We start from the raw sequence: 60,948 nt of genomic DNA, 5'->3' as shown, positions 1-60,948 counted from the left end.
GTAACAGATTAAGAAACATACACGGTCTATTTTTTTAGCAGGTCTGAAGCTTCACGGATGATTGAGGTCTGAAGGCTTTGAGCTGCAGCGTTTGAGTGTTGACGGAAGAAGGAAAGTTTCGGTATTTGCAGCATTCCAACACTCAAACCTAAGGCGTTTGAGATTGAGGTGCAGCGGAAGAATGACTTGATTTTTCGAAGGGGTGAGGTGCGATGGAAGAATGTAGGGATTGAGACATTCGAAGGGATTTTGTTGCAATTTGGGATATGGAGACTCCTAGAAATCCAAGAAGGATAGAAGGAATTTAGGGATTGCAATTTGTTGCAATTATTCGAAGAAATTTAGGGATTAGGACTTGATTTTTCTGCGAAGACAGCGAGGTGGTATCCCTTGGATATTCAAGGGATTTTCTAGGAGTCCTTTCCATTGCTTCTTCCATAATGGATTCTGACACGGTATTAATTCTTATCTTCTGCAGTAGAATTAGTTCCTCCATATTTAAAAAAATAGCACTTTCAAATTTCAATATTATTTTTTATTCATTTTCCACTTTTCTAAAATGATTTTACGTTTTTTTAGTCCATTTTACATTTTGATTGAATCTTTAACATTTGTTGATTCAAAGTATGCATTCAACAAATTTTATCTTACAAATTTTGAAATTTCTAAATCTATATGTTATTTAAAATTTTTTAACTTTATAATTTTCGTTCACTATCTTGTTCCCTAAAATTTAGGTGCAGTAAAGGTTTGTTGAAGGGTAGTTTCGTCACAAATTTATAGGGTAATGGCAAGATAAATTTACATAAAATCTTGTAGTTCAGCTCTAACTGTTCTTTAGCCATTCTTGTGATATCTGATTCTTTTGGCCATTTTTCAAATCAAACTATTTAATATAATCGTCTATTGCAACCCGCCGATTCCCACATATGGTCAACTCGAAAATCAAGTTGGTCCCAAAAACATGCCGACTCAACCCAACTCAACCTGTGAACACCTCTACTAAATATTTAGCTCAATCTAAAATAATATTAATTAATTTATTAACATTTTGTTATAAATTTTGTATAATTATTATTTTACAATATTATATTATTTATAACATGTTATATGTTAAATATTTTAATTTTAACAAAAATGAAATGAGTTTGTAATATAGAATAATATATTTATCAAAATTTTCATTTTTAATATAATTCTGCATTTTAACGTTTCAAATCTAAAATTCTGAAAACACTCAAAATATAAGAAATGTTGTTTTCAGAATTTCTACTCTGCACGGGAATCACAGTTTAAAAAAAATGTTCATTTTGATACAATAAATCTAAAAAATAAATAAATAAAATCTAGATTGACAAACAGCATTCATTACTCATCATACAATCCTTTGAATATAAAAATCATCATTGTCAACATTTTCTAATTCTTCTATTTTTCTTTTTTGACCTATTTGTCCATTCTTTCTTCCAAATTTCAAAATTATTCATAGAAACAACTTTGAAATACTTTAAAAACTTTGATGAGTTGAACGCTACATAGGACATGGACATAAATCTGAATTGTTTCTTACGCATTCTATAAAGTTGCAATAATTTATTTGTTTGTCTTTTAGTCTTCCAAAATTTTACACTTTTTTCTTGTATTGATAATCATTATTTATTAATTAAAATCAAGTTTTACATTTAACTTAAAAATTATTATTATTTTGAAATAATTGCAAACAATTAAATAGTTACCAAGGGACATTTTAGGCCGACCACAACCCATAGAGAAAAACAAAGAACTTGCCAGTATGATCATATCTTTGACTTGAGAACAAACTTAATGTTTACGATGAATCTGAATGGATCGAGATCCACAGCGAGCTATGAGGAGAATCTATGTAAGGAGATCTGCATATAAAAAACAAACACTCTAGTGCTCACAGTCTACAGCCAGAGTCACTAGATCAGTTCTAGAGAAAATTATATGCCTTTAGACGGGAATGATGACGTATTTATAGGAGTCAGAGGATGACTATTCTGTTACGACACCTGTTTAGCTAGAAACTAAGGTTGTTACGCAATTTCAAACGGTTCCACAATGCTCTTGGATTCTTAGCTCGGGTTGAATGAGCTAAGACACCCTCACTATACTTGGAAATCTAAGTGTGTTGACCATCGAACTCGCAATCTCTCTTAGTTGAGTTGTGCTCGCTCTGGCATCTTCTGCTATTATATAAGTTAAGTAACCCAATTTTTTATTATTCACTTTCTTTTAAGGGGTGAGGAGAAAAAAATATTATTCATTTGATGGATTTTTAAAATTTAACTAATTTACAGGTTGACATCTAATGTTTACAATATTTTTCAATTTTGTTCAATGTTGTCTATATTTTTTTCAAGGAAAAAAATCAATTTTATCCCTAATGTATCAATTATTTTAATAGAAGGTTTCCATAGAATTAAAAAAGATGGAGCAGTTATAGCAATCTCTGTAATTCATTTATACAAATTTTTTCTTTACAATTATGATGATGAGAAATTAAAAGATGGAGGGAATAAAAATAGACTTGTCATGTGGAGGACAAAGAAAGGTCCAATAGACAAGATCTTCTCAAGACTACCTGAAGCTCTTTCCTGGAGACGGACCTGGACGTTTTGCCTAAAGACCATCTGAAGGTCTTCCTTGAAGATCACCTAAAGGTTTTCCTGAAGACTAACCTAAAGGTCTTGCTCAAAGACCACTAGAAGATCGACCTCGAGGTCTTCTCTAAACACCGACATGAAGGTCTTGGGAAGACATGTAGATCATTCAAGGAAGGAACGATCTTCCGTACTAAGCCGAATTTCAAATGACAATCATATGAAATGGAATAGCTACTCCCGACAAGCCGACCTTCAACCGACATGTCCAACTGCCTATTGGATACCTCAACCTATAAATAGGGCACTTTGCTCATCAATCAGGTATCACATTCTAGTTCGGTCTCCATACTAAGGACAAACTCAAAAACTGACTTGGGCGTCGGATTGTTTATTCCCTTGTCTTTCCTTGCCAAGCGACATCCAAGCTCTTCCTAGTCAGCTTACCTTGACCTCTTGGACTAGTCCTTCCTTCCCAAGGATACTCAAGCTCTCCCAACGATCATACCTTGATCAGTAATTAAGAATGACACCGAAGAGGGGTGGGATCGGGGACGCCATCCTCATCCTCATCCCCATCTCTATCCGTGTCACAACAAACCCAATCCTAACCTCCATCCCCACAATTTTCAGATGGATGTGTGGATTGGGGATTCCCCATTATTATGGGGAAATTTGTTTTATGAGAGACAATTGCCATGGTTCAGAGTTTCAACAATCGACAACAATTATCCTCTCAAGTAGGTGGACAATGTTGGTATAGTTGTGTACAAGAAAACGTTTGGCTCATTCAAGTTAAAGGAGGAATTTCTTTAACTCTATTAAATATGAGAGATATAAAAAAATAAAAATAAAAAAACAATAATGAGTTATCAAATATTTAATGATATTCCGTATTTACGAGGAAGTTTCTCCTTAACTGTAAGTAGCCAAGTTTTTTCCGTGTGTAAAACGCAGAGGTACGGGGAAGTGAAAGAGGAAGGGATGGGGTCAACCTTGTCATCAAAGCCCGACCGAAGAAGTATAGACCTAAGCTTGGGCCTGGCCCATGTCCAACGACTCTAAGATATTGTTTGGTGTCGACCCAACCTCCAATAACCAAGCCCATTACTCAACCCATAGATTGACTCATTAGATTAAATATTGAATCGAGCTTGTGTTGACCCATTGAATTGGTTTATCCTTTATTGGGAAAATCTTAGAAATGGCTACGTACAGGTTACCGTTGAGTAAAATGGCCAAAGTTTTTCTAAATTACACATCATGACCAAATTTGATTTCCTAGAATTTGGGGGAGGTGTATAATTCGATATTTGTCCCTCCACACATTTCATGCTAATATTGCTCTCATAGTCTTCTTCCATTTTACCCATCCACGTTTTCAGCCTCCTACATTTGACAAATCACATGTGTTTATGCAAGGATATGCACAACAGTGTATTTCAGATTGCAGCTCGAACTCGGCCTCCGGACCGATCTGAATACTTGGGCGGGCCTGCACAAAAAGGTGAGCACTCCGACGATCAAGTCAGTATAGGTCGAATTCCCAGTTTAGTTCGAGGTCAGAAATCATCGTACCTGATCGTGGAGTGAAGTCCTCTACTTATGGGTGGTAGTCCCGCTAATCTCGCGACGGTTACGTCCGGTAATCTCGGGACTGACGGTTACACCCGATAATCACGCCGCTGACAGTAGCTCACATCGGCCCCCACCGAGCTTCCCGGTAGGTCGGACCTCGGCCAGGTTCACCTCGGCCCTCATACTTAGTATCTGTCAACGCTAGTGGTAGTGATCTCGGCGGTCCGAGCTGGGGCATGACTCATGGTCACCTTGGGGCACCAATGGCTGTCCTCCACGTGTCCAGGGTATTCTTTCCCCCAAACATTGGCCCCCTCTCTGTCTAGTCCGATCTCGACCTGGCAGAGAAGTTCATTTGATTCGCTTCGGACACGTGGCGACTTCCTATTCGTGGGAAAACATAACCGTTGCGGTGGATTTATCATCGGAATATTCAAATATTCCGACGCTTCGGATCTTCGGGAGGATCCTAGCCGCTCGTTGATTACCCGTGTACGGTGGGGAAATTTTTCCGACGAGTTATAAATACCCCCAATCCTTCAGGTCATACCTTACGTTCCCTGAATTCTTGGAGTTCGATCTGAAGGCAGCTCGAACCCTTGGTAGGTCGGTCTCTTCCCTCACTTTCTCTTTCGAACGTAGTTGCCATGTCGTCCTCTTTTAGCAGCGACTTAGGATCCGATGAGGTTTTAGCTTGTAGGTTAGAGTCCGAGCTCGAGGAGATAGAAAACTTTAGGTTCTCCGATGACGGGGAGGATAGTGATGCCTCCACCTCGGGTCAGGGTTTGGAATACCCTTTTAGGATTCCTGAGCACTACCTTGGATCCCTTCGTAGGGGGTTCGCTATCCCTGAGAACATCCTCCTTAGGATTCCGGAGGAGGGGGAAAGAGCTGACAATCCTCCAGAGGGATGGGTCACTCTCTACTTCAAAATGTTTGAGTACGGCCTCAGACTTCCCCTTCACCCTTTCGTCCAAGAGTTTCTTTTCCGAACTGGGCTGGCTCCGGCTCAAGTGGCCCCCAATGGGTGGGGTGTCATTTTCGCTTTGGCCATCCTCTTTTGGCTACGAGCTCGGGATAGTGAAAAGGCCGAGCTGTTGGATGTAGACCAGCTCCTCGCGTGCTTCGAAGCGAAAAGGATAGCTAAGAAGCCTGGTCGGTTCTATATGTGCGCAAGGAAAGGCGCAGGCGGTATAGTTAAGGGGCCGACCTCCATCAAGGGATGGGTGAGGAAGTGGTTCTACGCTTCTGGGGAATGGCTTGCAAAGGACGAGTCAGGTCGTTCCTTCTTTGACGTTCCCACTAGGTTTGGGAACCTAGGTACGGAGTAGTTCTTACTTTTTGTGATTTTCTTTCCTGTCATTCAGGTCTAACTCGGATTTTGTCTTCGTGCAGTTTCAATCCGACCAGTCCCCGAGCTTACGCAAGCCTCCTTCGACACGTTGAAATATTACAAGGAGCATTTTCCGAGGGGTAGGAAGGTCGGAACCTTGGTGACCGACAAGCTGCTGCTTGAGTCCGGGCTGCTAGATTACAACCCTGCAGTTCGTCCCGTTGAATCCTCAAGGCCGAACTCCGAATTAGGTATGCCGAGCTTGCTACCCCCTCCTTTTCCTCTAACTTTGTGCTGATTTCTTTCCTTTGTTTTGCAGCCATGGTTTGCGGGTTTGCGAGTAACGTGAAACGCAAGCCCAAGGGCCGAGCCCATGCTCTTGAGGCCGCCCAGAGTTCGAAACCTGCCACTCCTGCTATGGTAGGGCCAGCCTCGGAAGATCCAGCCCCAGTGATCGAGCTGGAGTCTTCTGGGGGTCCTTCGAGGGAGAAGCGCCCCAGGGATCAGACCGAGGCGGTGGACGTCTCGCCCTTGGGCGAGGAGGTGAGGGAGGAAGTCCTTCTGAAGCGAAGGAGGAAGAAGAAGAAGACCACCTCCCCCTTGGAGGTCGAAGCTCGTGGGGTCTTGCCTGCGAGCTTCGCAGATCGGGTGGACGATCCTGAGGCCAAGATGGGCGGGACGTCCGACGTGACAACACGGTTCAGAATCGAGCCGTCAAGTTCTGGGGTGAGGGACCAGGTGTCCCGCATCTCGGCTGCAAGTTTGGACCGCTGCCTCAGAAGAGCGTCCAAATTTTTATGTGACCCGGGGTCCGTCCTGCAGAGGACCATCGACTACGCCACTGAGGTAAGATTGGTGTCTTCATTTTTGCTTAATTTACCTAACAGGTAGCTCGGTCTAACTTTCTTCTTTGTACTTCTTCTCAGGCGTTTGTTGCTTCCATTCAATCGGCTCTGGCCGTGAAGGCCGAGCTGGATGGAAGGGAAGCTCTGGCAGCGAGGGAGAAAGAGGAGTTCTCTGCTGCCTTGGAGGCTGCCTCTTCCACCATGAAGGATGAGCTGCTGAAAGCTCACTCTGAGGTGGAAATTTTGAAGGCTGAGGTGGAGGCCAAGGCCGAGCTGCTGAAGAAAGAAGAGGACAGACGCAAGGCCCAGCTCCGAGCTGCCCATGCTATCACCAAGGGCTTGGAGAAGGAGAAGTTCCAACTCCTCAAGGAGAAGGACGACATGCTCCAGGCGCTTGAAGCGAAGGAGGAGGAGCTGAAGCACGCGACTGCTGAGCTGGAGATGGTGAAGGAGCGTCTCAGCAATGGAGCCCTATTGGAGGAATCGTTCAGGCAACATCCTGACTTCGATGGATTTGCCAAAGACTTCTCTGACGCGGGCTTCAAGTTTCTCATGAAGGGCATTGCTTCCGACATGCCTGACCTTCAGATCGATCTCGGTGGTCTGAAGAAGAGATATGCTGAGCAGTGGGCGTCTGGGCCTAGTGGCACCCCTGGCCCCCAAGCGTTGGTGGATAAGTACGTCAGAGATCTGAACTCTAACTACTCCGACCTCGAAGAGGATCAGGTCGGCACCACTCAGGAGGGCGCTCCTCAAGCAGGCTCTTAGGCGATCACCTTTCATGAGGCCTTTCTCTGTCTTTCTTCTCTTCTTTTGTAAGTGTTAGGGCAGAGCTGCAAGGTCTATAAGCCTTGGCTCTGCTTTTCATTCAATAAAGAGGCTTCTCATTCGTTTTTACTTTGTTGCCTTCTTTCTTCGTTTTTTCTTCAAGTTGAAGCCAATGTCACCTCGCGCCTCGTACCTTTGAGGTCGCGCCATTAACTAAAATACTTGAAATTTTGAACTCGGATCGCTGTCTAGTATTCAATGCATTGCACCAACTCTGGACTTTTTAACATCACACCTTTAACTTAAAAACGTTAAAAGGCTAAAATCCTAAGTCCATAACTGTTCTTCATATCGCATCTCGTACCCTTAGGTTAAAAGGCTTGATCATTCTGAACTTTTCACATCGCCCCCTTGCCTTAAAGGTTTGAATTTTAAGTTTACCAACGGTTTTGGCATCGCACCTCGTACCCTTAGGTTTTGGAGGATTGAATTTTAACCGACTGCTGGAGTGTGATCGTGTGGGAGTCCGTGGCCCCCATTTAATTTCTGGTCAAACTCGGAATCATGAAATTAAATCATCACATTTATTCCGATCACAATCCCATTGAAACAGTTTTTACAGATCCATTGAAAACCATTTTGGCATTTCAAGGATAATAACGCTTCAGGTGCTCCGCGTTCCATGGGTGCGCGAGGACGTCTCCTTTCAGATCGGCCAATATGTACGTCCCAGGTCGGACTATTCCCTTGACCACAAACGGCCCCTCCCAGGTCGGGTCAAGGGCACCCACATGGGTTTGGACCTTCCTTAAGACCAGATATCCGACTTGGAAAATCCGAGGTCGAACGCGGGCGTTGTAGTGTCTGGCCATTCTGCCCTGATATTCCGCCAGGCGTAGCTGGGCCATTGCTCTTCTTTCTTCCAACAAGTCGAGGTTGAGGAGCAGCTCTTCCTCATTTGCTGTAGGCTCGTAATGCTCTACTCTGTCAGATGGCATGCCGATCTCAACCGGGACTACAGCTTCGGAGCCGAAGGCCAGGGAGAACGGGGTCTCACCCGTCGATTCTCTTTGGGTGGTCCGGTACGACCATAGAACCTCTGGTAACTCCTCGGCCCACCTGCCTTTCTTGGAGTCCAGTCTAAGTTTGATGCCTCGCTTGATGATCTTGTTCACTGCCTCCACTTGCCCATTTGCTTGCGGATGTGCGAGGGACGAGATAAGGTGACTTATGCCAAGCTTGCTGCAAAAGTCTTTGAACTTGGCGTTGTCAAACTGCTTCCCATTATCTGTCACAATGGCCTTCGGTATACCAAAGCGACATACGATATTTGTCCACACAAAGGACGTGACTCTGGATTTTGTTATGTGGGAGAGTGCCTCGGCCTCGGCCCACTTTGTGAAGTAGGTCTGGCCTTTGCCCAAAGGGAAAGGACCAATGATATCTACCCCCCACTGCGCGAATGGCCACGGGGCCGAGATGGGGGTGAGCAGCTCGGGAGGTTCGTAGATTATGTTTCCGTAGCGTTGACAATTGTCGCAAGTTCTAACGAACTTCTTGGCGTCCTGGCTGAGGGTCGGCCAATAGTATCCTTGTCGGATCACTTTGGCTGACAGCGACCGGGCGCCTGAGTGATTGCCGCACACTCCTTCGTGGATTTCTCTGAGGACGTATAGGCCCTCTTCAGGGGTTAGGCATCTCAATAGAGGCAGGGAAAAGCCGCGTCGGTACAATGCTCCACCTCGGACCACGAACCGAGCTGCTCGCCTTGCCAACTTTCTGCGCTCCTTGGGGTCTTGTGGTAATTGCCCCTAATGAAGTCCACTATTGGGTCCATCCATGAGGGCTCTGGAGCGTCGATCTCCATCAGATCTGGCTCCGAGATCGAGGGATTATCTAAGATCTTGACAGGGACAGACCTGGCTAGGTCGGTCTCGTACGCTGATGCTAACTTGGCCAAGGCGTCAGCATTAGAATTTTCTGCTCGGGGAACCCGGCTTACTTCGTAAGTTCGAAACTGGGCGAGGTACGATCTGACCTTGCCCAAAGACTTCTCCATTCGGGAGTCTTTGGCTTGGTACTCTTCCTTGATCTGGCTCACAACCAGCTGGGAGTCGCTGAAGACCTTAACACAAGAGGCCCCCAATGCTCTAGCGATTCGCAGACCGGTAATAAATGTTTTATACTCAGCCTCGTTGTTAGAAGTTCGGAAGTCGAACCGCAAGGCATACTCAAATCGCTCGCCTCCTGGTCCGATCAAGAGGACCCCGGCCCCGCACCCCTTCTCATTGGAGGATCCGTCGACATAGATTGTCCACGGTAGGTCGGACTCGCTCAGCTCGGAAGGTGGTGTGAGCTCGGCTATGGAATCTGTCGCTGCTTGTCCTTTCAACGCAGTTCTGGGTTCGAACTGGATGTCGTACTCAGTTAGCTCCATTGCCCACTTCATCAGGCGTCCAAAAGCTTCTGGCTTATGGAAGATGTTTTTTAAGGGCAAGTTAGTGAGCACCACCACAGTATGGGCTAGGAAGTATGGTCTAAGCCGTCGGGCCAAGGTGACTAAAGCGAGAGCCAACTTTTCCATTTGAGGGTATCTGGTCTCGGCTTCGGTCATAGCCTTGCTTGTGTAGTAGACCGGGTTTTGCCGCGCTTCCTCTTGCCTGATTAGGGCCGAGCTGACGGCACTGTCAGACACTGCTAAGTACAACTGGAGCTTGTCCCCTGGCAGGGGCTTGGCGAGCAAAGGTGCCGAGCAGAGGTAGCTCTTCAATTGCTGAAATGCTTGCTCGCACTCCGCTGTCCATTCAAACGGCCCTTTCTTTCGTAGTACTTTGAAGAAAGGAAGGCACTTATCTGTCGATCTTGAAACAAACCGGTTCAGGGCCGCAATCCTGCCATTGAGGCACTGAATCTGCTTCAGCGTCTTAGGTGCCTCCATCTCGAGCACGGCTTTAATCTTTTCGGGGTTGGCCTCGATCCCCCGGTTGTTCACCATGAAGCCAAGGAATTTTCCCGAAGAGACTCCAAAGGCACATTTAGCTGGGTTGAGCTTCATTTGATATGTCCTTAGAACCTCGAAGGCTTCGGTCAGATCGGAAAGATGCGACTTAGACCGCTTGCTCTTGACGAGCATGTCGTCCATATACACTTCCATATTCCGGTCGATCTGCTTGGCGAACATTTTGTTCACCATTCTCTGGTAGGTCGCTCCTGCGTTCTTTAAACCGAAGGGCATGACTTTGTAACAGTACAGACCTTGGTCTGTTATGAATGCGGTATGATCTTGATCTGGGACATGCATCTTGATTTGGTTGTACCCAGAGTAGGCGTCCATGAAGGTGAGCAGTTCGTGCCCGGCTGTGGCGTCCACGAGCTGATCAATCCTCGGCAGTGGGAAGCAATCTTTCGGGCATGCCTTATTTAAGTTCCTAAAATCTACGCACATTCTCCACTTTCCGTTAGATTTTTTAACTAATACAACATTGGAGAGCCACTCGGGATACGAAATTTCTCTTATGTATTCAGCTTTCAAAAGTTTGCTAACTTCCTCAACTCCGCTCCTTGTTTATAGGTCTTCTTTTTTGCTTTACAGGTCGGAATGACGGATCTATGCTGAGGCGATGCGTCATAATTTTCGGGTCAATGCCAGGCATGTCTTTATGGGACCACGCAAAGACATCCGAGTTGGATCTGAGGAAGTGGATTAGCTCCTCTTTGTCGGTGGCCCCCAGCTTGGTTCCTATGCTTACTTGCTTCTCGGGACTAAGCAGAGGAACAAGCTCGAGCTCCTCAGTGGGTGCCGCAAACTCCCTCCTCGGCAGGTCGACCTCGAACTCGAGCGTCTCATCCCTACCGGCGAGAGTTTCGAGGGCGCAGACCGATGAACCTTTATGTGCGGAGGCATAACACTCCCTCGAAGCGTTCTCCTCGGACCGTGCCCACGCCATTGGGGGTGGAATACTTCAAAACTTGATGAAGTGTTGAGGGAATGGCCCGAAATGAGTGGATGATGGGTCTCCCAAAGATGGCGTTATAGGCCGATCTACCGTCAATTACCACGAACTCGGCCATTTGGGTGACCTGAGTTTGGTCCTGCCCAAGTGTGACCGACAAGTCGATGCAACCTTCTGGGATGACCGATTCTCTAGAGAACCCAAGCAGCGGTGTCGGGCTTTTCTTCAATTGCGACCTCGTCCATCCCAGGGCGAGGTAGGTCGGTAAGGACAGGATGTTAGCAGATGCGCCTCCATCTACCAGCACCCTCCTGACCACCACATGATCAATCAAGGGAGCGATCACAAGTGCATCATTGTGGGGCAGGTGGACCTCCTCTAAGTCTGCACTGTCGAAGGTGATTGGGTAGGTCGGCCTCTGCTCCCTGATGATGCACACCTCCCGCCTGGCTGCACGAGCTAACTCCTTTCTTTTCTGTCCGGACTGACCCCCGCTTGGCCCTCCGAAAATGGTATTGATGACCGCAGGTCGGTCAGTGCGCCGGGGCGGCGTCCTCGACCGCTTCCGCTCTTCCTTTTTCTCTGCCGAGCTGGTCCTGGGCTTTCCCACAAATTTCTTGAAGTAGCCATCTTGAATTAGATCCTCAATTTGGCGTTTCAACTCCCAGTAGTCCGACGTGTTATGGCCGTGCTCCCGATGGAAGCGGCAATACTTGTCCTTGCTGCGCCTTTCCGGGGCTCCCCGAAGCTTCTCAGGACGTTTGAGTAGTTCTTCCATTCCAGACTCCTCGATGTTCGTTAGGATCTCGGAAATTGGAATCGTGGTCGGGGAGAAGCGTTCGTAAGGTCGGCTCCTGGTAGGTCCGTCCTTCGATACTCAGCTTGGCCGCTGGAGAAGGATCCCTTGTCCTTGGACTTGGGATCTGCCTTTTCTATATCTTTTCCACTTTTGCCCCGGCCGATCTTTCGTTCGGGTCGGCCGGTTTTGGTTCGGAGGAGCTCCTGTCCATCGATGACTTTCTTCGCCTTATGAAGCACCTCGGCGAAGGTGGTCGGGGCCTCCTCTCCAAGCTTCACCGTGAGGGCTTCGTCGGCTAGACCGGTGAGAAAATAGCACATGGCCGAGTCATCGGAGCAGTGTGCGACCTTCAATTGCTCCTCCTAGAATCTGGTGACATATTCTCGCAGCGTCTCACCCTCCTTCTGTCTGATGGTGGCGAAATTGATCGCTGTCGTTTTGTCATAATGCCGAGAAGAGAACTGGGCGAGGAACTCCCTTCTCAGCTGAGAGTAGGTCGAGATCGACCTGGCTGGCAGTCTCCGATACCACAATCGCGCACTGCCAGTAAGCGCGATCTGAAAGGCGCGGCATTTGATTGCATCTGATGCCGCTTGGAAATCCATGAGGCCTTCAAAGACCTCAACATAATCCTTGGGGTCCTTCGACCCATCATAAGGCTTCACGGTAGAAGCTTTGAACTTCGGAGGGATCGGTGCTTCCAAAACGTCCGAGGTGAAGGGCGATTCCCCCAAGTCACCATCGTTCAGTGAACCTTCTTTCTGCTCACATTTGGCCTTTAAGGCCTCCACCTGAGCGTCGAGCTTGCCCCTCAGCTGGTCGAACTCCGCCCTTGTGATCACCCCTGCGGGAGTTGCTGGGTTGTGAGAGGATTCAGCCTGCTGGTTGGAGCTCCTGTGTGAGCGGGATGGTGACTGTCCTTTTCGGAGAGATGAACCTCTCTTTCTGTTGAGGTGTTCACGGAGGTCTCCTCTCTGGCGAGTGTGTCCCTCGCTCTCGTTGTCTTCGGGATGTTCCTCCTCGACTGGGCCGAGGTGGGAACCCCTTTGCTCGCGTATGCCAACGCGCGTCACTCGGTTCTCAGATCGAGACCCTGCGCCTGCAGCTAATATCATTTCGTTATACATTTCCTCCATGGACCGCATTTTTGTGCGCATTGCCTCCATTTCTCTCTGGAGTGCGTTCAAGTTCTCACTTGTCGGGGCCGGGGCGAGACCCCGAGCGCCCTTCTTAGAGGTTCCACCTCGGCCACGGGGGGCTTTGGATGTCCTTGGGGGGTGCGCAGGTGGTAGAACAGGCGCAGTAATTCGTGCCGACCTGGGGAGGGGTTCTGTTGCTAGGCCGTCGTGACCTTGCCCCTCTACCACTGCTGCTCCGACCTCCCTCTGGTGGGCATCGCTGGCAGCTAGGGTCCTTCGATCTGCCGTATTGGTCGAGTTTGCGGGTTGAACCATTTTCGCTCGCGTGTTGGTTTAAAAGAATTGGGATGACTTATATTGTCGTCCCCACAGACGGCGCCAAATGTTTATGCAAGGATATGCACAACAGTGTATTTCAGATTGCAGCTCGAACTCGGCCTCCGGACCGATCTGAATACTTGGGCGGACCTGCACAAAAAGGTGAGCACTCCGACGATCAAGTCAGTATAGGTCGGATTCCCAGTTTAGTTCGAGGTCAGAAATCATCGTACCTGATCGTGGAGTGAAGTCCTCTACTTATGGGTGGTAGTCCCGCTAATCTCGCGACGGTTACGCCCGGTAATCTCGGGACCGTCGGTTACACCCTGTAATCTCGGGACTGACGGTTACACCCGATAATCACGCCGCTGACAGTAGCTCACATCGGCCCCCACCGAGCTTCCCGGTAGGTCGGACCTCGGCCAGGTTCACCTCGGCCCTCATACTTAGTATCTGTCAACGCTAGTGGTGGTGATCTCGGCGGTCCGAGCTGGGGCATGACTCATGGTCACCTTGGGGCACCAATGGCTGTCCTCCACGTGTCCAGGGTATTCTTTCCCCCAAACAACATGTTCAAACGAAATCCCTAAAATCTCTCCACAAACTAGCAAGATGATCTCGACTTGATATTGAAACCACCATAACTACCAATTCTACATAATCCCTAAAATCTTTCCACAAACCATCAAGATGATCTCGACTTAATGTTGAAACCACCAAATCTACATAATGAAACCACCAAATCTATCTATATCATTCAAACTATTTTAAAATATTATTAATTTCTTTTTAACAAACATAACTAATGGACTAATAAATTATACTGCATTCAGCAATCTTAAATACGGTGTCTCTTTAATATTCTTACACAAAGTTTCATCAATCCCCACCCATTTTTTGTTACATTGTTTGAGGAATTAAACCAATCAACGTGGGAACACTATGCAATCATTCCTAACCACAGTTTTACATGATGGAAGCTGGAAGGAGCAGGACAATCATCAAAGGTTCAGTACCGAACACATTTTAATTCCATTTAATTCCACCCTACAACAATTCAGTGAACGTATCTCTAGAGATCTTCGTTTTCCAAAAAGAAAAAAAATTACACGACTTTCACTGTTCAAAAGTGGTGCTGACAAGTCGATAATTATGAGGCTGTCAGTAGATAGGGACATGACGTGGGCCATATCCCTTTTGTCGAATGTCATGTGTAGCGACTGCTACATAGTTGTGGATACTGACCCCGTATATAACACCATCTACGGGGACATTGGAAGTGCAGACGCCGCTCAGAATACACCATAACGACTACTGCATAGTTGGCTTGAATGTCTACCTCCTATTGCCTTGTCTTTAACCATATCTATAGGGGGAAGAGGACGAGTCTCATTGGACTATAAAACGCTAAAGAATTACCCAAAATAAAGAAGACATGGAATGATTAAACTACGGCTTTTGAAATGAATACATCAAGATTTTGAAATAATGTTTACTGAGAAAGGGAAGTGAGGAAGTTCCTATCCTATCTCACAAAATAAGCAAGATATGTCAATATAACTGGGTAGATATAGGATTCTACAGAGTAGATGACCGATTGGGTTATCCTTGTCAAAAATAGTTGTAGATATTATCTTTGAACATTGGCTATATAAAACCAATATTCATCAATATTCATGACTAATAACTTTAGACAACAATAAAAGACACTAAATCATCAGTCAAATTTAAGATAATGCATCATATTAGTATAAACAAGTAGAGAGTAAGAGCATGAATAAAACTAATGGTTGTAATCCTCACTAAATACAACCAACGCAAATATTTCAAATAAATACAAAGTTGAACATATTCTTAGTGACCATGAAAACAAATAGCCCCTCACCGTTGAACATATTCCTCAGTAAATAAATCTTCTTTACACAATATAGGCAGTAAATAAATATAAAGAGCCTCATCACCGTTTTATGTCTCTTTGATATTCTTTAATAACAATACTTCCGATGTTATTAAAAAAATTTTGCAATCTAATCTACACGGCAATCTAATTTTATTAATATTTTTATTATTTATTATTGCAATATAAATTATATTTTGCAATATAATCTCTCCCAACCGACCATATCTAAAGGTGTCCTACAAAATTAGTTGCGTCCAACAAAATCCCTTGAATATGGAACGTTGGCAACAGATTAAGAAACATACAATTATTTAAACCTCATTTATTTAAACAACATTCAAAATCGGAGATACCCTTAGGCGGATTACAAACCCAATCCTAACCTCCGTCCCCACAATTTTCAGATGGATGTGTGGATTGGGGATTCCCCATTATTATGGGGAAATTTGTTTTATGAGAGACAATTGCCATGGTCCAGAGTTTCAACAATTGACAACAATTATCCCCTCAAGTAGGTGGACAATGTTGGTGTAGCTGTGTACAAGGAAACGTTTGGCTCATTAAAGTTAAGGAGGAATTTCTTTTAACTCTATGAGAAATATAAAAAAAATAAAAATAAAAAAACAATAATGAGTTATCAAATATTTAATGGTATTCCGTATTTAGGAGGAAGTTTCTCCTTAACTTTAAGGAGCCAAGTTTTTTCCGTGTGTAAAATGCAGAGGTACGGGGAAGTGAAAGAGGAAGGGATGGGGTCAACATTGTCATCAAAGCCCCAGCCGAAGAAGTATAGACCTAAGCTTGGGTCTGGCCCATGTCCAGCGACTCTAAGATATTGTTTGGTGTCGACCCAACCTCCAGTAGCCAAGCCCATTACTCAACCCATAGATTGACTCATTAGATCAAAGATTGAATCGAGCTTGTGTTGACCCATTGAATTGGTTATCCTTTATTATTGGATAATTGTTTTGTAATTATTTTTCGACTAAAATATTTTAAATTTTTTTAAAAACCAAAATTTATTAAAGTTCAATAGATTGATATTTTTCAAATTTAATTTAATCTCAAATACTTCAAAAATTTTGTTACTTTCCTCCCGATAAAATTATTAACATTGTGTGTTATCTTTTATTCTTGTATTTTTTTTAATAAACATTTCATTAGTTTTTTCACCTTCATGTATGTTTTATTAGGTATAACTATAAATGTAATGTATAAACCAGTTAATGGATGAATCGAGCTCGACTCAGCCAATTAAATGTAAGAGGAAATCTATTTAATGAGTCATTTTAGAAACTATATTTCACAAATAACTTAAGTTTTCAAATTTGTACTTTGATTCTCATATTTTAAATTTTCATTAATTTTAAAATTACCCTCAATTATTACTGTTTTTTTTATTAAATTTATTTTTTATTTAAATGATTAGATTTATTTTTATCACTTTTTTACATATTTGGATTTCAAATATTTGACCTAACCTAAAAAATCTCATATTTTTCTCATATTACAATTAATACAAAATCCTTCCTTTTGTAATCAAAATTTAAAAAATTCCTGTGACCGAATTTTTTTTTTCGCAATAGTATGATAAATATATACTCTTCTAAATGGTTATATAATATATATTTTTTTATTGTTATATACTATTACATTAAAGAATATATTCCAACTACAATTATATAATATATTTTTATCTCATAATTTATTGTACGATAAACATATACTCTTCCAAAAGTTATATAATGTATAACATTTAGTGGTATATACTCAAATATTTTAGATTATTTAATATATAACTTTTGGTGGTATATACTAAAATATTAGGTTATATAATATATACCTTGAAGTATTGTGTCATATATTCAAAATCTAATCAACCCCCTAACACGATTTTTATGATTTGGAAAAAAAATACCAATGAAAAACTGTTGTCTTCTATGTGGGCGTGGTGGTGTTTGAGGGATTTTAGTTTTCAAATTAGAGATTTTAAGGATTCCAAGGATTTCAAAACAAAAAATATGGATTTTATGAAAGATGGCCGCACGATTTTAGGGATTTCAAAACAAATATTAGAAAACTGACCAAATTCTAAATTTATTCCATATTTGATTTTTTATCCTCATTTAACATATATTAGAAAGGACCGATGAGTAATTTTCCTAATTAATTCCACCTATAATGTGTCAATCTCTAAACAATAATGTAAATTGTTAAAAAGTTAAGTTCATTATGTAATTTGAATCCTCAAATAGACTAGTTATGTATTAATCCTGATAATCTACTTTTAATACACGTTAAATAAGGATAAAAAATCAAATCAAATATATAATAAATTTAGAATTTTGGCAGTTTCCTAATTTTTTTGTTTTGAAATCCCTAAAATCGTGCGGGCATGTTTCACGAAATCTCTAAAATCCCTAATTTGAAAACATAAAATCGTGTTAGGGAGTTGATTAGATTTAGGATATATGGCACAAGTATATATTGTATAACCTAATATTATATTATATAACCTAAATATTTGAGTATATACCACTAAAAGCTATAAATTATATAACTTTTTGAAGTAGTATATAATTAATCCAGAAGAAAAGGAGTTAGCAGTGGTTACCTGTTGGGCCATCTGGTGTGACCGAAATTCGATTTTAAGGGGAAAGCAGATTTCTTCACCTGAAACAAAATGTGAGTGGATCAGGGCTTATCTTCAAGATTATTTGCAAGCACGGACTACCTCTTCAGCATCGAGGCAACATGCCAGTAATTCTCACCATAGTCAGATTTGGAACCCTCCAAGTACAGGCTATCTGAAGCTTAACACTGACGCTGCATTTAGGGATTCATCTTCGGGCTTGGGGTTTCTTTTACGGGGTTCTGATGGAGCTGTGATGGTGGCCAAATCCGTGTATGTTCCTTATTCATTACCTCCTCTTCTGGCTGAAATTAAAGGGATTCTTGAAGGATTTAAGTATGCCCAAACTATTTATTGTACCCGGCTTAAAGTGGAATCAGACTCCCTCTTGGCAATCCGATTGATTAAGAATAAAATCCACACCCTTGGAGATGAGCTTAATTGGGTGTGGGAAGCAAGAGCGCTTGCTTCCTCTTTCGATTCCATCTTTTTCGGGCATGTCTCTCGGCACTGCACCAAACCTGCTCATCTTTTTGGCACAAAGAGGGGTTTTGCTTACCGCCTCATCTTTTTGGTTGTTAAACTACCCATCATGGCTTTTAGACTCTGTAATGGAAGATTCTCCATCAAACTATGCCAAAGTGGCTTAATTTAATACATTTTCCTTTAAAAAAAAACTATAAATTATATAACTTTTTGAAGTAGTATATATTATATATACGGTAAATTATGGAGTAAAAATATATTACATAATGGTAGTTGGAATATATTCTATAACATAATAGTATATAATAATAAAAAGTATATATTATATAACCATGAATATATGTTTATCATATTGCAAAAAAAAAACATGAAAAAGATGTCGGAAAAAAGTACAAGTTCGGTGAGAGGAATTTTTTTAATCTTTATTACAGAGGGATGGTATTAATTGTGGTATTTGAAAAATATGATATTTTTTTTTTTAAGTTGGATCAAGTGAAAAAAATTTCTTAACTCCAAATATAGAAAAAAGTTATAAAAATCAAATGTGATCATTTAAATAGAAAACAAATTAAATCAAATAAAACAATAATAATTGAGTGCAATCAAATTAATGCCAACTTTAAAATCTGAGAATCTAAATATGTAAAAATTTGAAAATCTATTTGTGAAATATAGGTTTTAAAATGACCCATTAAATATGTTTTCTCATGTTTGTTTGACTTTGAGCTTAGACTAGACATTGATTAAAGCTTGGGCTAACCTTTGAACCTTGGGCCCTTTGATAAGTTTGAGATGATGGAAAGAGATAAGATTACGGTTAAAAAGAAAAACACCAGAAATAAAAGAATAGCCATATTTAATAGTGCGGATAAATGACAAAATTTTAGATATTGCAAATATGACCTGAGATATTTGAGTATTCTAATAGGACCAAAATATCCCTAAATAAGGGAATCCTAGATCCCATAATTCAAAATTCAAAAGTAGATAAATGCCCATAACTAAATCTTGAAAAATAAAAGTGGCTATGAAAAAGTGCTCAAAATTAGATATAAACAAGTCCCTTAAAAATTGAATATTTTCCAAACTTTTATAAACCTTTTTTTCTCTAAAATAAAAGGGGTTAAAAAAATGAGCTCAAAATTAGTATTATGTAATTCAAATTCAAACATTTATTGATGTTCGTTGTCTTAAATGTTAATAGTTATTCGTACAATTAGAAACAATGGATTTGTTGGTTCCTTGATTTCTTAATAGTGTTAAGTTACATTTATTGTAAAAATAATAATAATAACAATAATATGGTTGATTTTCTAATAGTATTAATGTTATAGTCACTACCTAAAATTTAATATACAACAAGTTTCTTCACAACCAAATGTAATAAAGTCGAACAAATGACCAATATAAAAGTAATATAGTGTTAATATTGTTTCTCTACTACCTGTTTGTTTGCCTCTGTTATTTTTTTTTTTTTTTTTTTTTTGGTGTTCATGAGTAAATATTACTCTCTTCTACCAAGTAATGCCTTTAGCCTAGATTATATTTGTACTAAAATATCTTTTTTTAAGTGTTGTTGATCTGTTTTGTAGTTGGGAATTTTTTTTTTTTCTTTTTCCTTTTTCTATCTTCAATAGTATCTTCCAAGTCTAGAATACTCATCAAATAAACCCAATGAATGTGGGCGAATTTCAGACATTCACATAAATGCAAAAGCCGTTCAAAAAAGCCTATAAACTAAAAATTCGTGTTAGAGTAGAGGATTTGAACCACGCATATGAAGTCTGAAATCAATGCAACAACTCCTTCAATTCGATATTTTAGTGTGCAAGTTTACACAACACTAAACTTCCATCTTTTTTATTGAATCTGAAAAAGTAATTCTACTATCTCTCTCTACTTTTTACACATTACAAAATGATAACTAGAGAGAACAAAACCGAAACGTTATAAAGATCCAACTACCTCACTTGGATAGTTTGCTTGTGCACTTCTAATGAAGCTGCCAAAAGATTCGAAAGGATAAACCAACTCAAGTCGGAAACTAAGGCAATGCGAGAAGCCAACTATCTCAAAAGCATACATAGTATACATACATTGTAAAGCTCTTTTCTAACTTCGAACAAAATGGATGAAAAATTAAGATCAAGCACAGAATGAAAAAAGGATTAGAAGCATAATCAAATCATTCCATTTAATATTCAGATTACATTTACGCATAAGATTCATAAATGCATGTTATGTTTACTTAACCCGTTACTTCTTTTTTGGCAGCGTGCTTTGAAATTTGCAAACTTTGAAATCAAATAAATCTTATCTTATTCAAAGGAAAAAAAAATAATATACATCATTGTTCATGGTTGTTAGAACTTATTCTATAATCACTAATTTTTCCATTTTGAATTTCCATTCAGATTTGAACAGGTCAAAAAACATGCCATATGGATACCAGTAGATACAAAGTTCTAACTTTAGCATGATCACTGAGTAACTATAAGACAACAGCTGGCACCGAACCCATCTCTCTAAACGTTTAGGATGCAAAAACTAATTTTTCAATAAAGCTAAACTAATAGTCTAACTAATACCACAAGCTTCCTAACTAATCTACTGCTCCACAAGGTCTCCCACACTACTTAGCAGTTATGGCTAAAAATGCAGAGAAAATCATCTTTGGTGACAGGCCTAACATCATCAGCTGCTCAAGAGTAACTGAACAAATCAGGATCTAAGAACTTGGAAACCCTTACACAGATCTCTCTCCCTCATGAGCACTTATAGATAGTCAGCAGTAGACACTATTTCTAGAAGTTTTGATCAGTTGAGGTAGAAAAGTATTTCAATCGTGAAATGAGAATCATCAAAATTAAGATAGAGGGCATTCAACCAACTGATCAGACTAGGAATTTAAGAACTATGTTGAACATCTAATGAAGTATATCAGAGAATGCCTTTCCTTCAAACAAAAGCTCCTAATGCTCAACAGTCAACACAGCGGGATCTGACCAATATAGGGTTCATGACTCCAAATAAGCAACTGAATCCCTCAATGCATGTCTATATTGTCATATAACTCACCACATCGCCATAATGTATCAAAGAGTGCTTGTAATGCTCAACCCAACTGCATACCACTCAAAACCCCCAATAATATAGGCTTCTCCCCAGGCCAAGGCACTGGATCCCACAATACATGCGTATATTCTGAAAAAAACTGAATATAGGTATCATGAGAATCACAATACGTCCCCCACAATATATTTTCATCACAATACTTGTCACCAGAATCAAATTTCTCCACCGACATTTATTCTGATAATTTGACTGCTCAGTAACCATCATACCTCACATGTATATGTACATATTTTATTTTATGAAAAATGATTAGTTGAAAAACGTTGGACTGTTATTCCCAACCCGCAGTCTATTCTGTATTTTTTCTGCTACTAGAGCCACTAAATAAACTAGAATAAAAAGAACCGATATTATAATGCAATGGAAAGTAGAACTTTAGTCACATAGAGTAAAATGTACTTGAAAGGCAGCTCAGTTACAATCTTAACTGGTTGATACTTCACACCATTATAATGGTACTTTTCATAAGCAGCTTCTCCTCCAAAAAAAAGTAACGATGCTAGACCAGATAGGAACTCCAATGAAGGAGATCTAAGAGAAATTTGAAACTTAACGTCGCCCACGCTTCTCATATGGTGCCCAAGAACTACCATAGCTATTACCATAGGCACCACCTGCATATCTCATTTCAGGACTTCTGTTCAAGATTCCATAACCCTCAGCACCTAAAAAGGTATAACAGAAGCTTAAAACCAACTAGCCACTGTTCTTGCAAGAAACCAGACGTCCACATGTTGATAATAATTTTGTTAGAGGAAAGAAAAGAAAAATAAGTGAAAGACAGAAATAACCTAATCCCCTTGCTCTCTCTATGTTGAGCTTCTCTGCTCGCAGTTTCTCTATTTCACGAGCCATGGAAACAAGGTTCTTCTCCATTGCTTGCTTTTGTTCAATTTGTTCTTCATTAGCTTTCTTTTCATATTCATAAGCCCTCCTAAAAACATTGTGCACGATCAATTCAATCATGGAATAGACTAATTAATACGGTCTTGAAGTTTACCTTGTACTTGTCCTAGTATGCAGTACCAAATCTTAACTAGAAAAAGAACAAAACATGGACTAGGATCCAACACCAATCAATAAAAATTCCATTTCAAACCTGGCCTCAATAAGCTCCTTGTGCAATCCATCCATATCAGCTCTCATAGCATTTAGCTGCTGATTTTCAGCTTGCAACCGAGTAACATCCTTCGTGAGGCTTTGGACTTGAGCAGACAAATCCTGCCTCAAAGTATTCAATTTCTGAATCTCAGCTCTTAATTGCAGAACCTCAGACTTTAAAGGCTCAGAAGCACGAAGCTCAGCTTCTAGCTTCAAACCTCTTTCAAGCAACTCCCTGGATTGTGCTTCTTTCTCAGACAGAATTTTGGGTATAGCCTGGTTCAACCGGTGAATTTCTTCTTTTGCAGCTGATAATTCCCTTTGAAGTATTGTATTATCATCAATAACCATGCGGTTATCAGAAATAATTCTCCCCATTTCCCTACGTTGCAATTCAAGTTCCTCTTCCAAAGCTGCAGGATGAATAGGTAGGGGTGCTGGCACTCGGTCTATGTAGGGTCTAGGGGCATCACGGGAAACTCGGTAACCATCAATGTGGCGGGATGATCGATTTCTCCCTGCCATACTCAAGATCCTGCAGAAATGATGTAATAATTACCTAATGGTGGTAGCACATTTTTTTTCTTTTTTTTTTATAAGAAACCAACCAAATCTTATAAACAAAAGAACAACCTAAGGACAAGGGACAAGACATCCCCTTCCAAAAGGGAGCCTCCGAGAGGATAGCTCTCCAATCTTGCTAAAACATAGACTATAATTACAAAAAAAAAATTCTATTCGTATGACACCACCAAGAAGCATTGATATGACCACTATTACAAAAAGACTCAAAAGATTTAGTCTTGTCCTCCGAAGATCAATGATTTCTTTCTAGCCATAGGTCCCACAAAAGAGCTTTAAAGGTGCAATCCCATAACGCTTTGAACTTTCCTTTAAAGGACCAACCAAGGCAACACTCAATCATCCAATCTTCAACACGTTTAGGCAAGCATATAGCAATGTCGAAAACTTGAAAAGTGCGGCCCTTTTGCAGCAAAGAGACCGTGAATGAAAAGATGATCTATGTTTTCAGCTGCCCCCAAACAAAGACAGCAAGCCGAGGGGGAGAGAGTTCGGTCTGGGTATCTAACTTGCAATCTCTCATGCGTATTCAAGGACCTAAGGGCAACTTACCAAAGGAACACTCTAAATTTCTTATAAGTGTGATGTGATTCTTCCAGATTCCGTTAATCAACGGGGAATTCAGCTTTTAAGGGGCGCTCCTCAATTGCAGAAAGGTCGACTTTGTAGAAAACTTTCCATCCTTCTCTAGCGACCAGACAATTTTATTTCGCCTCTCCTAACACAACTAGATCCAAAGACTGAACCAAATTGGCCCAATTGGCCAATTCCCTCTCAAAAAGACCTCTAAGGAAACCCAGATCCCAAGCATTCTGCTCTGCGTTCCAGCACTCAACGATGGAGTCCCCTTGATTCAAAGAGACAGCAAAGATATCTAGGAAGACTTGTGCAAGGGGAGATTCACTTACCCAATTATCGAGCAAGAACCGAATTCTCCTGTCTTGACCAGCCTTAAACGTCATGAACTTTTGGAATAGAGCATTATTCTTGGCTATATCAAACCAAGATCCTCCCCTAGCTATCCCTTTAGGCAGGTTTGGCAACCACCCAAAAGAAGCTAACCCTATATAATACTAACAATAACTATTTTCCATGAAGCGATCTCTTTTTGGATAAAACGCCATAGCCATTTAAGTAAAAGAGCATTATTCTTATGCATGAAAGCACCAATGCTCAGACCGCCAAACTGAATAAGGAGGGAGGTTTATTCCCAATTCACCAAATCCCTACAATGATGCAAAGAGCCGCCTGCCCAAAAGAAACCTCTAACTACCTTATCCAATATCCACAATACTCATTGGGGCTTTAAGGAGAGACAAGTAGAAGATTAGTAAGCTATTCAAGATGGATTCAGTCAAGGTCAACTGACCTCCTTTGCATAGGAGGAGCTTCTTCCACTTACTTAATTTTTGGGTGAACTTCTCCGCCATAGTGCGCCAAAAGCAATCTTCCGATGGTCTCCTCCGAGAGGAAGGCCCAAGTAGTTGAAAGGCAGAGATTCAACTCTACACCCTAATCAAGCAGTCTTACGAGCCACTATACTTCCAGAGAGTGAAAGCACATTTTTCATTTGAACCAAGCAAAACTCAAATGTCAAGTAATGAAGTATGATCTTTCGAGCCCACAACAAAGCACCTAATGTAGAAATAGCTTCTGGAAGTTCTATGCTATTCTGGCACTTCTGAAAATTCATGCACGCCAAACTAGTCCATCACTTGGTTTAAGACACTTCTTATCTCCCCAGAACAACACGGCGCAGTTCAATCACTAAATGGACATTGAATATGTCGAAACTAACTTCCATTCCACTGAACCTTGCTGCCTTAATTCCAAAAATGCTCTCTTCTTTAGAAGCTTCCTGGTCGGTCACAAATATCTCTGACATAAGCACCAAGGTCTCACGTACATATGTTATTCATGGAAAACAAATGACTACCTAATCTCATAATCCAAGGCCTTAGGTCCACAACCAGATGAATAATAACCTTAGTATAGATTATATGACTAAAAGAATGATAGTAAATTATCGATGCCCTTCATTATTCTACCTCATGAAGAGAATTTCTCAATACGGGTGTTCAAAAAACCCAACAACCCGATGAACACAAAAATTATAGATTGGGTTGGGTCGGGTGGGGCCAACCCGAATTGCCATGTATGGAGCCGACAGACCCGAATTCGAGGACTAACCCAATCCTTGCAAAAGCAATAAGAAATTCGATATAGAATATTATTTCAAGTGCTACATGATACGATTGATTAGCTGAGGTTTCAAAATCTAAAATTGGTTCATTAGAACCCATCATTCAAACACAAGCTGCAGCCTATATTTCTACCAATGTAATCCTATTATTAATGGGCAAATCTGTTTGGAAACAGAGCTCTTTTATTGCGGAATTAGACCTGATATTAACATTGCTTATCTGTCAGTCGAGTCGGGTCTGCTTTTTCAACCCAAAATTTTCGGGTTGAATTAATTTAAAAAAAAAACCTGCACTGTATCGTCCGGGTAATACCTACTGATTCAGTTTGAAAGAATTAAGTAATAATAGGGGGTAATAGCTACTGATTAACTCACCGGCGACGACTTTCTTCACTGGCGACCGGCGGATCGGCTTCACGGCGGGGACGAGGTTACGGGCGGACTTGCTTCACGGGCAACGAAGGACCTATGCTGCGACGAGGCTACGGGCGGTCAGCGGATCTGCTTCACCAGCGATGAAAGAGCTGCTGCAACGGGCCGGCGACGGACGTAGGATATGGTACACGGCGGGGATTCAAGAGGAAGAAGAGGGAGGAGAAAATTGAAGATTGAGACTTGAGAGGGAAGAGAATGGGGAAGAGAAGAGACTTTGAAAGATCCAGAAGATGAATATGAAAACCCTAAATTGATATTAAATGAACCGTTGAGATTAAAACAAAATGGAAGGTTGAGATTGAAGGTAAATATATTATTATATATATATCTTTTTTCAGAATTATAACTAAAAATATACATATATTAGATATAGATTCGGGTCGGATTGGTAGAGTGAACCCGCAACCCGATCCGACCCGGTCAGGTTGTTGTGTCTTTTTTTTTTTTTTTTTTTTGGGGTTTTATAATTGATGTACATTTTTTGTACGAGTAGTTTAGTGGTGTTGAAATTTGCTTTCGGTGGTTTCCCAGCTATAATGTCTGTTCTTTTGCTTTATTGGGTTTCAATAATTTTGGAACCACATTGTCAGATTTTTCAGTTAACTTTTTTTTTTTAATCTCTTATACAAATTACTGAACTATAATTTTGATTATAGTTGATTACCAATTTAGGTTTCCATTGTTTCTAATATATATATATTTGGTACCATGTGCCTTGTACATTTGTGTCTCTAATATGATAGAGTTTATAATTTTATTAATAATGAAAGTTAATTCATCTTATTTTCATTCATAAAATTTTAAATCTTTTACGTTAACAAAAAAAAAAGTATCAAACACACCTTCTTTCTTTTTTTAGTACAACATGTGGGGTGGGGGATCGAACTCACAACCTTTTAGTTGGAGTTATATGCCAATTATCGCTTATCTATGCTTGTTTTGACATCAATACACACATTCTTGAAGATAGAATTATCTTGTTAGACAAAAATAATAATTTAATTTTATTAAAGTAAAATTATAACTATACAAACTTAGGAATTACAATATAGCTTTAATATATAAATTTTGTGTCGACTTGAACTTAACTATGTCTTAACTCTTAAGTTTTTTTTTTTAAAACAAAAAATGATAGAGAACTCAAAATAAAGATAAAGTGTAGCTCAAAGTATTGGTAAAAAATTATAGAAGAAAATGCCTATTTATACTGGTAGATGATGGAAAGTTACAAATACTTTAGAATTATAAAACTTTTAAAATTCTATTATCAATTATTATGAGTGAAAATAATAAAGCTATTCATAAATTAAATATAACAACCTTTTACGTACTCTAATTTGTTAGACTTCATGTTGTCCTAAACAAAAATAAACTTTTTAAATTTCACAATTGTTAGGGTTGATATATACTATTTATAATTTATTAATTAATCTAGAATAAAATACCTATCTATATCAATAGAAGATGAAAATTTACAAACTCTTGAAATTCTATTATTAGTTATTATTAATGAAATAATTAAGCTCTTCCTAGATTAAAAAACTTTTTACATATTCTAATTTTCTAGATTATCTGTTATCCTAAAAAATAAACTTTTTAGATTTCATGCAATTGTTATATATGTTGACACTTATTATTTAAAATTTGGTAACTAATTTACTATTTACCATTACTTTTCTATGGCATGTTTTATAAATTTATAAATTTAAAAAAGATTGTAATAGTCTAAATTTCTTATAAAATTGGAAGCTATAAGACATTTGAGTTACCAAATTAAAAATAAAATATATATGCACAAAAATTTTAAATAAAATAACATAAGAATGCTAATTATAATAAATATTAACAAATATAAAATAATAATATATCAATTATAAAATAACAGAAACAGAACAATAGTAACAAAACAAAAAAAAAAGTTAAAAACTAAATTAATACACATATCTTTGGAGATAAAAGTAAAATTATAAAAGTAAAATTATAATCATACAAACTTACAAATCAAGATACAACGTTTCGATATATAAATTTTCGTTACAACTTGAACGTATCATGTATGTCTTGAATTGCTTTCAAGATTAGAGAGATTTTGAAAGCAAAGAAAATGAGGGATAACAAAAAAGAATGAGAAAATGTAGCTTGAGTATTGGTGGAAAATGGTGGAGGAAAATGCCTATTTATATAGATATAAGATGAAAATGTTACAAATCTTTTGGAATTCTACAACTTTTGAAATTCTATTATTTATTTATTATTAGTGCAAATAATTAAGCCTTCATAAATTAAATAACACACTTTTTCATATTCCAACTTTTGAAATTCCATTTAATTCTTATGGTTAATAATTAAGTAAATATTTATAATTGATAATTAATTAATTAATTTATTTACGATTAATTTTCTATGGCATGTTTTGTAAATTTATAAATGAAAGGAAGGATATAATAGTCCAAAAATGTTTTTTCCGAGGTTCTCACTTTTTAATATAGTATAGATATATGTTAAAAACCTTTTTAGGAGTAGTCGTGAGAAGGAGTAGCCAAAAGTTTTTTGAGAAGCCGATTTTAGAGTATTTTGGCAGCAATTTGTGGCGGTGGCTTGGAAGTTGGCAGCATAGAAAGGACAGATCGAGATCGATATTTTGGGATAATTCGTTCTAATTATTCTATGAGTTTTTCATTCCTGTTCCTAAGTATTAATTGTGTTAAAATATTTAGAAGCTATCAGGCTTTTGTTGGGACCTCTAAGGGATATTTTTGGGAGTGTTATTGTATCAAATACTAACATTATTATTGAATTACGCACATCTAAGTGGAAGACTGGACGTAGCCTTTAGTGGTGAACCAGTATAGATTTATTGTGTCATTTATCTTATACTTCATAGTTCTTCCTCCTATTTGTATATTGTAGTTGTGTTTGGATATTTTCCATTGGAGGAGAAATTATACAGCATCCTTAATTTTCCAACCGTTTTAATTTAATCTCTAGTTATTGAATGTTGTGATAATGATGATAAAAAAAATAATTAAAAAAAAGGAAATGAAAAATTTTATAATGGTACGAGATTTTTATTATAAAAAATCATGCAAATTTATTTGTAATGTATTGCTAAGCGAGTACTAATTAAGAATGTTTTCTAAAGAGTTTAGAGTTAATATAATTCAGTAGGAGTTAATATATGCAATTTTATTGATTGGTCAGTTGGTAAATAAAATGTTTAACTTTACATTAATCGTGTGGTCAAACCATACAACCCGACCAAAAGATCTTCATTATCAAACCAGAGATATTTTGTTTAATTTTTTAAAAGTGGAAAGTTTAATCTCCTGCTCAACTTTATTATACTGTAAAGATTTTTTTTATAAAAGATGTTGTTTACAGAAAATTGTTTCTTATTTTTAAAAATTTACCCGAAGTTTCAAATGTATTTTCAAAAGTGAAAAGCTAAGGACTCTTTTGCGGTGATTTTGTTTTGTGTGCGTGTTTTATTATGATTATTATGCTTATTTATCGATTTATTTTTTAATTTTATTGTTAAGTCAAATTATCAAATCAAAAGAAAATGGTTAAAAAATGATTGGCCAGTTTGGTTCGCAATCAAATGGTGTTCCTTGTTTTTAGATTCACATTGGGTATTTTTTTTTTTGAAACAAATTTACATTGGGTATGCTTAATTCGCTTCAGCGAGATTCAAATAGTCTAAATTCGTCAAAGCAATCAAAGTCTAACAGTAATTGACATATATTTCAATCAAAAGGTTATGAGTTCGATCATCGCTCCCACATGATGAACTAAAAAAACTATATGTCTTTTCAGTAATTTAAAATTTGAAATTTTAAGATTCAAAATTACATTTAGAATGAGAAAAACTTTGATAAACTCATTTTATTTTTTTGAAATTAAAATATGTAATATATAATATATTATAAATTATATAACATGGTAAAATAATAAGTATACAAAATTTATCATTGAAATGTTAATAAATTAATTAGTATTATTTTAGATTAAACTAAATATTTAGTTGGTAACTACTTTTACACATATATCTCTAAATACAAATTGAACAATTTTTTAAATTGAGATTCAATTACTAAATCTCCTATCAAACACATATGTGAAAGTACGACTCTGTTTTTCATTGAACCTCTTGTTTTCAAATTTATGTTTTATGATCACCAAGAGACACTCTACATTTCTTGTTTTTAAAAATGTACTAAAATTTAAAATCTCAAAACTTTACTAGTTATATTAATTTTCACTCTAAACGTTTAATTTCATCAAATTGAACCCTATGCTTAAATAAGCGTTGCATAACATTTTATTTAATTTATGCAAATTCACCTATTAATTTAACAAAAAAAAAAGAAAAGGAATAATGTGAAAACTCCAAAAACTTGCTAGTTAAATGAAATCCAAGTTTTGTATAAAATTAAATTTAATTAAGGAACTATTAAATAACTTGCATTTATTAAAAAAAATTATTAAATAACTCGCGGAAACATACAAATTAAAAAGAAAAACGGAAGTCAAATTGTAAGAAGTCAAATTTACCCTGTGAGCGCGGATATATACTTGATATACTTCTGATAGAACACTGATATACAACCGATGTACCATTGATATACAACCGATGTACAACAGATATATAACTGATATAACTATGATATATACCGATATAACTTCTTATATGATTATATGATTTTTCATTTATTGATTTACCACTCATATATATCTGATAAATACTTGATGTACCTATGATATACCACTGATATATAACTGATATACTAATATTATACAACTGATATATCATATATCACTCATATAACCCTGATATCTACTAATATAATTTTTTATATGATTATATCATTTACCATTTATTTATGTACCACTAATATAGGTCTGATATATCCTTGATATACCTCTGATATATCACTGATATACTACTGTTATACATCTGATATACGACTGATATAACTTCTTATATGATTATATGATTTACTATTTATTGATTTACTACCGATATAGCACTGATATATATCAGATATATACTTGATATACCACTGATATACAACTGATTTACTTCTGATAATTATGATATGTATTTATTTAACTTCTGATATCATTATCTGATTTATCATTGATTTACCACTAATATTACACTGAATCTCCCAAGTAAAATTAAAATCTTTATTTGGCACTTGTGTCTGGATCGTCTCCTCAATTGTGGAGCTCTTATTACTCGTGGCGTGGATCTTTCGAATATATGTAGTTTGTGTGAGTGTTCGGGGGAGGACCGTTATCCATGTATTCTAATCTTGTTTCGTTGTCCGTTCGGCCATCTGGCTTCAGTTGAAGTTTAGCCACCTTCTTCCTCGGTGGCATATTACCACTATTTTTATTTTGCTTTCTAATACGCAGGACCGATTGGCGACCCGCGATTTTGAAGAATTTTCTGTTCTTCTTTGGGGCATTTGGAATTTACGGAATGGGCTCCGTGTAGGCAGTTCTTTTCCCGTGGGGACTATGACAGTTGGGCGATACATTACGTGGCTTCTTTCCACGCTATGCGTGTCTCTCGATTATTACCTTCTGATTCCCGTGGTTCCCTTCCGGTTTGTAAATGGCTCCCTTCGACTTATGTTTTTCTCAAGTTGAACACTGATGCCTCCTTTTGTCCCTCCTCACTCCTCGCTGGTTTGGGGTTTATTCTCTGTGACAGTATTGGTCGTGTTCTCCTTGCTGGTTCTAAATTCGTTTTAGTTTCACTCGTTGGGAGAGCAATGGTGCGGCTCACCAACTTGCTTACTCACATCATTTGGATTGCGTTTGGCTTGAAGAAGCGTTTCCTGTCATTTCTAAGATAGTTCTTTCTTGTTTAATTTCTATTCGTTATTTCACCTGTAAAAAAAAAAAAAAGATATTACACTGATATACATATGATAAATACTTATATATCTCTAATTTACTACTTATGTATATTTTATATAACTACTATTTAATGTCTAGAAAATTCTCAGTCTGTATTCTCTCTTCTAGTTGACTTAAAGTACAAATCCACAGATCCACTAAATTCAATATCTTCTCGGTCGCTGTGCCCTGTAGAAAGGGTTTTAATCTGTTTATCGGGTTGACTTGGAATATGAGTAAAAATGTCCCAATTATTAACTCTCTTTCTATCTTCAAGAAAAGCTCATTCAATCTGCAAAATACTCATACAAAAAAGAAGAATGAATAAAAAATCTGACACCTGCCAACATAATTGAAGAATAAAATAAAGAAAAAAGAAGAAAGAAGAAAGTGCTTGGGAAGAGGGAGTGGAAGTTCCAAAGAAGAAATCGTCTAAAAACTCAGATCTTTGAACTTCTTCTTGGTTTTGGGCCAAACTCTAAGTTGAAACATGGGAGGAGAGGAAGAAGATGACAACAAAAAACCAGAAATTTTGGTGGCCATCACACCAATCACTGGGAGGGGACCTCAAAATTGGCATTTCAAAGTGTGGACTTGTAGATTTGGGATTCATTATTGAAAATGGGTGTTAGAAACTAGTCATTTTTTGGATAGGGATAATCTAATGAGGACTTAACTTATTCTCTTTCATAGGACGAAATATATTACAGTTTCAAAATATGATAGCAAAACATCAGAGTTTTACCTCATTCCTATTCAACATAGCCCAAGGAGAGCACAAACGGCCAGAATTCTTCAAGATTCAGGTACTAATTTCTCAAATTTCTCTTCACTCTCTCTTAATCTCACTCTCGTTTTGCTCTTGAATGCCCGATTTTACGGCCATTTGGCCAAGTCCCTGTGTTTCAAGACCAAAGCATCTCACTTTACATTTCTGGATTCTCTCACTCTTCCAATTCACCTTGTAAACTTCAAATTAGTGAAATCTAGGGTTTTCGATTGTACCACTTGCATTCCAGTGCAGAGGCAATCTGCCGCTACATTTGTGAGAAGCACGAAGGAACCCAACGATCAATAATCCCAACACCAACTAAAGCTGTCAAACGAAGGAGAGCCAACGAAGAAAATTTGCAACGCCAAGACGTGAGATTTGGAATAAATAAGAAAGGGTACAATTGGAATATTGAAACATTTCAAAATAGCAATTCCAACATTTTGCTACATTTGCAAATTTAGAAGGAGGGTCAATTTCAAATATATAAAATAATTTTGCTACCCAATGCAATTATCCTTTTAAGTTTTTGTCTGAATCCTATCGATTTCAATGATTCTTCAAATGAAAACCAATCCTAACATAAAAACTGCAACACCTCTTAAAATCTAAGGCGTAGATTGTAACATTTTTTAAAATTTAAGGTGCAATTTGATTTGTAATTTGATGAAATTAAAAGTTTAAGATCAAAATGATTCAATTTATTAAGTTCATCATTAAATTTGATCATCTTAAAAAACTTAATAAAATAAGTTAAATATATATTTTTCAGTCATGAGATGGTTTCGATTAAGTAGCTTAAATTTTTTAAGCACACGGTATGTTTTACTTTAGTCTATTTGTCATTTTTCAACTATATTTCCTTGGTTAATATTAAAGTGGCTAATTGATAAGTTTATAGGATAGGATAGTTAAAGATGAATTTGACATACTTTTTAGTTAAATATCCATTGAAAATATACTTTTAATTTTGGGTTTAGTTTCATTTTTTAAAAGTGTTTTTTAGTAACAAATTTGTTTGATTGCCCACATAAAGTGATTTTACTAATCACAAATTTATTTTTTCTTACTACATACTTATTTCAGTCCATCACACTCTTTAGATAATTATCTCCAAAAAGTGTTTTTTTTTTAAATATTTTAAAATCATTCTCACATTTTAAAAATGCTTTTATTTATTAGAAAATACTATATATTTTTAACAAAATAATTTAGTAATTTAAGATCTTCCCAAAACCATATAAATGCACTTTAATTTAGTAATTGTTCCAAAAATTCTTATATAAAAACAAATTTATGTAAAAAGTATTTAAAAAAAAGTCATCCAAAATACGTAGTGAATCGAAAGAAATTTAGAAAATTAATTAGGCAAGGTAAGAGGAAAAAACAATGAAATTTCTACCATTTTCTAGAAATTTGGAGGATGAACAAAAAACTTCCTATCCTAGGTGGTATAATTTTGTATGAATTTATACCAATCATGTAAATTTTTCATGGGTCAATTTTAACATTTATCAACAAAAAGAATGTATAGTTACATTGAAACATAAACAACTAAATAGAAACTTCTAAAACTTCTAAAATAAGGTTAACAACACATTATTTCATCCTTGTATTTTACTTTACTGAAGTAACAATTTAGTTTCTAAACTTTAGTTTGTCACAATTTAATCCCCGTACATTTAATATATAAGAATTTAGTCCCTATGTGTTTAGGGGAGAAAATCATTACACCACATGGAGGACATAGATGCGCACACGTGGACACGCCGGGTTTTAGGTCGCCCACCTCAAACCTGTCTGATGTGGAATACTTAACCAGATATCGATCGCGTCTACGATCTTAGTGTTCGACCTGCTACTTGGTTCGACCAAGTATCTGGGACATGTCTGACCTGGCCTCCGACATCAATAATTGTCTGTCGGATCCCCAACCTATAAATAGAGGACATTATTTCTATAGACAGGTATCAAATTCTATCTTAAACTTTATATTAAGTCCGAGCTACTTACTGACTTGAGCGTCGGAGAGTTTGTCTTATTGTGCAGGTCATACCCCGTCGAGGCGAGTCAGCTCTCCCACGTGGCCGACCTTGACCAGGTCAAACCTCGATCAGTTTTTCGCATAAACATTTGGCGCTATCTATGGGAAAGGAAGTTTGGAGTCATTCCTACTACCGAGAATTAAGATGGTACACCCAACTATTTTTACTGGCTCGAGCCATCCTAGTCGTTGTAATGATGGCGACCCCGACCTCCAACGCGAGGTGAACTCTAAAAATGTGGAAGACTAAGTGCAGGGAGATCGAGTGGGTGATTCTCCTTACAGGTCGGCTCGCAATGCTCACCCACCACTTCCTCCTGCTCATTATTGTCATAGTAGAACTACACACCAAGCATGAGGAGGGGCATCTAAGAAGACAACCCGGAAGTCTTTCCGTCAGTTGGATCCTAACGTTCTTGCTGCACTCCAACTCGAGTTGGACGACATGCAGACCAGAGTTCGAATGATGGAGAAGTCCTAGAGTAACTTCTTTCAAGCTAATATAATAGGTTCTCATTCTCGGAATCAAGAAGAGGACAGCCAACCCGTAACGACAATCAACACTCAACTGATAACAATGACCCCATTGATGATGGTGCCGACTACAGTCGCCAGGAGGGCGACTTGTGGAAGTATCTAGTGAACAAGAAGGGGAAAAGCTCCACCCTTGGGGGCATGGACGTCTCCCCGAGTTGTTCGCAGAGAACTTTGAATGATAAGACTCAGTCCAAATTCACTCCGGTCGCGCTCCAAGGAGTAATTACAAGGGAAGAGTTCGACCTAATGAAGAGCAAATTCGAGGCTCAAGTTGAAGCTCAAGAAGGATAGTCTGTTCGATGATAGTGACCTGGGCGAATCACCATTCACCTAGGACATCCTAAAAGCGTTAATTCCAGCAAAGTTCAAGACGCCCGCCATGAAATCCTACGACGGGTCCAAGGACCAAAATGACTATGTTGAAGTTTTTGAAAGTTTCATGAATTTTCAGGCCGCTATCCAATACAATTAAGTGTCGAGCATTCTAGATTGCTCTAACAGGGAGTGCTCGGCTATGGTATTCAAAATTGCCTGCTAGGTCAATCTTGACCTATAAACAACTGATGAAGGAATTTATAACTCAGTTCTCTTCTCAAACTGTGATAAAAAGACAACAACCCATCTCGCCACCATCAGACAGAAGGAAGGTGAGATACTGTGAGAATATGTGACCCAATTCTAAGAGGAACAGTTGAAGGTCACCTATTGCTCGGATGACTGGGCCATGTGTTATTTCCTCATAGGCCTGATAGATGAAACTCTTACTGTCAAACTGGGTGAAGAATCGCTGGCCACATTCGCTGAGGTCTTGTAAGGACAAGAAAGTTATAGATGGTCAGGAGCTCATCCATACCAAAACAGGTCGAACATAGAAGAAGTTCGACCAAAAGAAGTCGAACCGCCCTAAGAAGGGAAACACGAATTCCAAGTCCAAGGATAAAGAATATGCATCTCAGTCCTTCCAAGGTCACTCCGATTATAGATGTTTGGACTCAAATCGAGGCTGACGTTACGAGCTATACACTCTTACCACCATCCCAATCTCCGAAATTCTCACCAATATGAGGAGACTGGGATGAGAAGCTTCTCAAACGCCCTAGGAAGCTTAAAGGAGATCCAGAAAAATGAGATAAAGGGAAGTATTACCGATTTTATAAAGACCACGGCCATGATACCTCAAGCTATTTCGAGCTCAAATGCCAGATTGAAGAGCTCATTCAAAATGGCCACTTCAAGAACTTCGTTGGTAAGCCTAAATCGAACTTTTCAGAAAAGAAGGATGAAAGGCGATGTTCAAGGACGCTGCGACTTGCCATCTTTAGAGGCCCAAGTGGGAGTAAGTCAGGGAACAAGATGAATGAGCTGGCACAGGAGGCAAGACATGACATCTGTGGAGTTCGACTTGCCTGATCTTCTTCTCTGATTCTAACCTAGATGGTGCCATTTCCCTCATAATGATGCTCTGGTGATCTCTACTATGATTAACCATGTACAGGTCAGAAAGGTGCTCATTGAAGGAGGAGCATCCGCCAACATTTTGTCCTTGACTACTTACACTACCTTGGGATGGACTAGGGCACAGTTGAAGAAGAGTCTGACCCTCCTGGTCAGATCCTTGCGGAGACAATCATACCAGAAGGCTGCATTGATCTCCGAGTTGCAATTGGTCAGAGTGACACCCAAGTCACCAAGATGGTCGAGTTCGTGGCGGTCGATGGCAAGTCGACCTACAATGTCATATTTGGCTGATCTATAATCCATGCACTCCAATCCATACCTTCAACAGCTCACCAAGCCCTGAAGTATTCGACTCCCAATGGGATTGACATTGTCCACTTCACGAGAGTGCTATGTTGTAGCTTTCAAAGAGTTGGAAGTTTGTGTTATAGCTGAAGCGGCCAACCTGTCTAAAGAACTCCACCCAGAATACGCCTTGCCAGTGGAGAAGCTTGAGCTTGTTCGTTCCTTTACTTAATCCTATAAAACAAGTCAGCATAGGTACCAAGCTGGGGGCCACAGATAGGGAAGAGCTCATCAAGTTCTTAAGGGCAAATGTAGATGTCTTTGCATGGTCTTACGAAGACATGTCAGACATCAACCCCAAAGTGGTGGTGCATCGCCTCAACATCGACCCATCATTCTGACGTATGAAGCAAAAGAGAAGACCTGTAAATAGGGAGATGAGTGATGTAATTGTTGAGGAAGTAAGCAAATTGTTAAAAGCTGAATATATAAAAGAAGTTCTATATCTCAAATAGCTCTCTAACACAGTCTCAATAGGAAGTGGAGAATGTGCGTAGATTTTACCAACTTAAATGGTGCGTGCCCTAAAGACTGCTTCCCACTTTCTTGCATCGACCAGCTCGTAGACGCAACGATCGGACACGAGCTGCTTCCATTTATAGATGTCTACTGTCTTATCCATTACACAAGCAAGGCCATGACCGAGGCCAAGACCAGATACCTTCATATGGAGAAACTGGTCCTCACCTTGGTAATTGTCGCGCGACGCCTCAGGCCTTACTTCCAAGCTCATCTAGTGATAGTGCTCACCAACCTTCCGTTGAAGTAGGTCTTCCACAAGCCTGAAACCTCAGGTCAATTCATGAAGTGAGCGGTGGAGCTAAGTGAGTACGATATCTTGTTCATACCACGAACAACTATGAAGGGTGAAGTAGTGGCTGACTTCATAGCCGAGCTTACTTAAGGGATCGAATCCTAAGCGGAAGCGTTTTATCGCTTGTGATTCAATTTGGTTTTAGAAGAGGAGCGATACTGGTTCTTATAAAAACAGAACAATTCTATTTAGAACCGAGGTTAAGCCTCATGGGGAATAAGAAAACCACTTACTTTTGAAGACCATTGGCAGATTCTTTTCCTCGAGCACGAGCGTCGTGATAGAACGAACAAAAACTCCCGAATGCGTGATTGAACACCACCACCAAGTTACCTCGCCATGTCTCAAGGACTTAAGAACGGGATTGTAGTATCTCGTATCTTGGAGCAATGAGAACTAAAAGAAATGAATTGAGAATCAATTTTTGTGAGAGAGAGCGTATTCTTCCTTTTTGATCAACAACCTCAAAACATAGGGAAATTCCCTATGTTTTATAATGAAAGGAGGGAAGAAACTTCCCCTCTCCCCCTCACCACTTTCCCAACAAAATTATTGGGGTGGTGAGTTTGTTAATTATGGATTATATCTATAATTTACAAATATATATATATATATATATTAATTTAATTTAATAATTAATTAAATTAAAACTATTTTAATTTAATTAATAATTAATTAAATTTTATTTATTTAATTAATTAAATAAATATAACTAAATCATATTTAATTAAATAAATAAATATTTGAATCATATTCAAATATACATTTCCCTCAAAACCTATAGTATTTAATATGAATCTAATTCACATTAAATTTTAACCTATAGTAATAATAGGAATCCTATTCATATTATTCTCTCATAATATATAGTTTTATAATGTATCATCATACATTATCTTAAATTGCGTCATACACAATTAACTCGAATTTCCTTTAATTAAATTTGAACAATTCAAATTACTTTCCAAGATTTTATGTTCTTAATTACCCTTTACGAGCTAGCAAGGGAACCTAATAGACCCATAGATTAGAAGCTCCAACGTTACGAGATTAATTTGGTTAAACTCATTAACCACCTTAATCAACATACATTAACTACGGGTTACTCCACTAAAAACCCGCAGCTAAACTCTTCTCTTCTCACTATAGATTATTTCTATGTCCATGGATATCGACCACTAATGGCAAGTCAATCCTTCACGAATGCTCGTAACTCAAGCTGGGTTAAATTACCATTTTACCCCTGAGCTACATTTTACTCCTTAAATACCATTACTCCTCTAATAAATAACCCGATTATGGTCCGACCAGTAACCGAAAGTTCCTCTCGAGCCAGTGAGAGAGTGTGGCCCCTTGTTCAAGTCCCAGAGTCAGCATCTAAGAGAACACTCATCTACTCCCCTAAAGTCGGGCAGGAGTGAATTTCATCTTGTGAAGTTATATTTCCAGCTCCCCACTCGGTCTCGTCCTCAAAATGGTAGGAATATTGAGTCGGCGACTCGAGCCACTCTCACCCATACAGATCAAAGGACAAGTCCTCACGGGCAGGAGTCCATAGCTCACTCAGGATTGAGAATGAGTTGCCTGGTCATCCTATGAAATAGCAATCTGTTAGTTAACAGCGTTACATCTAAAGATTGATTATTTCGTGATCTGGTCTTATACAAACTCATTGTATAGGATACCCCGTGTTAGGGTTGACTTTTTACTGCAAAAACATATGTCGGTAGTCCTATTTGACCACGTTTTTGACCCATTTCCACTATTATTTGCCAAAAAGGACCACATATTCTTAAAGTAGAACATACATAGATTATTTCTGCATAAAAGTCAAACTATGGTACTTTAGGAAAAATATGAGATAAATGCGGTCAAAGTTGGAAGAAAATAACAGAATTCTGTTTTTTTGCAGAATTGCGCCCGGCGCATTTTTGGAGGGCAATTTGTCAAAACGCACGTTTTGATTAATGAAGGGCAAGGAGGACATTTCCCACATGTTCAAAACCGTGAGTCCAACTCCAAGTCAGGTGGTTAGGTGAATCTGAACCCTTTTCCACCTAAAATGGAGGGGAGTTTCAACCAACCTATGGTGCTATAAAAGGAAGTCATCCATCCCTCAGCAAATCATCTCTTCCAAGCTTCATTTCATCTTCTTTTAGATGCTCTCTAGTTGTAGAATACGTTTTTAGGGTTTATATTCATGTTCTAGTTGTTCATTTCTTTGTTCTTCACGCTTTTACCTTTCGTATTGCCTTTAATTCAAGTTCTTACTTCCGTTCTTTGTTCATTATGTTCTTTTAAATTTTTTAGCGAGTTTCAACTCCCCTCACGCTCGAGAGAGAAGAGGGTCAAGCTAAAACTCCTTGTACGACTTATTTATTCATTTAAATTCAATGAAAAATACTTTCTTATTGTTTTCGTGCATTTACTTTCATTTAATTATGTTCTAAATTAGTTATCAACCTCCTTGTGGAATGCCTTAGTCAAATGATTTGATTTTCAACACGCTCGGGATTTTGGCCAGATTTCGCCTAACACTTTTTTGGGTTGGTTTCTAAAAACTTCTTTTTACGTCTTTTTTCCATTCGATCGGTGGGAACTTGATTTATACACCAAAGCCCAACCTTGGAAAAATGTGAGTTAGGTAAAATAATAGGAAACCAATATGGGATGTGACTTAGGAATAAGCGCATAAAACATGGTCCTAGGCATAGGCCCTCTGACCCATAATGCAAATGAGTAGGTAGATATTCTCTAGGATTGTAATCACACATAGAAATATGATTGTAGGTTACCCTAGCCTCTGCAGCAACCAAAAGTGGTAGTGAAAGAGTAGAACTCAAATCCCAAGAAAAGCCAGAAATTGCGCCTAGTGCATTTTCCCAACATAGTGTGTTTTCCATGTTTTGCATCAAAACCAAGGTAGGAGACCAGGAGGTTGAGTTTTATTAAATTGCTTGTTAGTTAAAATCCCAAACAACAACATTTCATCACATTTTTCTTCCTAAATCACAATTGCATATTTGAATAATTTCACTACATTACTTGATTTTGAAAAGCAACAAGTCTCTGAGAATTCGACCTTGGATTACTTCCAAGTATTACTTGTGACCGTGTGTGCTTGCACGAGTCTCTAATCTTTTAAAAGGTAGAGAAAGTCCCAACACCCCCACTTGCATGTACCCACACGAATGACTTGGATTAAGTCGTCTCTAACATTTACAAAGTGGGCCGTATCCATAGTGTTGCTAGGATAAGGTACCCAACCTTATCCATATACTATAGACCCTTTAGGTTATTCACGGGATATTATCCACTTATATATCAGGAGTATATCAAATATATATCTAGTATATCGGGGGTATATCAATTATATACCCAGCATATCAAATATATACCCAATATATATATTGTCCCGGTTACCTGATAACCTTGGATGTTTAGTTTATTGGATTTTGGACAATGCAATGCTATGAATTCAACAACAAATTTATTGAATAAAACTTTATTGAATATACATTTGTTTTTACATAAATACAAACTACGAGTTTAGGACAACACACCCAACACTTACACCCCCAGTGACCTCGGACTCGGAGGGCGACCTTGAGTGGACCTTGTACATTGATGGTTCATCTAGCGACAGAGGATGTGAAGCAGGTGTGCTATTGCTCGCACTCGATGGCATGCATTTTGAGTATGCCTTGCGCAACAACTTTCGCACCTCAAACAATAAAGCCGAGTATGAAGCCCCTATTGGCTGGAATACGGATGGCCAAAGGGCTGGAGCGTATTATATCTAGGTATACAACGATTTAGAATTCATAGTGAATCAAATCAAGGAGGAGTACCAGGCGAAGGACTCCTGTATGTAGAAATACCTTAGTAAGGTCCAAGCACACCTTGCCCAATTTAAAATATTCAACAGTAGTTAGATACCGAGGTTCGAGAATTCAAACGTAGATGCCTTACTAAGTTAGCCTCTGCATATAAGATTGGCTTATCCAAGTCGATTCTAGTTGAAATACTTGATGCACCTTCAATTTAGAACCAGACGTGATGGAGATTTATTCCCAACCTCTGTCCTAGATGGATCTAATTAAGGCGTATCTTTCAGGTAGCGTTCCTGTAGATCCTAAAGAAGCTAAGAAGATCGACACTAAAGTAGCTCGGTACATACTCCGAGATGGAAACTTGTACAAGCGCGAATTTTTGCTACCTCTCATAAAAGGCTTGACCCTTAAAGACACAAACTACATCCTTAGAGAAGTACACGAGGGCTTTCTGCATTTAGCTTCTGCATACGAGACCAGCTTGTCCAATTCAATTCCAGTTAAAATACTTGATGCACCTTCAATTTAGAATCGGACGTGATGGAGATTGATTCCCAACCTCCGTCCTAGATGGATCCAATTAGGGTGTAACTTTTAGGTAGTGTTCCTGCAGACCCTAAAGAAGCTAAGAAGATCGATAATAAAGTAGCTCGGTACATACTCCGAGATGGGACTTGTACAAGTGCGAATTTTTGTTACCTCTCATAAAAGGCTTGACCCCTGAAGACGCGAACTACGTCCTTAGAGAAGTACACAAGGGCATATGAGGAACCACTCGGGGGCTAGGTCACTCGCGGCCAAAGTTGTTCGGCAGGGCTACTATTGGCCGACTATGGAAAGGGATTCACAGTAGTTTGTCAAGACATGTGACAACTGCTAGCAGTTAGCCAACATTATTCTCCAATCAACCGAGCTGCTAACCTCAATCGCGACACCATAGCTGTTTGCTCAATGGGGTATTGACTTGATTGGACCCTTCCCCTTGGGCAAGGGACATACCAAATTTGCAATAGTAGCAATAGATTACTTCACAAAGTGGGCCTAGACTGAGCCACTTGCAACTATAACCGAGGCGAAGGTCACAGCCTTCATCTGGACCAATATCGTATGCCACTTCGATATCCCAAATGCCATAGTGGCAGATAATGACAAGTAATTTGATAATGCGAAGTTCAAGGAATTTTGTGCCAAGCTCGGTATCTGTCATCTCAGCTTGTCCCCAGATCATCTTAAAGCCAACGGGCAAGTTAAGGCGATAAACAAAATTATCAAACACAGCCTCAAGCTGAGGCTTGATGCTAGAAAAGGAAGATTGGCCGAGGAGCTCCCTGAGGTCCTCTGGTCGTACTGCACCACCCCACGAGAGTCCAGAGGAGAAACCCCGTTCTGCTTGGCCTTCGGTTCCGAAGCCGTGGTGCTAGTCAAAAATGGGCTACCAACGAAGAAAGTTGATCACTTTGATCAGCTAAAGAACGACGAGGAGTTGTTCCTCAATCTCTACTTGTTACATGAGAAAGAGAAATGTCTCAACTAAGAGTAGCGGAGTACCAAAACAGGATGGTGAGATATTATAATGCACAAGTCCGACCTTGAAGCTTTCAAGTTGGACACCTGGTTCGTAGGAAAGTCCAACAGCATGTTGGTGAACTAGAACCAACATGGGAAGGGCCATTTGAAGTCAAAGGTATCGTGCGCCTAGGCACATACATGTTGACCGACTTGGAGGGGAACCTGCTCCTACATCCATAGAACGCAAAACACCTTAAGCGTTATTACCCTTGAATTGTAAAATGGTTCAAAATTTTTAGACTTATGTAAATATTCAGGGTAAAATAATAAAAGCTATCTCATTGATTTGATTCTGTGTCTTATTTTTTAAAAGGTTCGACTTTGAATGAAATGGGGGCTACATGCCACAGGTCCTAAGGTGAAAGGTACGACATGAATATCTACACTCATCAACTCCAAACAAGGTGCGAGGTGTGACATGAATAAAAATTGCACTTTCAACATCTTATTTACTCCAAGTCAATATTAAGCTAAAGTTAAACAATAGACAAGCAAGAAGATCAACCATAATAATAAAAATTGCTTGGAATGGATTAAAAAAAGAAGCATTGATTCATTAAATCAAAGGACCAAGGTACATATGCCCCAGTCCTCTAAAGTTTACAAAAAGAAAAATAAAAACAATGAAAAAATTTGCAATAAAAGGAGAAAGAGCTGCCATATGATTGATGGAGAGCTTCAAAGATGCTACCAAGCTCACCTTGGGAAGCTAGTAGGTCGACCTCCTGTGAGTCAACAAGTGTTGCCTCTTGAGAAGAAGGAGCCATACGTGTAGGGTGGGGAGTAGCTCTATCCTCGCCTTGAGTGGTGCGGACGACATCACTCTCCTGTGTCGGTTCCTCTTCATCCTTCTCATCCTCCTTGGCCTCGGAATCAAGGCCCTTCAGGTACCTGGCCACCAAGTTCTGGGGGCCAGGTGTGTCGTTCGGCCCGGAAGCCCACTTCTCAGAATACCTCAACTTGATAGGTCCGAGGTTGAGATCAGGAGCCATGTCCTTGAGTCATTCCGCCACGAACTTGAAGCCAACATCACTGAAGTCCTTCGCGTAGCCATCAAAGTCAGCATGGGCTTGGAAGGCTTCCTCGAGGAACACCCCAATGTTAAGCCGAGCCTCATAACACTAGTGCTTGTTCTCTCTCTATTTGTGCAGGACGCCATACACCTCAATTTTCAAGCCGAAATCTCGTTCTTCCCATGTTCACTACCCAATGAGTCAATTTTGAACCGGTCGATTAAATTGGCCTCCAAATAATTTACACTTCAACAATATTTTATAGACTTCTAATTTACCTCCTCTTCTTTCGACTATTTAGTATTTTTTGTATTTTAAAGAAGACAATAATCAAACATTAAGAAACATATGTGGGACGAATATTCAGCTTTAAAAAAGGTATTGAGTTCTTACCTATTAACTATACTCGTATTGATATTTACATTCAACCTTAGATAGAGAAGGTTAACCTATCTCATTCTTGACTTGATTTTATGCAAATAATGCTACTTGATGTAATTTTAGTAATGTTTTAATGTTAAATAGTCATTAGTTATATTTCAAAAAGCATAAAAGCTAAATAATAAATAAAAAAGAAGACTATAAAAGTGTGGGATTCAAATTATAATTTATCGATATTAATAATATATTTAACCTAAAATATATTTTTGGTTGGTTTCTACCGTTACAGTAACACATGAATATTTTTCCGTGGAATTATTGAGAATGTCTGAATGTGCATAAACTTATGTTAAGCAACTAAGGTTGATTCTTTTGACTTAAAATAATTAATTTTAGATTTAGTATGAAGTGATTTGTTAAGCAACATATTATTAGTAAGACTTGATTTTACTTATATAATTAATCAGTTTGTAAAATTAATTATATTTTAGATAAATTTAAATCACATCTCACTAATCAATTTTTTTTTAAAACAAAAAGACTTAGGGTAGGATTTAATTTGGGCGCCCATTTTAATAAATGCCTGATAATATTACATTTTGCACAAAGAGCCAAACTAATCTCTAAGACATTTAAAAGATTGACGATTTTCCAACTTTGGCCTTAAACCTATTTTTTATGCCTTCTCATTTGAAATCACTTAACATAGGGATTTGAACCAACTTTCTTTTCCCACCTTTAAGTAATTTACTAGATTTTATTTTATATATGTATAAATTAAATTTTAGTCTTTAATCAAATTTAAATTTGAATTATTTTCAAGCTTTTCCCTTTTCGATGATCAATTGATTTGATTGACAATATTACTTAAGGTGAACGATATCTCATTCTTCCAAGCTTTCTCCTGCAACAATAGATTATGTCTCATCCTTCCAAGCTCTCTCCTTTGCAACAATGAATTCTATACTAAAAATATTTCTATACGATGGTACTTGAGACCACAACAATGTTTACAATGATTTCAAAATCACTCAGATGTCAGTTTATAATTACTCTACTTTTTATCACATCTCATCGATTATATTATCATAAATATTCATTTACCTAACGAAAATAAATTTGCACGCCTCTTGTTGTTTAGGAATGGTGTAAACAAATCTATTATTATTAGGTTATTTGAAGATAGAAATGTGATATGGATTCTTACGGTTCTGTCGAATGAGTTGGGAAGCGACTATTGCATCGTTGCGGATACTGCCTTTGTAGATACCAACATTGACCCCAAAAATGGAGGTGAGACACTAATGCAAACCACTGTATATACCAACATTGTCCCCGGAAAATAGGGCACAACTCACCATCAACGCAAAAATGGAAGTGTGACACTAGTGCATACCACTGTAGATACTGACATTGACTCATAAATGGAAGTGCAACACTAGTGCAGACCACAACTCACCATCAACTCACCAATAGTTATACGTGTATATATTGATATATACAATGCACATATGTTACTAAAGCGATTAAAAAATACCTAGTCATCATTATCTTCTAAATCAGAGATAACATTGTATTGTTAAGTTAAGTTAAATTTTAATACTAAGATTATCTTATGAAATTTTAATACTAAGATTATCTTACGTTCTTTAGATTCACCTTTATTTTACATTTTTTGTCTTTTTCTTTGAGCGTGTATCGTCATTGGATTCAATTTCTGAATCTTCTTAGATGTTGAGTAATTTCGTTTAATATTCATCTGTGAACTCATTATTTACTTCTTCATCCTCTTCATCAAACTTTGTATCATCCTTTAAAACAGTTCAAATATTAGAAAGATATACTACATAAATATACCAGTAATACATAACATACTAATTACCTCACTATCAGCAGGTTCCTTCTCGACCAACTTGAGACTCTTCCCTTTTTTTTAAACATAGTAAGACGGTGACTCCAGTGACGGTGGATGGTGATTGCGGCATACTTCGAACGGATGGATGGTAAGACGACTTTGAATGGATGGATGGCAAGACAACTTTGAATGAACCGATGACAAGACAACTTGATCGCTAGAATGAACTACAAGACGACAGGGCAGTGACATTGTGCAGCACTGTGGGATCTTCAAAATCCTATTGTGTGTGCAATGATGAGGAACTTGACAGACAAAAAAAAAAAAGGAAGAAATCCTTCAACTTCTAGTGAGAAAGTAGGTTTGATTTGATTTGATTTCGTAGGGTTAGAGACTCAATAAACATATTTACCGCTCCCACCTAGAAATTTTAAATTTTAGATTTTAGATTTTAACTTAGAAAGTTATTGTTTGTGCAACAAAGTGGATGGTCTCGGCCGACCAAGTAAAGGTGAACCGATGGAGCGAGCTAGGTGAACTGGAGCAAGCAGAGAGATCACTTAGCAAAGAAGGGTCTGCACAACTTATTGGTTGTGCATGTTGGGTTGTAGCTATACCTATTGGAGGTGGTCGTGTTGATTGTGCAGAGTTTGATATCTCTCAACCCATAATTTGATTAAGTGTAGCAGGTCGTTCCATTGATGGGACGAATATCTGTGACCGACCTGGTGATTTTTTTATTATTGGGCTCGACCATCTCGAACCGAGGAATGGTACTCCTTGTCATCACATGGTGATCTTGTTTTGTACCTCCAACGTTGGCCCGTCTCTAGTAGGTCGTGCGACCGACCTGGTAGAGAAGTTATTATTGGTTGTGCGTGGTCTGTCCACATGGTGACTTTATTAACTCTCGAAGTTGGTGAAATATAGTCGTTTGAAAGGCGAAGAGTTGGTCTAACAGTTATTTTCACACTTGAGTGCTTGGAAAATTGGATTTTTTACCCATTTCAATAATCAAATTGGATTTTTGAGCTCTTTTCTAAAAACTCTTATTTGTGACTCTTCAATATATGCTTTTTGACATCTTTTCACCTTCTGCACTTCTGTAAAGACTTAAATATCCTCCCATCTTTTTTTTTTTAACTTCTTAATTCTCCAGCCTTTCTATTATTTTTTTCTCTTTTTGTTTTCAATTTTTTTCCATTTTAATAAAATCTATCAAAATTTTTGAAACTCATAAATAGGAAATTACAAAAGAATTAATGGTGGATCTTCTTGATTTTTTTTTATTTTCAATTACGAACCTAATATGGAAAAAAAATCGAACTTTTTAATTTGAAGAACCAATTACAAATTGGAAAAAATCGCAACGTTTTAATTTGAAGATTGAAAATTAAAAATTGCATAAGCCAATATTGCATAAAAACCCGAAATTTAATTAAAAAAAGGTCAGGTTTCCATGAATTTCAGGTCAAGATTGCATAAATGTCTGAGATTTAATTAGCATAGAGGGTGAAAATTGCATAAATGCTAAAGAAAAAACTAAAATTGCATGCTATCCCAAGTCGGGATAGTACAATACCGGCCTAGGATAGCACAATACCAGACCAAGATTGTATAAAATGCAATCTTAGTCTGGATTATGCAATCCAAGTCCGGGATTGTAGTATCCCGGGTCGGGATTCATGCAATTCCATATTTTTTTAAAAAAATTTATTTAGGCATTTGGTAGCCCTCTTTGTTAAATTCAACATACAACGAAAAATTCTCTTGCCTTTTCTCCGGCAATCGAGGAGAAGTTTAGCGTGTTTTCTCTATTAGTTTCAACCTTAAACTAAATCGAATTTATAGTTTTTTTCCATTTCTAGTGTTCGTTGTCACAAATTAAGATGTTCTTTGATATTTGATATTTCCGTTCCGGTGGAATTTCTTTACCTTTTCGAGGTTAGGAAAACAGGTGGTGAAATTTTCTACTGGAGGTTTTGGCTTTAGAATAGAATGATCCCGGGCATTTATGCAATATTGGCCTGATGAAATTTTGACTTTTTTTTAATTAAATCCAGGCATTTATGCACGGGTTTATGCAAATTCAAAATTTTCCATATTAAACGATTATATATTTAATATTCTATTTTCAATCATTTGTGTATATATTTTTCCATATTAGATTCCCAATATATTCTTCAAATTAAAAAGTTGAGATTTTTTTCCAATTCATATTTGCTTTTTCAAACAAAAAATTTAGATTTTTTAGGTTTGTAATTGATTCTTCAAATTAAAAAGTTGAGATTTTTGTCAATATTAGATTCAAATTGAAAAGAGAGTGAGGTTTAAGGTGAGAGATTGCATAAATACTTGGAAAAGAGATTGCTTTTTCATTTTTTGAAAAATGAGGATATTTTAATAATTTTACAAAGGCAAAAAATAAAAAGGGATAAAAAATTAAAATGGGAGGAGTCACATATAAACCTTTTTACTCTAGGGATTAATAGCCCAAATAGAATTAAAAAATGGTAAACATTCCAATTTCCCTGAGTGCCTCTTGCTTCTCACCCAATGTTTGATCTTTACAGTTGACCCTCTTACACGTGTACCGTGGAGATTTGTTTCGATCAAGTATAAATACTTTGGGCATTCTGTTTCATTCTTCACGTTTCTTGAATCACTAAGTTTGAACTTCTAGCTCGAAGCCCTCTAGGTCAATCTCCATTTTACTTGCTTTTGCATTTTTCTTTCAATATGTGTAGGTCTAGTGATAGGGCTTATAGCCCCACCAATTCGATAGAGAGTGGCTCATCCTTTAGTTTTGTGAATATCGAATCCGTAAGTAGGCCTAGTTTAGAACCTTTTAGCAGGTCAAAATGTAGCAGGAGTAGTAGCTCTTCTGGGAATAGCTTGGTTGAGCGACTGGATAGGGAGTTAGAAGAAGTCTCCCCCTTACAAAAGTGCTTTGCTTGGCGACGTGAGCTCCGCCAGGTCGAAGGACAGTGAGGCCTCTTCTTTTGGAGGAGTAGTCGAAAGAGGAGTTAGGTGCCCCTTTAAAATGCTTGAAGCTCCTTTCAAATCCTTAAAGCAAGATATAATATCTCCGACTCCATAGGTTTATGCCTACCTGTGGAGGGTGCGATCTATCATAGTTCGCCTGAAGGGTACGTCCCACTCTACATGAAAATATTTAAGTTTGGTTTTAGGCTTCCTCTCCACGTCAATTTTTTTTAATATAGTCAACCTCGCCCTGGCTCAGGTTGCTCCTGATGGATGGGACATATTATTTGGACTTGGAGTTATATGGTGGTTGGAATGTCAATAAGAGGTTGATCCCGTATTCTTGAACACTCATCAACTACTTGCCTGCTTAAAAGTGAAGAAGGCACCCAAAATTGGAGATTGCTTCTACTTATGTGCTTGAAAGATTCTGGGCATAGTTATTCAACGTCCTTACTCAATCAAGAAGTGGAAGGAGAAGTGGTTCTGCGCTTTCGGGGACTGACTCGCTCTAGACGAGTTGGACGAGCCATTTTATAAGTGCCTCGTAGTTTTGGAACTAGATATGGTCAGTCTATTTTAGCTTGAAAATAGCTCTCTTTGGTTTTTAACTTAACCATTTTTTTCTTTTTGCAATACTTGTGCTCGAGTTGACTGAGCAAAGTATTAGAGTTCTGATCAACTTTAAAAATCACAACGAGGAAGGTCGTCACATCAGTACTTTTGTGACTGACAGGCTTCTGTCTACTGCGAGCTTCTTTTTTAAGTTTCTGTCTGCTATAGGCTTCTGTGAGCGTGACTCACTCTCACGCTAGAGAAAGCGTACAACGGCCAATCTAGCCAAGTTTATTGCTGGTGTGAGGTCCGTGTCTGCTCTCAGGACTAAGATGGGTAGTGAATGACCCAGGTTGAGCCAAGGTGTTGGGGAGAAGTGTTCTCATGCAGAGCCTCTCCTTGGTGGCTCCTCTTCAAGTGGTCATGCATGAGGAGGCCTTCCCAATGAAGTCCAAGAAGAAGAAAAGAAAGACAGCATTGGTGGTGAAGAGCTGAAGGTGATCACTTTGAGAGTGATTGACTTGATTGATGGGCGCGATGGTGGTCAGGAGAGCAAGCTGGACTTCAGCTTTAGGACAATGTCGAGTAACATAATTATCCAAGACTAGGTCGTTCTAGTTGGGAGAACAAGCTTTGATAGGAGCCTACAGAACCCCTCCCTCCATGTACTCAATCTTCAACCTGATTAGTTATACTGCTTAGGTATTGTCCCTCATTTTGCATAGTTAGGTTTTGTTTGGGGAAGGGAATACCCTGGACACGTGGAGGACCCCTATTGGTGCTCGCCAAGCCCATGCCGGGGGACAAGCTCCAATTGTACAGCTCGGATAGCCGAGATGGCCGCCACTAACACTGACAAATGCTAAGTATGAGGGCCGAGGTGAACCTGGCCCAGGTCTGACTTACCGGAGAGCTCGGTAGGGGCCGATGTGAGCAACTGTCTGCGGCGTGATTATCGGGCGTAACCGTCGGTCCCGAGATTACCGGGTGTAACCGACGGTCCCGAGATTACCGAATGTAACCGTCGCAAGATTAGCGGGACCACCGCCCATAAGTAGAGGACCTCACTCCCCGATCAGGTACGATGATTTCTGGCCTCGAACTAAACTCGGAATCCGACCTATACTGACTTGATCGTCGGAGTGCTCACCTTTTTGTGCAGGTCCGCCCAAGTGTTCAGGTCGGTCCGGAGCCCGAGTTCGAGCTACAATCAGGAACACACTGTTGTGCATATCCTTGCATAAACAGGTTTTTCATTTGAGAAGCTTGCTAAACGTTATTCCTTACTAGCTCATGCTCTCGCTTTGCAAACGACTTTATTCGTGAAGGCCGAGCTCAAAGGGCGAAATCTTCACTGAGAGGGATCACAAGGCTTCTTTAACATCTCTAGAGGAGGCTAATGTGGTGAAGGATGAGCTCGAGCAGATGAAGGCACAGGTTTGCAGGTGGAGGTAGAGTTGGATGAGAGCAAGAAGGTCGTTCTGAATAGGGACGTCCCGTTGAGGAAGGCACACACCATGGTCAATGGCCTGAATAGTGACAAAGCTGACTTGATGAAGAAGGTTAAGATCTACGAAGCTGTCGCAGGCTCTACAAGGGATAAGCTAAAGAAGTTGAAGGCCAAATTGAAAGACAGCTTGTTTGTTGAGCAAACCTTCAAAAAGCTCCTTGATTTTGATGAGTTCCTTAAGGCCTTTTTTGACTCTGGGATGAGGGTGGCGTAGAGCTGGCTCAAGAAGTTCAACCGTGAGCTTGATGTGTCTGAGTTCAAGAGGGACTATGTTGATGGTCAGACACTTTCAAAGGATGGAGTGAGAGCTTTAGATGAAGTTGCTCAATCCTACTTGGCTGACCAAGACTTGGAATCTAAAGACGAGAAGCTTGATTCCCAAGAGCTTGAAGTACAGGCTCGTCCATCTCAAGAGTTGGGAGAACAATCTTCTGAAAAGGGTAATCAACTACAACCACTCATGATGGGAGTATGCTGCCTTCCCAAAGAAGTGAGCCAGCTTCTCAAAACCAAACAATGGGCTCGGAACTTGGAATCCAAAGAGAGAATGAGCCCTGAGTTGACTGTGCTTTTTGCCTTCAATTTCTCTGCTATCTTTTTCTTCATGTAACATTTCCTTTCTCGAACTTAGTGTATTTAGGTCGAGGCATACCTCGGCCTTTTATATTAATGAGAAAATGCTTTATGTTGGTACTACTCTACTTTGTCTACCTGTATTTTACAAAAAGCTATATTTTAATGTTATGGAAAGTAATATTTGTTGTAGTGTTAGGACATCTTATAAAGTTAAAGTATAACAATAGTAGAAATAGCTGTCATAATTCAGAAGTGGAAAGACCAGAGTTTTTACTTAGACACCATTTGGCCCATCTGAATTTTGGCTGGCTTAATAAGTGGGCATACCTTAAATATTCATAGTTTTCCTTAATTATTAATTGGGTAACGGTTATATTACAATTAAGTGAAAATAACACTTTAAATGTTCCATTTCACGTCATACTATGTCTTTTCATTCCTTTGGTTTGGATTTTAATTTTCTCTTATTTTTTCCTTAAATTGGTCAATGAGCTTAGCTTATAAATAGGCCCACTTGTAGTCTTTTCAAGATAGTTTTAAAGTTGGTTTTGAATAAGAGTTAAGAGGATTTTATTTCCTTTGCCAAGTGTAAAACTAATAACTCTTCCAGAGAGAGTATTTTTGTTGTTTAATTGGATATTTGGTGCTTTAATGCGAGGGTTCTTGGCCAATTAACGTGTAAAGTGAGGAATGGAGTGAAGAACTCATTCATGCTATATAAAATCCTTAGTGTGCCACAGTTGTGCAAGTTCTAACTGAATCCATGCTATTTAGGAATGTTTTGTAGATTTGAAGATGTTGGAGCTCTGCCAAAGTTGCCATGCTGGAGCTTTTCTTGTGCCCTAACATCTCAGACAGCACAGTAATTTTTCTGTGCTCGGACTTTAACCGCATTCATACAAATCTCAGGTGTTGCCCTAAAATTAGGGATCAATAAAAGGAAAAGGGATGCTAGCCGACAAAGGGAAGACAAAGAAGGAATATATTTTGAAAGGAGCTGAAACCCATGACATTTAGCACCTATTTTGAGGAAGAAGCTGACAATTAGAAGCTGGGACCTTCATTTTTATTGAGCTAGAAGTTTTTTTGACTTGTACCGAAACTTCTCCAACAAATGGGTTGTGACTTTTTCTTACCCCATTGTTTACTCTCTTTTCTTCATGAACTAAAACCTCATTTCCGAGGATGGGGAGAGTCTCTTACTGTAGCTCTCGAACAGTGATGTTTTAGTATATTGAAATGGTGATTTAATAGAGTTACGTTAATGTTTTCTTCTGACTGAATGTGTTTGGCCATCATTTTAGTTTGCTAGCTCTCTTGTGGCTCAGAGAAGTCTATTTGATGCTTGTTGAACTTTATTTTTGTTAGATTACTCTTTTAAATTAGGATGATTAGTATTTAGGGATAAGGTTCACCCTTTCATGCCTATACATTGTTATTAGAGCTGGTTTGTTTTACAACGACAGTTGGGAACGAATATCTTTGGATGTTTCGGGAGAGAACAATGTAGGTTTGGGCAATTAGCAGTTCGATTTTGCTAGACTATTATTTGGGAGTGAACGAGAGCGTTTATAGTGATTCCCACCAGAATCCTCTCTTACTTTAAACTGCTTTTCTATTTACAAATGTATATCAATCACTTTGTAGGCTGCAACATCTGATAATCTAGTATTTCCTTATTTGAATCATATTTGTTATTTCAACCAATTGTTTTGTTTAAAACTACATCGCATTACTAAATTTTGTTTTTAAATTCTTTTGGTATCTTAAATTGCTATATTGAAATTTAATCTTAGTCCATGTGGATTCGACCTTATTTTGTACTACAATCGAGCATTATAGTCTATACTTGTACTTGTTTTCACGTCAATTGTGGATATGCAACAAAAACCTCATGGTGTATTCCTTTGTGTGTGTAGCTTATGATGCATTACTGAGAAGCATTCAAGTTTGGTTGGCCATCAAACTTGTGGAATGTTTCAACCTTGAATATAGTGAGTATTTTGTCTACTCTCGACATTTGACGATCTAAAGGTAACCCATCTAGTTTTTTTCCTTTTGAGTTTAACCACTTGTATGATTGAGCTCTAATGGGTCATGACTTGATCGTCCACACGCTTGAGTTCTCGCATATCAACGTACAATGCAGGTAAATATTTTACTACTTTGTAATTTTCATCACTTGGTTAACATTTATATATGCTGCACATTGTTGTTTTTATAAAGTCATTGTCTAGACTAAGAAATATATAATCAACGTTTTACTTACTTAGAGAGTGTATAAATTTAGTTTGAGTGTCGAAGTTATAGATATGTTAAAATAAAGATATATATTAAATATCTTGTGATTGGTTAGATATTCATAAGTTAAAAAAGAGGTTTATATCAGATGTTTTTAATGCTATTAAACAAGATGTAAGAGTATATATATTATAATCTTCTTTTTTATGGTATATATCATTTAGTTTTGTATGTTTAGGAGGAGTTATTTGCCAAGAGGGCATGTCTTGTATAGTTATGATAACATACACATGCTGATTATGTTAGTTTTGTATTTATGATATTCTGATTTGCAAAAATTGAAGTACTAAGTTAATTAGTTTTTAGTTTATGCATATATGGGTATTTATGGAATATACTACATTATTGTTGTCCTATATTTAACATTTAGGGTAAAATACACTTTTGGTCCTAAGTTTTGAACTAAATGTCTATTTGGTCCCTAAATTAAAAAAAAAAAAAACGACAGTTCATTCCCTAAGATTTGAGAAGTGGGTCTAAATAAGTTCATTTTATGGTTAGTTGACTAAAAATGATGTGGCATAGTTGAGGTAGCCATTTTTAAATAAGGTGGGAACTTTTATTAGTTTTATATTAGTTTGGTTTTTTCTATTATTATTTGTTAATTTTAATTTTCTCTTCCCTCTCATTTCTCCTCATCCATTTTCTAGGTCCCTTTTTTCCTCGAAATCTTCTCATGCTTGCCATGCACCCTACAAGAGCCATCTTTCTCTGCAATATCCTCGAAAGATTCAAGCGAGCTATATCCGCGACTTCTTCAAGTGGCTCCTCTCATCTAGCCACAAGAACTAAAAAAGCTCCTCTCTTCACATAGTCATATGCCAAATGCTACAATCAAAACCATTTGGCTTTAACATTTGGTCTATTTTTTTTAACTTTATCTTTGTTCTGAACAAATTTTAGATTTGTTACCTCGCCAATGCTCGAGGAAGCTCCAGTGATGAGAATGACCATTTGGGCAATATTGTCACTGAAGAGAGCAAAAATGATTGATAGAGGATTTAAAAGCCAAATAAGGCAACAATAGAAGAAATAACGAAATGAAGGTGAAGGGTGGAGTGAGTAAATTGAGGAAGCTTGAAGGATGTTCATCGTCATGGTTAACTATTCTCTATTTTCCCCCATAAAGCAGAGCATATATAATTTGAAAAGACAATGAATTCATTGAGATTATATAGCCAAATAATTGAGAATAGTGTAGGAAAGCAGAAGAAAGAAGTGGAAATTGCAAAAATGCATGAATAAAGATACGTGCTTAGGTGACAAAATACCCTCAACACTTGTGTCCTTAATTTTGAGGGTTGCGGATCATAACTTTTATAGTATTGTGTTTTTCAAAAGTTATGTTCCATGATCCCATACCGGTAGAAGCCTATGTCAGCGCTTCCTTTGACATGATTCATCAAATATAGTTGTGTCTACTTCATATGCATCCACAATTAATAAGCTCGATATGTAAATTGCAGCTTGCCAATATGCAGTTTTAATAAACTGGGCAAGGGTTTGAAAGTGAGGGTTTTGAATTTCAGTTTCGGCTTTTTTTCTCTTTTCTTACCACAGATTTCTATAGTGGGAATTGGATGAGAAGAGAGAGCTTAGTTAAAAGAAGAATAAACCATGCTGCAAGTGGATTATTAGAATTGTACATGGTGGAAAATTTTGGTAATGACTCATTTAACTTCATCTCCCTAGAAGATTCTGACAAAGAAATATGGGTCTGGTAGGGTGCGTGGCAAGCACGAGAAGATGCCAGAGAAAAAAAGGGGATGAAGGAGGATGGAAGAGGAGAGAGGAGATGGAGGAGAAAAATAAAATAAAATAAGCCGTAGGCCAAACTAATATAAAACTAATAGAAGTTGTAACCTTATTTAAAAGTTGTCACTTAAACTAGCAAAGGTTACGTCTCACCATATTATTCCAACAAATATATATGTTCTATTTATAGTAGATGCATTCATTAGGTAACCAATCAAATTGGAATATTCTGGAAGATGTGAATAGCATAAACATTTTGCCACCAAATGTGAAATATTCTGTTGATAGATATAAGAAAATGAAATTTTCATCCGATAATAGAATTTAAAAAGCGTGTTAAATGTGGTCGTTGTGGATGTATGGTCACAAATAAAAGTCATGCAATTTTTTCCTTACACTATCAAAAGATATGCAAATTATCTCTTACCCATTTTTTGTATACAATTAAAATATTATTATTGTTCCTTTATATTCCAATGTTAACTGTTTCTTAAATATTATATATATCAATCTCAATTATAGCTTATATGATATATACCATTGTACTTCTAAACCTTGTACTTCACTGTTAAAAATGGTAATTTAATATATACTTAAAAATAACATCATTGAGAATATAAGCCATCATTATAATTTGGAAGAAATATATACTAACCAAAAAGTGAATAATATATCTTCATTATAAAGCATCATCACATATGATGATAAGGTTATATATATTACAACTATCATTGAATATATCTTATTAAATGAAAAAACGTAATTGTTTGAATAAATTGTAACATGTTTCAAAACACAATTATCTAAAAAAAAAACATATTTCAAAACATAAAATTGTACATATTTTACTGAATATAATACATTCTTTCAAAACATGATTTAATTCACTTATACCTAAACTATAAATTATACATGATATATATACTATTTTTCTCTTAATATCACTTATATGATCATATATGGCAATAAGTCCTTAGAAGCACATCACGACAAGAAGAGAGCACCATCACACATTAACTCCATCTACATCGTGCTAACCTCACAAGAAGTTGCACCGGGCGCCATCAGCAGCCTTTGACGTGCACACAACACCATTCTTTGCGCACGCTTTAGCAGAAATTGCTTACCGCAAGTATATGAGTCAAGTTTTAATATAGATGGTAAGTGAATACCGATATCATCCTCTGGATTGGATTTCTAGCTCACTCAAGTACCACAGATACAATCACTCAATTTTATTTAGAGAATTGAATTCGAATGGAATAGAATCAAAGAAAATAAACATACAATAATAAAGATAAAAACAATGGGAAGAAAGGTCTTAGGGAATTGATTTCACCTATTGAATCTATGAACCAACTACTTAATTACTAAAGATTGAACGAATTATTAAATCTATAGGCCAAAAACTCTCAAATCTCAACTGCCTTCCCCGAGCGTAAGCTACTTTTCCTTACCAATTAAGAAACCAATATCCCTATCTAGTTTCTATAACAAGTAAAGGCTTTACTGAACAAGTTTTTTAACGACCTCTAAAGGACTTTTAAATCTCCCTAGTAGAACCCCTTTAGTTATGCATCCCAGTTCTAACTCTCAACCACCTCTCCCGAGCATAATATTTCAAGTCTAAAATCAATCAATCTATGGTCAGTAGATTAAAGGCATTAAGCATAGAGAAACATAAATAGAACATTCATAATCATTCAATCAAGAGAACTAAACAATCGATCTATAAAGTTTGATGGCTACATCAATCCCTAATATAAGAGGTTTAACTTTTCATATTCAATAGAAAACAATAAAATCACAATGAGAAGTTCATAACAAAACTAGAAAAATCAAGGGAAAGGAGAAGAAACTATATTCAGCCTGTCAATCGTCCGTCCCCGAAGCAACCTCCATGATCTTGAGCATTGAAAAAAACTTTTCTAAGCTCTCCATTGGTTTCATTATCCTCCAAATTGGCCAAAAAAGCAAACTGTAAAAAAATCTCTCCCAAACTCCCCCATCTCGATGACTGCACAACCCTATTTTTATAAAATGTTGACGCGGTAGCGCCATAACACTACACACAGGGCCATGATGCTACACTATTAAAAAAAGTGAAATTTATACTTTGGAGCACCGTGGTGCTCTAAGCTAGCGCCGTGGCGTGATCTCCTCGGGTTTTTGGCTTAAAATCATTTTGTTATTCCATCTTGGTCACTTTAATTCTTTTTTTCCTCTCATTTTGATCCAAATATGTCTCGTTTCTTCGCGATACTTTATTTCTGCAAAATATATCTCATGTGCTTAAATTTGTCATGAAGAAACGAAAACTAACAAATAATTTTAATATAAATCTCATGAAATGTAGCTCACAAAGTGTGCTATCACACACATCATTGCCTAACTACCAACCTCTATGCACGCCAACGCCCAGCTCGTGCGCGAATGCACCCCACGGTGCCTACCATGCAATGTTAGTCCCACATCTACCGCCCATCCACGCATGTCTCATGTGGCACGCCCTTACCGCGCGTGCCTCCCTTGCCGCCTTGCACCAGCACCCGTACACCTCATCCCAGCCACCCATCCCCACGTGCCTGCCTCCGCACGTACCCATGCCTTGTAGCCATAGACCCTCGAATGCGCCCCAGCCCCCTTTGGCACCAAAGAGCCTTGCCGCTCACTCCAAGTCATTTAAGGAAATTATTTCTTTCCTATTCTCCTTTATTTTATTTTTTTGATTTATCAAATTACATTTAATGAATAATTTCCCTTGCTTGATTAGCAAGTTTGTGGAAACCGGAAAAAGTCGGGAACCGTCGGTGACTTTTTGAATCAAAGTAGCGGTAGTTTTTACGGAAGATCTTTTGTTTTGATTTTCCTTAGTTTATTTTACTTTTATCAAAATTAGTTTAAGGAATATATTGTCTGACTTGATTAGCAAGTTAGCAAATTAAGGGAAATATCTTGTCAATTATCTTGTTTTATTTTATTTACCTTAGTTTTTAGGATTATTTTATTTAGCAAATTTTCTTATAAAGACCATTGGCCTTCCCCTTTTTGTCTTAAGAATCCATTATTTACCCTTCGGAGCATGCTTTGTCTTGATTGACTGCAAATGTTAGATATCCTTTCCCTTTCTGGTTGAAACCAACTATACGATTTGATTCAAGTGGCTATAGGCTAGATAAGTCCAAAAGCTTGAGTTGTTGCGTATCAATCACCCTAATCACCCACTAACTATATATCATATATACCCTGTTCATATTAAAAGTACCATAAACTATGAAGTATAAATGATATAAATCTTGTTAATTACTTTGTATGCCAAAAGCGAGCATAGCTCAGCGCTAATTGACATATACCTCCAACCATGAGGTTGTGAGTTCGATCCCCCACCCCCACATGTTTGTAGCCTATGCCCCCATATATTCTCAAATTCAATAACTTCAAATCATATAATAACACTATACACTACCCAAAAAACATCAAAATAAAGAAATATGATTCAAAACTTCAATGTTGAATTTCCTCCTTTCTCAACTTTCCAACCATCATTTTTTTTTCAATTTCTTTTATGAAATAAGAAGAAAAATAAACTTGATAATGACAAGCCTCTTAGTTGAGCAAATAACCAATGTGAATCCACTTGAAAAAAGTAAGAAGCTTATTGATAAAAAGTAGCATTACATTATTCATTTCCATTGATACGCTCATGTACGAAACAATCAAACACAAATTCTAACTATAAGATGAAAAAGAAGTAAATTTAATCTTATAGAGGGATTTGATTGTTCAATAATGAAGTTTTCAAATCAAACCAAATTATTTATACCATTTAACAAATTATAAGCATCATTTACTCCAAATATACTAATAAAACAATGTTAAGTTTATTAGTTACATAATATATCTAAGAATTCATGCATGTGTATAGAAATGAGTCTAGCTTAAATTCTAACATCATCCCTTAAGCTAGATTTCCATAACTCCAAGCTTCTCCTTCATTTTTAAGAACGAGTCTGTCTTCAATGCTTTTGTAAATATATTTGCAACTTGATCTTGTGTTTTGCAATGCTTGATGCATACTTCGCCAACTTTGATCAATTCTCTGATGAAGTGATATTTGGTCTTTATATGTTTACTCCTTCCATGAAAAACTGGATTCTTCGAAAGAACAATTGATGAGGTATTATCACAAAACATGATGGTCCCTTTTTCTCGAGGACACTTCAATTCATGTAGCACCTTTCTCAGCCAAAGTGCTTGACAACTGGTTGTGGATAAAGAGATGTATTCAGCTTCAGTTGTTGACAACGCTACAACTTCCTGCTTCTTTGATGCCCATGAAACTGCTCCAGAACCAATACTAAACACATATCCAGAAGTACTTTTATAATCATCAATATTTCCTCCCCAATCACTATCACTATATCCAACAAGAACATTATCAATTTTCTTCTTATAGTGAATTCCATGATTAATAGTTCCATGAACATATCGAAGAACTCTTTTTCCAACTTCTCAATGACTCTTCTTTGGTGATGCCATAAATCTACTCAATAAACTGACTGAGAACATAAGATCAGGTCTAGTTGTAGTTAAATACATTAAACTTCCAACGAGACTTCTATAGATGGTGGCATCAAAATCTTCACTTTCATCATGCTTGCTCAATTTCACACCTACTTCCATAGGAGTACTGGCAAGATAAACATTCTTCATTTTGAACTTGAACAACAAATCCGTCTCATACTTCTTTTAGGAAATATTAATCTCAGTATCACTTTGCTTTACTTCGATACCGAGAAAGTAGTGAAGCAAGCCCATACCTCAAATTCTTTCTTCATGCTTTCTTTGAACTCTTCAAGCATCATTGTTGAAGTTCCCAAAAATATCAAATCATCAACGTATAA

At 37.9% G+C, this 60,948-nt stretch overlaps 2 protein-coding genes across 3 annotated transcripts; one reads left to right on the top strand and one right to left on the bottom strand.

Annotated features, from left to right (window-relative positions):
- The first annotated feature begins 17,728 nt into the window (after positions 1–17,728).
- Positions 17,729–18,544, top strand: LOC148211975 (uncharacterized). Its single transcript, XM_088122969.1, has 2 exons — positions 17,729–17,737; positions 17,831–18,544. The coding sequence occupies exons 1-2, from the start codon at positions 17,729–17,731 to the stop codon at positions 18,542–18,544; spliced, it is 723 nt and encodes a 240-aa protein (XP_087979095.1).
- A 3,296-nt stretch (positions 18,545–21,840) lies between these two features.
- On the bottom strand, positions 21,841–26,073 carry LOC111025204 (DNA double-strand break repair protein). 2 transcript variants are annotated; one of them, XM_088122687.1, is made up of 4 exons: positions 25,772–26,073; positions 22,610–23,146; positions 22,302–22,444; positions 21,841–22,175 (listed from the first exon to the last, which is right to left on the bottom strand). In XM_088122687.1, the coding sequence occupies exons 2-4, from the start codon at positions 23,134–23,136 to the stop codon at positions 22,060–22,062; spliced, it is 786 nt and encodes a 261-aa protein (XP_087978813.1). In that variant the 5' UTR covers positions 23,137–23,146; positions 25,772–26,073; the 3' UTR covers positions 21,841–22,059. The 2 variants fall into 2 exon arrangements, with proteins under 2 accessions (XP_087978813.1, XP_087978814.1); XM_088122688.1 differs by having other exon boundaries at positions 25,791–26,073.
- Between the last annotated feature and the right edge of the window lie 34,875 nt (positions 26,074–60,948).

The sequence above is a fragment of the Momordica charantia genome (genome assembly GCF_013281855.1).
Source record: "Momordica charantia cultivar OHB3-1 chromosome 4 unlocalized genomic scaffold, Mcharantia_2.0 BLBB01000004.1, whole genome shotgun sequence".
Lineage (NCBI taxonomy): Eukaryota > Viridiplantae > Streptophyta > Magnoliopsida > Cucurbitales > Cucurbitaceae > Momordica > Momordica charantia.
Note: the sequence above shows the minus strand (reverse complement) of the source record. Positions and strands in the feature narration are given on the sequence as shown.

What these genes read in the sequence shown, in the direction of transcription:
- LOC111025204 (XM_088122687.1), bottom strand. Translation starts at nt 23,136, where the DNA reads ATGGCAGGGAGAAATCGATCATCCCGCCACATTGATGGTTACCGAGTT. An exon ending in AAGGAGCTTATTGAGGCCAG is followed by an intron (nt 22,445 to 22,609) that starts GTTTGAAATGGA and finishes CAATGTTTTTAG; the next exon opens with GAGGGCTTATGAATATGAAA. An exon ending in AGAGAGAGCAAGGGGATTAG is followed by an intron (nt 22,176 to 22,301) that starts GTTATTTCTGTC and finishes ATACCTTTTTAG; the next exon opens with GTGCTGAGGGTTATGGAATC.